At 38.0% G+C, this 72,089-nt stretch overlaps 3 protein-coding genes across 3 annotated transcripts; 2 read left to right on the top strand and 1 right to left on the bottom strand.

Annotated features, from left to right (window-relative positions):
- Window positions 1-18,823: 18,823 nt before the first annotated feature.
- Window positions 18,824-25,184, top strand: LOC132645490 (putative glucose-6-phosphate 1-epimerase). The gene is made up of 9 exons (XM_060362498.1): window positions 18,824-19,128; window positions 19,571-20,042; window positions 20,272-20,346; window positions 20,734-20,790; window positions 20,884-21,047; window positions 21,810-21,944; window positions 22,133-22,235; window positions 24,153-24,252; window positions 24,631-25,184. Exons 2-9 carry the CDS (start codon window positions 19,932-19,934, stop codon window positions 24,810-24,812), a joined length of 927 nt encoding a protein of 308 aa, XP_060218481.1. The 5' UTR covers window positions 18,824-19,128; window positions 19,571-19,931; the 3' UTR covers window positions 24,813-25,184.
- A 126-nt stretch (window positions 25,185-25,310) lies between these two features.
- LOC132645488 (exosome complex component RRP41 homolog) lies at window positions 25,311-31,765 on the bottom strand. Its single transcript, XM_060362497.1, has 12 exons — window positions 31,578-31,765; window positions 31,423-31,469; window positions 30,460-30,520; window positions 28,434-28,472; window positions 28,276-28,343; window positions 27,365-27,443; window positions 27,250-27,286; window positions 26,954-27,070; window positions 26,755-26,840; window positions 26,583-26,672; window positions 26,406-26,489; window positions 25,311-25,665 (listed from the first exon to the last, which is right to left on the bottom strand). Exons 1-11 carry the CDS (start codon window positions 31,629-31,631, stop codon window positions 26,442-26,444), a joined length of 726 nt encoding a protein of 241 aa, XP_060218480.1. The 5' UTR covers window positions 31,632-31,765; the 3' UTR covers window positions 25,311-25,665; window positions 26,406-26,441.
- Window positions 31,766-65,336: 33,571 nt separating this feature from the next.
- LOC132645487 (SUMO-conjugating enzyme UBC9-like) lies at window positions 65,337-71,314 on the top strand. The gene is made up of 5 exons (XM_060362496.1): window positions 65,337-65,557; window positions 65,648-65,750; window positions 68,939-69,066; window positions 70,034-70,138; window positions 70,869-71,314. The coding sequence occupies exons 2-5, from the start codon at window positions 65,681-65,683 to the stop codon at window positions 70,953-70,955; spliced, it is 390 nt and encodes a 129-aa protein (XP_060218479.1). The 5' UTR covers window positions 65,337-65,557; window positions 65,648-65,680; the 3' UTR covers window positions 70,956-71,314.
- Window positions 71,315-72,089: the final 775 nt, after the last annotated feature.

Below are 72,089 nucleotides of genomic sequence, written 5' to 3'. Positions count from 1 at the left end.
GCAAGCAAGACTCTGAACAGTGCCCAAATGAATTACACTGTCACCGAGCAAGAGTTGCTTGCCATTGTGTTTGCTTTTGAGAAGTTTCGGGCTTACTTGTTGGGAACCCATATGGTCGTCCACACTGATCATGCGGCTTTATTTTACCTCATGACAAAGAAATATGCAAAACCGAGGTTGATACGTTGGGTCCTTCTCTTGCAAGAGTTTTACTTTGAAGTCAAGGATAGAAAGGGTTGCGAAAATCAAGTGGCAGACCGTTTGTCTCGTCTCGAGAAAGGTGGGCATCTATTTGATGGTTTAGAAATCAATGAGTCATTCCCAGATGAGCGAGTAATGGTGGGGTCACATGACATGACTCCTTGGTATGCCGATTTTGCTAACTTTCACGCAAGTGACATCATGCCGGAGGATTTGAACTTCCACCAAAAGAAAAAGTTTTTGAGTGATGCTCGAAAATTCTATTGGGATGAGACATATCTATTCTAGATTTGCGCTGACAACATCATAAGGAGGTGTATACCCCGAAGTAGAAATGATGCCCATCATCGAAGCTTGTCACTCATCACCGGTTGGTGGACACCATAGTAGTGCAAGAACGGCGGCTAAGGTTCTTCAAAGTGGCTTTTATTGGCCAGCAATCTATCAAGATGCACATGACTTTGTGAAAGCTTGTGATCAATGTCAAAGGCATGGAGGCATCTCGAGGAGGCATAAGCTACCGATGACATCGATTCTTGAGGTTGAATTGTTTGATGTATGAGGTATTGACTTTATGGGTCCATTTGTGAGTTCCTATAACAACAAGTACATTCTTGTGGCGGTGGACTACGTGTCTAAATGGGTGGAAGCCATTGCGCTTCCTAATAATGAAGGAAGAAGTGTCACCGCATTCTTGAAGAGGCATATTTTCTCAAGATTTGGAACCCCAAGGGCAATCATTCGTGATGGGGGCTCTCATTTTTGCAATCGGGTGTTCAAGACTCTTCTTAAGAAGTATGGAGTAAAGTATCAAGTTGCTACCCCATATTATTCCCAAACGAGCGGATAAGTTGAAGTCTCAAACAGGGAGATCAAGAGCATACTCTCTAAAACAGTGAATGCTAATCAGACCGACTGGTCAAATAAATTGGATGATGCATTATGGGCCTACCGAACGGCTTATAAGACACCAATTGGTATGTCTCCTTATCAGCTGGTGTTTGGCAAAGCTTGTCATCTTCCCGTGGAACTTGAACATAAGGCATTGTAGGCCTTGAAAAAGTTGAATCTGAATTGGAGTGATGCCTCAAACTTGAGGACGGAACAACTCAATGAGCTTGATGAATTTCGACTTAGAGCTTATACTAGCTCGTCACTCTACAAGGCCCGCATGAAGCACTTCCATGATAAGAAGATTTTGCAAAGAGAATTTAGCCTCGGGGATCGCGTATTGTTGTTCAACTCAAGGCTGCGGTTGTTTCCCGGAAAGTTGAAATCCAAATGGTCCGGCCCGTTTGAAATCACACAAGTGTTCATACATGGAGCAATTGAACTTGTTTGCCCAAGTGGAAATAAAATCAAAGTGAACGGGCAAAGGGTGAAACATTACTTGGGATCTCAGAATAAAGCAAAGATTATTGATGCCTTCTTCCTCAATGAGCCATGAATAGGTACCAACGTCGTGCTGTGACGTAAAATCAAACGCTTCTTGGGAGGCAACCCAAGTTTTCATTTTCATGTGTTTGTTGTTTTTACTTTCGTGATGTTTTTTATGTGTGTTTAAGTGTGTAGGAGTAAGTTAGGTGCACAAAAGAAGAAGAGTTGGGAAACCGTCAACAGGTATGACATGCTGCAGCATATGCCACTCGCATGTCACACCTGCTGCGGCACCTGCGTTTCGCAGGTGGTGCAAAAGTGTAGGCCAGGAAGCTCCCATTCACTGTCAATAAGTGTGACGAATGTGCATAACAAGCGACTCACATGTACAACATGCCGCATCACCTGTGAGTCGCATGTTGTGCAGGTAAGTGCGCAGGCATTGGGTCAACACCGATCCGACTCGTCTGTTTTGAAAGTTTTTTTAAAAAAAATATAAGAGACGCAACTGACATTCATCAGTTACGCCTCTTCCTTTTCCCTCTCCTCTTTTCTCCTTCTTCCCTCTTATATCATTCCATCACCCCAATTCACTCAGATCATTCTTAATCACACCACAAATCATCACTAGGGTTTCTTTCTCTTTTACCTTGACAAAGATTCCAGGGGTTCCAATTGTCATCAACTCTCAAGGTATGTCAACTCTTCTCTTCTTTACATTAGGTGGTATCTATGAAATTCTCAATCCTATGTCATTACCATGCCTTACCACTTGGTGTAATTAGTTAATTGGGTAGATTTATCTGGTGCATTGTGTGGGTTATTGGAAATTGATGAACAATTGGGAATTCTTGAGTACCCATGCTTGTGTAGTCCTTCTAGGATGATTGAAATAGGTGGTTGTTGATGCATAATTAGATAGCGATTGGGGAATTTTTGAGTACCCATTGTTGTAAGAATTGATAGTTGATGCATGCTCACAACTTGTTTGATGAAATGCCTAAATGAACCTGTGAGTGTTTGGATGTTGTGGAAATGTGATCATTCGCCAACCATGGGGAATTCTTGAGTACCCACGGCACATTATGTTATATCCCGTATTTTATACATTCGGATATTTCAAGATAATTGCGATAAGTTAAGGGCAAGGCTATATTTTTTATCTTGTTTAACACACAAGTTGTTTATGAAAATTATTGATGTGGAAATATTAAGAAAGGCTAGGGGTAAAAAAAGGGAAATTCACAAGGTGGCTCATGGAAATATTGAAAAATTTGGGGTTAAAAGGGAATTGTGGAAAACTTGCAATTCTTGAATAAATGGGCCAAGTGACCGTGTAATGGTGTGGGCCTTGGCCCACATGGATGCTTAAAATAAATAGATAAAAGATGCCTAATTAGATCATATTCATCATCTTCACCTTTAGAAAGTTGAAGAAACTTGGAGAAGAAAAAAAAGATAGCCTATTTGGCCAAGCTGACCAAAAATTTAGGTCCAAAAATCTTGATAAAAAAATATATTTTCTTCTAACAATTCAACCAATTGGAAGGTCCTCTTTAACGGGAGATAGTTGTTGGAGCAATTAAACCACTCCTTGTTGCAAATTCATAACCCTAGCCAAGTGAGAAGTATGTGAAAAGGTAAGGTTTAATCTCCTTTTCTATGTGTTAGAAATGATTTGTGCATGTTGTAGTATGTAGAAATGGATGAAATTCATGAAAATATGGATGTTATGTTGTAGCCGTGTAGGTGTAGGTGTTGTGTAGAAAGGATGAATTAATTTTACTTAGTATTTTGGTTGTTGTTGTAATGGATTCTATGATGGAAATGAAAGTTTAATAATTCTAGTTGAAGTTGTAATTGTTGGAGAGTTGTTCTAGAAGCTAATGTGACTTTAATACCACTTCTTGTATTTATGGAAAATAATGTTGCTAGCATGTGAATTGTTGGTGAAGTTCATGAATTTGAAAGAAGGAAATGTGTTGTTATTGCTATTATTGCATTTTGGAGGTTTCGGGTGAAGTGGCATATTGGTTAGATTATTTTTTAATATTGTGCGGATTGTTTGAAGTTTTCTTGAGTTTTGTTTGAATGGTTTCGGATTAGTATTTGAATGTGCGAGCATTGGTGTTGGCTTGATTGTATGTAGTTGAAGTGAATGTAAATGGAATGCCGTCGAACTATGTAAAAGGGAGTTGCTAATGTTAGAATGTGTTTTGGATTAATTGTTGATGTTGTTAATATGGTTGTTGGTATTGTTGTTGATGATTTGGCCGAGTTGAATTCTCGGGGTTGTTGAATTTACAGGGGAAATGCTGCCGAAATTTCTGTAGACAAGTACTAGCTTAGGATTGAATTCCTAAGTACTTGTAGCTAACGTTTGGTATTTAATGACGTTATTGTAGATCTTGGGGAGCCTGATACTTGAGTAGGGATTAGCTTAGGAAGCGAGCAAGGTATGTAAAGCTTACCCTTTCCTTCTTTTGGCATGTCCCAGTGGCAAGTAAGCTATGAAACGAGCCTCGGAGTAACTCCATTCATTAGATCCGAGCATGTCGACGATTTTTATTCACTTCTTGGTGTTAGTATTCCTAATATAGTCGAACTATGGTTTTTGTGGCTTTTGTATGATTGGATAATAAATATGTGTAAAGGATTTTTATTCCTAACAGCTTTATGTCGAAAAATGTCCGTAACTTTCATAGACGAGCTCGGATCGCTCCGATACGTTCCTAGAGGATCCTAAAGAGAATAATGTCCATAACTTTCTTATACTAATTCGGATTGACTCGAAACGTGCTTATGATCTTCAAGCGTCGACTAGTGTATGTATCTATCGAGTCTTAAAAAATTGATTTATGTGCATATAGTTTCTCACTACTCTGCTCGTGCATACTGTTATTATATCTTTCGCCGAGTCCTGGGCCGGTTCTGTCATCGTGCGCTCTATGTTATATTCGGCAGTATGATGTGTTACGGTTCCCCGAGTCCCTCGCTAGGGAGCCGGGTACCGCCTATATACGGCGTTATGATGTGTTATGGCGTATGATGTGCTATGATGTTATGATGTGTTTCGGGGTTGTACGGAGATATGAAATCTTCTGGAGTATGATGTGTTGTGGCGCCAGCGTCGGAGTAGCGACCACGTTCCTGAGCCCTATGCATGATTTTTATATGCATTATTTGTGTTTCAAAAACAAGTTTTTGGTATACTGATCTCTGTACTCGTTTTCCATACTTCTTATTTCAGTTATGAACTTGATTATTGTATTTCATGCTTTATATACTCAGTACATATTTCGTACTGATCCCTTTTCTTTGGGGCTGCGTTTCATGCCCGCAGGTACAGACGCTCATTGTGGTAATCCGCCAGCCTAGGATACAAATTGTGCTACTTGGAGTGCTCCCTTGATCCGGAGCCCATACTTTTGGTACAGATCTTTCTGTTGTACATATTTATGTGTATATGACTAGTTAGGGGTACAGCGGGGCCCTGTCCCGTCATATGCTTCTTTTGTTATTCTTAGAGGCCTGTAGACATGTATGTGGGTCATGGGTCGTTATTGTTCAGTTATGTCTGTGTGATTTGCGTCTTAAGCGGTTCATTTGCTGTGACAGCCGTAACGGCTTGTATGTATGTATATGTATGTATATGTTTTTGGGCGATGTGTTTTACGACAACCTTGCTGGCTTCTGTGTGATACATTTGTTATATGTGACCGCTTAAGATGACATCTGACCTTCGTATCTGTATAAGTCAGTGTATGCCGAATATGGATAAGCCATTGGTATGCCGATTTTGGTAAATGAGTGTGTACAGGTGTCCAGATCGGGCACTAGTCACGGCCTACGGGGTTGGGTCGTGACACATTACCTGTAGAATAGGACCCATGATGCCCTCTGATTTGTAAAATTTTCATTGTCTTTTATGAGGGATGACCATCGAACATAAGCGCGAGTGATTAAATAGCTTTTCCCAATGATAGACGGGGTAACAACCCTCTTAAGGGAAATAGTTACATGAGTATCTTCGTGTGTGTACGCATATGTGTTGTGTACTTATATCTATAAAAAAAAAAAACAATCAAAAAATTCCTTCATTGCTTCACCTGCGAGCAGCATTTGCGATTCTTATGTTTAACATGTGAATCGCACCTGCTGCAGCAGGTGTTGACAGTGAAGAACAAGAATCAGGTCATCAATGTGTAGCACCTGCGACACTACTTGCGAGTCGCAGTCACACATGCGACTCGCATGTGGTGTTTCGCAGGTGATGCCACCCTGCAATGCTATGTTTTTTTCCCTGCCTCTTTCTTGCTACTTAAAGAGCACCATAAATAGTGGGTATATTTTTGTGTGATGTGCAGGATGGCTTGAATAAATAAAGAACAAGGTGGAGGAAAAAGAGCAACACGACAAGCCTCCACCTCTAGAAGAAAAGAAAAGACACATGTGGATCCGGTCCCCCAGTCTGAAGAGGGGACACATGAGGCTTCCTCCCCTGATCCCGAGAATGCCATCACAAGGGGTGAAAGAAGGGAAGCAATGGAGCAACGGTTCACCATACCTAGATCCAGGGACCTGTACAAGGCTTGGAGCGTCATTAAGCCCAATGGAAATCCAGTCTGGGGCTTCATTGTAGAAAAGAGGGTCACTTTGAATGGTCTACAAGACCAATGCCTGGGCATCATCCGTAAGCTCGAGGCCTTGAGATGGGCCTATTTCATGCAGTCGGCTGAATACTGCCCAACCCTTGTGATGGAATTCTATGCAGCTTATGCAGCCAAGTTGAATGCAAAGATCTCGCGCCGCCAACCAAAGAAAAATGCGGAACACTACTGTTGGGTTCCGGTTCGGGGGAAGGATGTTGATTGTGCTGTCGATACCATAACTTTTATCTTATATGAGCAGCGAAGAGAAACAGACCCTATTGAAGGTTGGCCTCCGGTGAGTTCTGAATATGATTTAAGGATGGAGAACCCAGAAGAGTTGCGAGAGTGGGTTGCTTCGGTGATTGCCTCAGGGACTTCGCCATGGTGGATCCATCTGTGTCCATTGAGAAGAACACTTTCAACCGCGAAGCTAAGTTTTGGCTATCACTAGTATTATCGTGGGTGATTCCTTCCAAGAACAACACCGACATACCGATTGCAAAGTGTATTCTCATTGCCTCACTCATGTCCAGGTACCTCGTCAATGTAGGGGTAATTATTCGAGATGAGATCAAGACTAAGTCCACTTAGAAGGGCACATCATTCCCTTTTCCTTGCTTGATCACTGAATTATGCCTAAGAAAGAAGGTTCGTGATATTCCTCGGGTAGACAGGGTGTCAAAGGCTGACCAAACAATATATTACACTAAATTGGAATCGGGGACTAGAAAGAGAAAGCGGGTGAGCCCAGAGCCGAGAGCCTCGGCGACATTACTCGAAGCTCACATTCTTGAGCCCGAGGACTTGGCCACAGACGATGATGCGACAACTCTCAGTTTTGTGCCTTGAGCTCTGGGGCTTGACCCTCCGAGTGATCCATCTTCCACTACAGTTCCCTCTGCCCTCATTCCACCATAACAGCTCGTGGGGTGTCTAGCGAGGGTATGCGAGTGCTTCGGGCAGCAGATGCTAAGGTAAATTGGCTGGTTGAGAAGCTTCCTAATTTTGTGAAAGAGGCTATTGAGGCAACAATGGCACCATATACTCAGGATGTCACAGATATTAGGAAAGAGCAGGACAAAATTAAGGAGCATGTACGCCAGATTGATCATTGGTTGGAGCGTATTGAGGGGGTGGTGAAGGAGGACTTCCAGCTATTCGGGCAGACCTGGTAAAAGTCAAGGAGGATATTCGGGTATTGAAAGTCCCAGACATTGAGCTCAGTGCACCCATTCTACCATTCGGTGCCTCCTTATTCTCCATTGGTTCCACAACACCTGTCATGCCTTCAGGGAAAGGGGTTGAGGAGCCAACTGGGGAGGAAGAAGAAAATGAGGAAGAAGAGGAAGAAGAGGAGGAAGAAAGTGAGGAAGAGTTCGACGAGGAGCTTGAGGGTGACCCAGCAGTTGAGAGGGTACAACCGTCTCGAGTTGTTGAGACAGAGCAGGAGGCCCAAGAGAGAGAGCGTCTTGAGGAGGCACGTACTTCCGCCCGGGCTACTGGTATTCCTGAGGACGAGATTGACACATATGTGGCCATATAGCAGTCCTATGAGGCGAGCAGGAAGTCAAGGGGGGCCTCCCAACCCCCGAGGGAGGGTGAGGCCAGTTCATCCGCCGCCCCTCCAGCTGACACACCATTGCCCCCGTCTGTGGGTCATGAGATAGTGATACCCAGGCCAGAGGCAAAAATTGAGGGTGATACTGAGCCGACTCCATTGATAGTGCCTCCGTTGGAGGTCTTTCCTACTGATCAGACACCATCGGACGCCTGACGCGTCCATCGTGAGCTACTCATCTCTTGTACTACATTTGATGCATTGGAGACACTGCATATTCCTTTTGTTGGGGTGGGACAGCTCATGTTTCATATGTTTGTTTTTGTTGTTGTAGGATAGCTCATGTTTAAGTCTTGTGTATTTGTAGTTTTTAATTGCCAAGTATAATAGTGATGGTTGATCAGTTTATAGCATAAATGTTTTTGGTCTTGTTTTGTTTTCCATCGTGTTTTAATAACACTCCTCCCAAAATTTTTGCATATGTACTTAGAGGGAAGGAGCAACACTAACATGACTCGTTTGGTGACACACAGATGTTTTGCAAAGCCTAGAATGATGGGTTGAGAAGTAATTAGAAAATAGCAAAGTAATTCATGTGCCATGTGTGTGAGATGTTATTGTTCTAGTCTTATGCATAATTGTGATCTAGAACTTGCCGGAAAGTGTCTCAAGGCGAAATCCTAAACTACACTTGTTTGAAAGAGGATATTAGGCTCTCTTTGGACCGCCACTAAACCTAAAAATTTCGACCCATTGCATTTATATCCTAGTTAGCCCATTTTCGAGCCTTGACTTTGTTTTTCTTTTCTTTTATTACAACCTTGTGACAAACCCTGTCCCTTTTGCCCTTGTTTACCCACCTTTTGGTACCCTATCTCTCTAAGTGAGTCGAATACGCTAAAATAGGCTAAAGCGCCTAAGTTTGGGGGTGATAGCTGGCAAGAAAAGGTACGGTATGTGATGGAGAGTTAAAGGACACAAAACAAAATGTGTATATGTAGACATATGTGTATAGAAAGGTGTGAATCTATACATATAAGTTGTATATTTAGTTGTGAACACGAGTGTGTGAATAATGGTTGTGACGTAAGAAATAAATGGGGAAACTAGGGAGGCAATAACGATATTAGCTAAAGGAGGTACGAATGGGCGGTAAATGCTTAAATGTTGAAGAAGGGACGGATTAGGTGAAGGAAGCGTGTTCGAAAATGCTTAGGGAGAAGTCAAGTCACTCTTACCCAAATTACACCCCACCTTAACCCGAACCATAGCTATGACCCACAAGTCCTAATTGATTTTGAACAAAGTGTGTTTACATTAGTGGAGAAATACTTAAAGAGCAAGCTTATGGCACCGCATTTGTGTACTTGTACATTATCTTTTTTTAGTGTGAGTTGTTCTCTCCTTATTCGTCTTTCGTCGCAGTTGCTATTTGTGAAAATGTGTGTGTGGGACTTTCTTTGGTCTTTTGTAAGGGCATGTGGATTACTAAGCTCAACGAAAGAATTACTTCTTGACGCTTCATTTGAAGCCGTGTCCTTAAAAGCTAGAGTAACATTGTGTCACCAAGTACAGCGGTTGATTAATGCTCGACCTTTGAGGAAAGGCACCATATTTGGCAACAAGAGGGAGGGGAACTCATATTTTAAATGAATATGTTTTGACTGATCACGATCATCACTGTAGTACCTTAGCGATTGGCATATATTGTAGTTTTGCTTTAACTGCTTGAGGACAAGCAAAAGTATAAGTTTGGGGGTGTTGATGTGTCGTGAAATTATGGCGCATTCGACTCCAACTACTTAGTCTTTTGTAAATCCCCAAGAACTTTTGATGTCATTTCTCGTGTTTTTGTGTTAATATGTAGAATAACATGTGTTGGAAGCGATTTGAGGCAAAATGGAGCAAAAACCAGCTGAAATGAACCAGAACATCACCTGCAACTCGCATGTACTCCATGCGAGTCGCAGGTGCTGTAGCATCTAGTGACAGAGATGGCTATAACGGAAGAGAGTGGTGCAACACATGCAAGCACCATATGCGAATCGCACGTGGTACATGCGAGTCGCACCTGATGCAGTAGAAGCTACACCACAGCTGCTTGAAGATGCAGTACCTGCGAAGATTTGGTGCAACCTGTGACTCGCAGGTTGCACATGCGACACCAAGTGCGATTCGCACCCGATGCGCAGGGGTATTTTTGTCTGGAAATTGTTCTCATTTTGGATATTCTATAAATAGATTTTCTAGGATTTTGGACTCATTTGTTTTTTTGTGAAGCTCATTTATTATTGGTTGGTGAAGCTTTTAGGAGATTCTTTGCTTTTGTCATCTTCTCCATTCAATACTTTTGTAAGCTTTATGAATACACTTTACACTATTGCTTTACCTTTAATGTATATTAGTAGCTAATATCTTTAGCTAAGGTTGTGGGACCAAATGTGTTAGTTATGTGATTGGGTTTCATATTCATACCTCATTTATATGCTAGTGGTGTTTTCTATTAACTCTTCAAGCATTAATGTCTTGTGATGGTGTACAACATTACTTGTGCCTTAATACCATTACTTTGCTTGGAAAAGAAAGTAGAGGTTAGGAAAAAGAGTTAATAGCAACAATTTGGGTCATCAAATCCATCTAATAGCTTGAGCTAATTATGCGAAAACTAGTTGAGGCTAAATGGGTGTTCTCATATAAAACATTCTAGGGCTTGGAAAATCCTAGGATGAAATTTGTTAATTTGGTTGGAAAACTTTTAGCAAGATTCGCGTGACCCTTAGTTTAATGCATCTAGGCATATGAATAAGTTGAATTGATACCCAAGCGCATTACTTTCCATTGAAATCACAACCTTAGTCCCATTCACCAATAGTTTACATCTCATAACCATTCTTAGTCTTTAATGAACAAACAACAACCAACCTATTATTATCTCCCCATCTCCCTTGAAATATAGACTAATAGTCAGGCGTTACACTTGACAAGTATATTTCTTCATTGTATTCTCTGTGGGATTCGACCCCAACCTCGTTGGGTTCTATATTTGACAACGACCGCTTACTCCTGATATTAAAGGTGTAATTTGGGTGTATCAGTTGCCAAACAATCTATTTTGTGAGGAAAGTAGTGCATTAAAATCCCCACAAACCATCCAAGGTAGCTGGATGGTTTGTGCCACATCAGTTAGTGTTTTCCATAGTTGTCTTCTCTGAACTATGGTGTTGAAGCCATATATAGTTGTTACTAAGCATTTAGTGTTGTCCTGTTTGCCCTTGACCTGACAGTGAAGTGTCTGAGCCTCCTCTTTAAGCATGGTTATATCATAATAACTGGGATCCCAGAGCAGCCAAATTCTGCCATTGTATGTTGTTTCATAGGGGGTAGGTAGGTTAAGGGAGTCTCTAATCTGCGAGTAGGGTCTTGGAATATTGGGACTCTAACGGGGAAGTCCATCGAACTAGTTAAGATTCTTAAGAAGAGGAGGATTAATATAGCTTGTGTCCAGGAGACTAAATGGGTAGGATCCAGGGCTAAAGATGTGGATGAGTATAAGTTATGGTTCTCAGGTAGGTCGAGGGATAGGAATGAGGTAGGCATTTTAGTAGATAATGACTTAAGAGAATAGGTGGTAGGGGTTAAGAGGGTCAGTGATAGGTTGATGACGATTAAGCTGGTCGTTGGAGGGTTTGTTTTGCACATTATTAGTGCTTACGCGCCGCAAACGGGCTTGGGAGAGGAGGAGAAAAGACGTTTTTAGGAGGATTTGGATGAGATGATAGGTGGTATACCGCCCACTGATAAGCTATTCATCGGAGGAGATTTCAATGGGCACATTGGGTCAATTTCGGGGGGATAAGACGATGTACATGGAGGTTGTGGTTTCGGGGACTGGAACGAAGAAGGAGTTGCATTATTGGATTTCGCAAAAGCCTTTGGGCTGGTGGTAGCCAATTCGAGTTTCCCGAAGAAGGAGGCGCACTTGGTAACCTTTCATAGTTCGGTGGCTAAGACGCAAATAGAATTTTTACTCCTTAGGAAGGACGATAAAAGTCTTTGTAAAGACTGCAAGGTGATTCCGAGTGAGAATCTAACAACCCAGCATAATCCCTTGGTGATGGATTTGGAAATCAAGATGAGGAAGAGAAAGAGGGTCGTGGATGATAGGCCTAGGATCAAATGGGGGAGTTTGACTATGACGGGTGCCCTGGAGATGGGGGAGAAGTTGAGGGCTATGGGAGCCTGGGAGAGTAGTGGAGAGGCGACCGACATGTGGGATAGGACGGCCAGTTGCATTAGGGAAGCAGATAGAGAGGTGCTAGGGGTCTCGAAGGGTAGTCGTAGTCGGCACCGAGGGGACTGGTGGTGGAATGGAGAAGTTCAAGAGAATGTGGAAGCAAAAAAAGGTGGCGTATGCGAAGTTGGTAGATAGCAAGAATGATGAGGAGAAGCGAACGAATAGGGAGTTGTATAAAATGGCGAGGAAGGAGGCAAAGTTAGCGGTTACGGCTGCAAAGACAGCAGATTTTGAACGCATGTATGCAGAACTAGAGGACAAAGGCGGGGATAAGAAGTTGTACCGACTAGCCAAGGCGAGGGAGAGAAGGGCGCGTGACTTGGATCAGGTGAAGTGCATTAAGGACGAGGATGACAGGGTACTAGTGGAGGACGCTCTCATTAGACGGAGATGGCATTCATACTTTCACAAACTCTTGAACGACGAAGGGGACAGAGATATTGTGTTGGAAGATTTGGAGTACTCCGAGGGATGTCGTGATTTTGGATATTGTAGGAGTATAAAGGTTGAGGAAGTTAAGGGTGTAGTTCGTAGGATGAGTAGGGGAAGAGCGACCGGGCCCGATGAGATTCTTGGGGAATTTTGGAAAACTGCAGGTAGGGCAGGTTTGGAGTGGTTGACTCGACTCTTTAATGTCATCTTTAAGACGGCTAAGATGCCTGAAGAATGGCGATGCAGTACAATGATTCCATTGTACAAGAACAAGGGCGACATTCAAAGTTGCAATAACTACAGAGGGATCAAGCTGCTAAGCCACACTATGAAAATGTGGGAAAGGGTGGTGGAAATGAGGGTGAGGAGAGGCGTGTCTATCTCAGAGAACCAGTTCGGATTCATGCCGGGGCGCTCAACTACAGAAGTTATTCATCTTGTACGGAGACTGGTGGAACAGTATAGGGAGAGGAAGAGGGACTTGCACATGGTATTTATCGACCTAGAAAAGGCATACGACAAAGTGCCAAGAGAGGTTCTATGGAGATGCTTGGAGGCTAGAGGTGTATCTGTGGCGTATATTAGGGCAATCAAGGACATGTATGATGGGGCCAAGACCAGGGTAAGGACTATGGGAGGAGACTGAGAGCACTTCCTAGTGGTGATGAGGTTGCACCAGAGATCAGCTCTTAGCCCATTTTTATTCTCCTTGGTGATGGATGGATTGACGCGGCAAATTCAAGGTGAGGTGCCATGGTGTATGTTATTTGCGGATGACATAGTCCTGATTGACGAGTCTCACAGCGGGGTTAACGCTAAGCTGGAGGTTTGGAGACAAACTCTGGAGTCCAAAGGGTTCAAGTTGAGTAGGACCAAGACAGAGTACTTGGAGTGCAAGTTCAGTGATATAGTGCATGAGGCTGACGTGAAAGTGAAGCTTGGCACCCAGGTCATACAGAAGAAAGATATTTTCAAGTATCTTGGGTCTATTATACAAGGAAATGGGGAGATTGATGATGACATCACACACTGTATTGGTGCAGGGTGGATGAAATGGAGGCTTGCCTCCGGAGTGTTGTGTGACAAGAAGGTGCCACCAAAACTTAAAGGCAAGTTCTACAAAGTGGTGGTTAGACCAACTATGTTGTAAGGGGCGGAGTGTTAGCCAGTCAAGAAATATCATGTTCAGAAGATGAAACTGGCGGAAATGAGAATGTTGCGATGGATGTGTGGGCACACTAGGAGCGATAGGATTAGGAATGGAGTCATCCGAGACAAGGTTGGAGTAGCCTCAGTGGAAGACAAGATGTGGGAAGCGAGGCTGAGATGGTTTGAGCATGTGATGCGGAGAGATGCAAATGCCCCAGTGTGGAGGTGCGAGAGGCTGGCTAGCAACAGTTTCAGAAGAGGTAGAGGTAGGCCGAAGAAGTATTGGGGGAAGTGATTAGACAGGACATGGCGCATTTCCTGCTTACCGAGGACATGACCTTAGATAGGAGGGTATGGAGGACTCATATTAAGGTAGAAGGCTAGTAGATAGTCGCGCTTATCCTTTTTTACGAGTAGTTATATTGCTCTATAGTTTCTTGTCTCTCTATGTCTGCGAGTATCTGTTGATTTATAATGGCTTATTTACTTTCATTGTTTTCATTTTCATAATTGCTTTGATTTGTTTGTCCGTATCTGACCTTTCTTATGTTTTTTCTTGAGCCGAGAGTCTTCCGGAAACAACCTCCCTACCTAAGGTGGGGGTAAGGTCTGCGTACACTCTACCCTCCCCAGACCCCACGTTGTGGGATTCACTGGGTATGTTGTTGTTGTTGTATGTTGTTTGATAGTTATGAAACATGTTCCACCCTGTAAATATTTTACTCATTACACTTTTTGCTTTACGAGCCTTAACTCTTGCTTCTATGAGGCCTGCCAGTTTGATGTGTTTGGTCCGAAGATAATTTTTCAGTGAGCCCTCTCTATTTATAGCTCTTATTTAGGCCTCTTACATTCCAAAAGATCCAAGTCATAGAGAAGGGGGGTGCCCTCTTAATCAGGAGGGACTGGTCTGACTGTACTCTCCATTCTTACTTTAAAACCATTTGTAGTCTTTGTTGTACCAAAACTCAAGCTGGGGAAGTTTGCATTGTTCAACTCAGGGCTGCAGTTTTGGTTATTTGGTATGATAGGAGGGGTACTACTACTCTGTTGTTGTGTTGGGGACTTTGTTTGCTTTGAAGGCAGCTGATTAGTTTGCAGTACAAGTTTTTTCCCTTGTGCAACAGTCCTCAGTGGTCGTTGCTGAGCAGGTGTAGTACTTTTCTGAGCTTATGACACCATTGGTGCATTTGATTTGTCAACTCCACTGCTTTCTTGGGCTTGTGACACCATTGGGGCATTTGTTTTTTCAACTCCACTAGGCTGAGGATCTTGAGTTTGTATCACACCAGACTCAATCGTGATATATATGAGTTTCTTTACTTTATTTTATTGTACACCCTGAACGAAAACAATCGTGATATATATGAGTCAAGACTGTATTTGTAAACTTAAAGAGTTAAATTCTTGCGTAACTTGAGAACTCCCGAATTTTGTCGATTAAGTAATATAAAACTAGTCTAATTCTTAGCCGGAAAATGCCTTAAGAAAAAAATCATCCAATGTCCAACCACAAAGTCAAGTTATGAGTTTGCCACTAGGTACACCGTACACTGCGTAGTGATAAATAGAGTATTAAAATAATAGTAATAAAAAGTCAAACTATGTATATACACTGAAAGATTTTTTTTTTTTTTTTGAAAAAAAAAAAACAGAATTTTTAAGTTTGTATATATCTTGAACATGGCACAAATCTAAAGAAATATTTCTTATTTAGATGAGGAAACAATCATGTCTGATATTTGATGGGCAAAAGTTAGAGAAGCACATGACAAACTATGAGACTCTCATGGAGAAGACAACGCACCATATTTCTATAAAAATGCTGGTTTATGGTTTACTATAATGCTTCTTCATATATCCTTACTCCGAACTTGCGTCCTTTAATTTTCAAGTTTTTATAATAATCATAATGTCTGGGACAACTTGTGATGCAGTTTATATTTTCATGGGATACTTGCTATTTATTATCACGTAGGTATCAGGTAACTCTGCCTATTAAGTCTTGACATATTGGAAAAAATCGCATTGTAATTTTTTTTTTTTTTTTTTGGCTTCCGCTGAAAATTAAAGCGAAACCTCATGCAATCCACTTATTGAGTATCGGGTCAAATCCTTTAGTGCTCCTTCAATTCCAACTTCAATTACTCTGTTTTGACTTCCATAGACAGATGGATAATATTCTTTTTGCTATAATTGATCAATCATTTAATTGAGGCTTGGTGGACTGGTGGTATTAGTATATGAACTTACGTATCTATTTCGCTTTATTCAGGTTCATTCCATTCATGTAGTACTAAAAATTCTCTCTTACAAGACAAGTTAAGATAACAGCAACTAAATTCTCTAATTCTAGTAAGAAAATCTTGATACATACGGATCTAATATAAGGGTGATATTAACAACTAAGGGTGTGTTTGATACTTACAAAAAAAAAATCAATATTTTGCGGGAAAATGTTTTCTTTGAGAATAAATGGTTTCTTCACTTAAAATTGTCAAAAAAAAAAAAAAAGTAAGATAATTTTTTTTTTATCCCAAAAGTATTTATGTATAATCCAAAAAATACTGTGAGGGTGGGGTGGGGAGTCGGGGCTTGGGGGGTCGGGTAGTAGCAGCATTAGAGGTGTTGAGAAGATAATGAACTTGAAATGTCACTTATAAAACTTATTTTTTCTTACTTCTATTAGGGAGGTCGTTAACTTGGCTTTCTAGAGAAAGTATTTTTCAAAATATTTTGACCAACCAAACATGAAAAAATAAAATACATTTTCCAAACACACCCTAAATCTTAATCTGACAAGTTGATAACATGTATATGGTTCTTTGAATGTATTCATTGTGTTCTATTATTAGTCAAATCTGCATTAGCTTGGAGAAATTATAATCTCTTTATACAATTTTTCTCAATTGATGACGAGAAGAGAGGATTCCTGTCCGAGTCTATCTCTTTTCCTTGAGATTAGAGGGCAATGTTAAAATAAGGATATGATCAATAAATTACCTTTAGTTACAATTAAGATTGAAAGAAAGAAATAAAACATTTTAAAACTTTTTTGGGAATAAAGTGTACATTAAAAATATTATAAATCATAATTTTTGTGGAAATAAATTCTAAAAATCGTAATTAAAAAAATCGTTCACTCTCTAAATTTTAACCATGTCATTTTCATTGGGATAACTCGAGTACTAGAGAAAAATATCACTCCTCTGCTCTAGTTTAAGTGGTGGTGTTAATTGAGCACGTACTTCAAAAAATAAAGAAAGTTTCTTGAAATTTATGATTTAAAACAAGTCATAAATATATTTGTAGTTGTAAATCATTTCACTAAAGATAAAATGAGTTGTTTAAAGCTAAAATAGAAAAAAGACAACCCTGTACACAAAGCATCCCGCATTAACGGCATCTTGGAAAAGCTTACCTTAAAACTAGTTTAAAACTAAAGTGTTTATAAATCAGGAAATATGACTTCTTCTTTTTTTGATAAATTAAGACATGGAGGACTTGAAACTAGTGCATATACAGTTTATGTTAATTAATCATGGTTAAGCAAAAAATAAAGTTAAGTAAGCATATATATAAGTAGGCGTTTGGACATAAATTGAGTAATATTTGAGGGGGAAAATGATAGTACTTGAAGTTGAGTTGAAAAAATATTTGAAAGATAGGATGTGTTTTTGGATATGTTGAAAAAAATCGTGTTATCTCAAAGGGAATGTCCGTCATTGATTTGTAAATATCTTTTTCTAATATATTTTTTTACACCTATATTATTTAGTGAATTATTTTATCTATATTTAATGCAGTCAAGTTATCCGTTACTAGCCGTTGGGAAACACCTATATATACACTATTTGGTTAACACAAATCGATATAACTTTCTCAGAAAGCTGATTTTCTTTCTTGAAATTTGTTGTTTCTATTCTCAGTTATTTTATTAGAAGAGTTTGTTGAATTTTGAGAAATATGTCTAACAATATTATTCCTTGTGTTTATGATTTTTTTGTTCAAAGATAATATTTTTGACACGCCGCAAGCTAAATCCTTTTCTCCTTAAGAATTGTTTTTACAACAGGATATGCATTTTCCTTGAAAATAATTAATCAAATAATCTTTTGAAAATATTTTTTTTAAAAAAAAAAAAATCACGTGCAAACGAGTCCCCTTAAATTAGGCCTGTGCACGAATCGGTTCGGTTTTGGCCATCATCGAGTTGAAATTTTGAATTTCGACTTTCTAAAATTCTCAACCAAACTCGATCCACTCTAGGTTCAATTCGATTCGTTTTTTATTATTTCGGTTTGGTTACACAAATTGGTTTGCTCGGTTTATTTGAAATTTAAACAAGTAACTATTTTCATTTCAGTTTTAGAGTAAATACAATAAAAAATAATGAGATCCTAAATTTGCAGCCTTATAACTAAGACATTAACCAAGAAAAAATCATAAACTTGCAAGCATAGCATATAAATAGCAAAACAAGAATTTGGCAACTTGTGCAAGCATATAAATCCGCCAACACCACATTACATATACCAAATTAATAATCCAGCATCTTGCAACTTGCAAGCAGACAAGCATAATAACTCAGTTTGCATCCTCACAAAAACCAAAAAAGAAAAAAAAAACTCTATTTGTTCAGGCGAAGATCAAAGAAAAAAAAAACATGGGTGAAGGTAATGGCCAAAAGGAAAAGATGGATCGTGAGAAGAACGCTGAAAAGATGAAAGACCAAAAGGGAAGTCAGCTTGAGGCGAACGAAGAAGGCCATGAATATCCAGTGCAAGGTGTGCATGCAGACATTCATTTGCACCACTTCTGAAGTTAAATAACTATTACTTCACTATTAAGTATTAAGCTTACATATAGTTAGACTATTAGAGTATTAGTCATATTAGTCATTAGTGACATATAAATTCGGTTTATTCGGGTCGGTTCGGTTGATAATTGAAGCCAACCGTATTCGAATCGTTAAACCGTAATATTTTACAATTACATTTGTAAATCGAAATTGAATTGTATTATCCGAATTGAATTATCCAAATTGTTTCGAATCGATTAGAAAATTTGGATTGAATCGATTTATGCACAAACCTACCTTAAATAACGTTGATTGTTCCAAGTGGAGTCCTTTCAAGTTGCTAATTGCCAACTCTCACTGTCCCCTCTCCCCACCTGAGCTCACTTAAATACACCTCAGCTCTCATGCATTTCTATAATTAATTTAACTTCTTTTTTTCCCAAGCCTCAGATGATAATTGAAAATTGAATTGTCACAGTCCAAGAAAATCCCTCCCTTTTTATTTCTAAATCTTGACCCCATTTGTACATCAATTTGTACCTCTTCCTAGCCCCCTGTCAGAAAATATAAAAAGATTCAATTTTTGCTTCACCCCATTAATTCTTAATGCAGTATTATACTTGAGCTCTTTCCAAGTTTCCATGTTTTGCCTGCTATAAGCCAGGTTTTATACCTTTATTATTCTACTATTAAGTCTTAATTGCTGTTAATTAATGCACTGTTAACTTCTTCTTCCCTAGTTGTTTGCATTACACTCCATTCCCCTCTCTGTGCATTGAATGAAGTCTAGATCTTTATGTTTTTCCTTTATTTTGTTCATATTTTCTTGCTTCCTTGAAATGGGGTTTTCTTTATTTGGAAGTTTGATGCCTCAGTTGGTAATATCTGCAAATATTAGGTACATTTTTTTTAATTTTTTTTTTTTACAAATGGTTTCTTGGTTTAATAAATCTTTTGAGAGTTTTGAAACTTGGGATTTTATCTTGTTTTGAGAATTTTGTAGCCTATGTTAGAACTAATAGAAGTTAGTTATTAAAGTAAAATTTTCCATTTTTGTATGTTTGTTACTCCATTAACTTATAAGATTTACTTTTGTTTTGTCTTAGGTAAAAATATCTCATGCCCTCACCGTGAATTTAGCTAGGATGTTGAGTACTTCTATGCAGTTGCCAGATGTCCCATTTTGTTGGTTTCTTGAGGTAGCTTGAAAAGCTGATGTTGCTAGTTGAAGTTTGATTTGCTGATAAAAGAAAGTCTGATTTGAGTAAATGTACATTGAATGTGAGAGGTTTTGATAAGGTTCAGGATAGAAAAAGCAGATTATAGAAGGCTATTTATATTTTGGGTTCACTAGATTACAAGAATCCAGGAAGGATTTTGTTTAAGATAGTCAAAAAACTCCCAATATATAGGAGCCATTTGTCCATTCATTGTTGGCAGCAGTTTTAGGGAAAAAGTGCTTTGCAAATGGGGCATTATGCAGCAGTTTGGGATCATACAGCAGCCATTGAAGTAACAAAAGATTGGAATGGGATTGATCAGGTTGTGCTTCGGAACCCTCAGGGCGCCTCTGCGCGGGTTAGATTCCGTAAACTCCTCTTACTTTAATTAGATCTAATGATTTTATGATTCTAAAAGCATCTGTTAGATCACTTATGAAGAAATGGTCTTTTAGATCTCCAATCAATTACATGGTCTTTAATGTTATTATTAAATATTAACTGCTTTTGCTTAGAATGGTATCCCCGATTAGCAGACTTTTAACCCCCACCAACCCCCATGGTTATGACAATTTCCTTTAATTCAGGTTAGCTTGCAAGGAGGACAAGTTACTTCTTGGCGGAATGAACGAGGGGAAGAGCTCCTATTCAACAGCAGTAAGGTGGGGTTTTCCATTTTACTAGCAGTTAATTCTTATGAGTAAAACTAGTATTTTGGCTAGCAATGGAGATCTAAAGATTCTAAGATTGGAGCTTTTTCTTTAAGTTCTATTTTCTTTTTAAATTTTATCAAGTTCAGTTCTTATCACTTGTCTCTGGTGTAACGGTTGGAATTAGAGGTTTCTCTAATGTTGTAGACAAGACTCAGCAAAAATGTGCAAAGTTGACTTATTAGGGTGCTTAGTCCTACAATTTCAATTTGATACATATAAGTTGCATCATCTATTTCTTACTCGCAATGTTATGCGCTTTTCAAAAGCCGTATTTGTAATTGAACAAGTGTGAAAGCTGGTTCTGTTTGTTATTCTAATTTTGCTCTTATGTTTTAGAGCATCTTCAAGTCTCCAAAAGCAACACGAGGAGGAATCTCTGTTTGCTTTCCACAGGTACCTTTGAATGTGCAATTCTATCTATCTTCTTGAATTACTTGCACTGAGTACTGTCCAAGATTTTGTATGGCTATCTAAATGATTCTGCAGTATGGAAATGGTGGTGCACTTGAGCAACTTGGATTCGCAAGAAACAAAATCTGGACCATTGAGGATGACCCTCCATCTTTAGACTCATATGACCCACAAGGAAAATCTTTCATTGACTTGCTGCTCAAACCTTCAGAAGATGATCTCAAGTTCTGGCCCCACGGGTATGGTCTTCAAACTCTAGTTGGTTTCAGTATGGAGCTTCAGATATTGAATCTAAAGCTATTCATTGTCCATATCAAAATGGAATCAAAAGCTATTATTCACCTTAAAATGCATATAGACTTTATATCTCAGAATCCTCTTTGGATTTGAAAATGATTTCACGAGAACCTGGTCATGAAATCATTTATATAAATATCTAAGCTATTCATTGTCCATATCAAAATTGAATCAGAAGCTATTATTGACCGTATCGAAATCTGCGGTTATTTTAAGTTAAATGCATATAGACTTTATATCTCAGATTCCTCTTTGGATTTGAAAGTGATTTCACGAGAACCTGGTCATGAAATCATTTATATAAATATCAAACTCTAGTTGGTTTCAGTATGGAGCTTCAGATATTGAATCTAAAGCTATTAGCTGTCCGTATCAAAATTGAATCAATAGCTATTATTGACCGTATCAAAATTTGCGATTGTTTTAACTTAAATGCATATAGACTTTAATTTCACGAGAACCTGGTCATGAAATCATTTATATAAATATCTAAAATGGAAGAACAGATTGAAGTTAGCATACTTGGATGCTTTCAGTTTCGTCAAACTCTCAAGATTGTTTTCACCATGATATCATAAATAATTCATAGATAGATATGAAAGTGAAGTACTTCCATGCTAAAAATGAAAGACAATTTTTTACTTGGTTTCTTACAGTTATAGCTTTCGAAGTTGCTAATGAGTCTCTTCATTATTACTTTCTAGTTTTGAGTTTCGTCTTCGGGTTACGCTGGCATCAGATGGAAGTTTGTCCTTGATATCTCGTATCAGAAACATCAACGGCAAACAATTCAGCTTCTCTTTTGCTTATCACACATACTTCTCTGTTTCCGACATAAGGTATGTTACTCCCTTTTTATGAGTTTATCACTTCCCAACGTCTTTGTACTTCTTTTCGGCAGAAATATTGTAGCTGTTCGAATTTCAGAGAAGAAAAAGCCATTTTGTTTTATATCGTGATTGCACAATAATTTGATGATTTCTGTTCTTTCCAATATCTTAGACTATTACATGAATCTTATCCACAGTGAAATAAGGATCGAAGGTTTAGAAACACTGGACTATCTAGACAATCTGTGCCAGAAAGAACGCTTTACAGAACAAGGAGATGCCATAACTTTTGAATCTGAGGTATATTTATCAATCAAGCTACATCATCTCAAAACTATGTGGTTATAGATGACAGATGAAATATCATGAATTTCATGGTGGCATTATTAAGATATCTTCAAGAGTGACTCTATATACAACCCTATCACAATCTTGGACCCCTTATAATGAGCCCTGAGAAAGACAAGAAGTGATCTCTTTTTGTGCTTTATGTAACCACATCAGTCGGATCAATAAGTTCCTTCAAATTCTGAAGATAGTACTCCATATCTCTGTATTCAAAATCCACATATTTAGGTGAAAGTCCCTAAATTAAATAAAAAAAATATTTACTTCCTCAGTGTATATAAGTTAAATAAACTAGATAGGCGAAGTACTATTATTTTACCTCAAGAAGAGTGGTTAAATGAGAGCCTGAACATTTCTCAATGCTTCCATCAAATCATCCCTTTCACTTATATGTTGAAGCCCTTTTGTGGCACCAAAATCCAAAATCACATCTCTTAATCTTATGACCATTGGATCCAAAAACTTGATTTTATTAATCTCACCACTCTAATGAAATGTGCTAAGACTTGGAGTATCAATAGTGACCAAACTTATGTCACTACAACGCCTAATTGAAAGAGTTCTAAACTTATTCGAACCTTTAATTATAAGTTCACCAATAAAAGAACAACCCTCTGAAGTCAAAGATTCAAGGACCACACAACTTGAAAACAACCTTTTGATAAAATAAGGTAGTACGCGAACCTTAGTTAGACTAAGATTTCAAGAGTCGTAAACCTTTTAATTTTGGCGATAGATATAAGTCACAACAGATCAATTTTAGAACATGGAGGGTTTCAACATCGATGAAACCATAATGCAGCTAATTTTAAACTTATAAGCAACCTGCATTCTGGTTTCATTGACGTTGAAACTCTCCATGTTCTAATATTGATCTGTTGTGACTTATCTGTCGCCAAAATTAAAAGGTTTACGATTCTTGAAATCTTAGTCTAACTAAAGTTCGCGTCCCACCTTATTTTATCAAAAGGTTGTTTTCAAGTTGTGTGGTTCTTGAATATTTGACTTTAGAGGGTTGTTCTTTTATTGGTGAACTTACAATTAAAGGTTCGAATAAGTTTAGAACTCTTTCGATTAGGCATTGTAGTGACATAATTTTGGTCACTATTGATACTCCAAGTCTTAGCACATTTCATTAGAGTGGTGAGATTAACAAAATCAAGTTTTTTTGATCCGATGGTCATAAGATTAAGAGATGTGATTTTGGTGCCACAAAAGGGCTTCAACATTAAGTGAAAGGGATGATTTGACGGAAGCATTGAAAAATGTTCAGGCTCTCATTTAACCATACTCTTCTTGAGGTAAAATAATAGTACTTCGCCTATTTAGTTTATTTAACTTATATACACTGAGGAAGTAAATATTTTTTTTTATTTAATTTAGGGGCTTTCCCCTAAATATGTGGATTCTGAATACAAAGATATGGAGTACTATCTTTAGAATTTGAAGGAGCTTCAATGACTTGGATTGAGCTTTGTCAACCCTTGGATATTCTTTTCTTTGTGAAGAATTGTCCCCAAATAGAGAGACTCTTTCTTGATGTAAGTATATTAATTCTGACCTTTTTAATTTGTTCTAGCTGTATTTGTTGATAACTACTTGATTTTTCTTGTCTTTGTGATTTACATCTAATTTGGTAAAGCATGATAGAAGTCCCGCTTTGCATGCATACCTCGGTATCTTAATCTGTTTGCTCCTTTTCACTTTTTTGAATCTTAACATCTTTTGTTGTTTCTGAATTTTATTTGGAAGAAGTTGAAATCCTCAGTGTTCACCTCATCTTTATTTCTACCTTTATTGATTGATCCTTCTTTCAAATGTAAGGTGTTCCTTTTATTGTAGGATTAAGAAGTATTCATTTTCTTACAGATTGACCGTATCTACCTTAGTTCTCCAAATCGCATTGCTGTTCTTGATCATGAAAGGAAACGAACATACCTGATTAGGAAGGAAGGATTGCCAGATACTGGTAAGTCTCGTGAATTTAACATGGAGGCGGAAAATGTCCTCAATTGGAAGTATCCACTAACACCCACCCGCGGTACCCTTAAGGCTATATTTTTACCATGATTTACTTTTGTATCTCGAGGCATGCACTATTCTCTTAACAGACCTGATAATATCTGTAATCTCGAGAGGGGTACTTCCTCCATTGGCAATAACTATGCAAAGAGTGTAGCATCATTACAAGGACTTCAGACATTGACAAGATATTTTGTAGTGTTATAGAAACTTTTGGTGCATTAATGCATGATGGTAGAAGTTGCCAAAGAAGCATGAAAGATCTTACCAACTCTAATTTGTATAGCTAAAACCTTTTGGCATCTATTTCTATGTCTTTTCACAGTGGTGTGGAATCCATGGGAGAAGAAAGCCAAAGCAATGGCCGATTTTGGCGACGAGGAGTATAAGCAGATGCTGTGTGTTGATGGAGCATCAATAGAGAAACCCATCACATTGAAGCAAGGAGAGGAATGGACCGGTCGTGTCGAGCTTGTGGTCGTTCCATCGAGTTTCTGTGATCTTTAATCCTTCTAAGTCTGGGCAGAAACATTTTAGTAAAGGCTCAGCAGCTTAATGAGGGACTGTAAACTCTATACTAGGTTTATGTACTTGTTAATGATGATGTAATGAGGTGTTATACATTAGTCATTAAACTGCTGTCATGAACCACCAAAGCCTGTCGATTTTTGGAATGGCTTCTTGGTATTTGTCTTTTGAAGAGTGTATTGCATTAGTATTTTCAGGTTTGTGTAACTGGCACTGTCTTGATGACTTAATGTCATTTTGGTGAGGAGAAGATCAAACTTTTCTGTGGTTTGGAGTATGCACTGCATAGCTTCATTCAATGCTGCCACTTTATATCTTTTGATTGAATTTTCTGTTTAATACTTAAATAAAGCTATTTTGCTTTAATCTAATCTGAAGATTAATTTGGCAAGTGTATTGATGTTAATCATGAAAGACCTGTACTTTCTAGTGGTCGATAAAATTCTTAATTCTGGCCATCTTCTCCGGACTCCAATACACTTCAAAATAATCCATCTTTATTAAGATACCTTAACGCGCAAAAGCCGTTTTACTTTAAAGACAAGTTAGGAACAAAGTAAACAATTGACTTCACCTATGGTCTACCATACCTGAAGTTCTTTGATACAGTTAAAAAATAACTCTTATCTTGCATATTAATCTTCAATTTTAATAAGGATCCATAAAATACACATCCTACGAGCACTGAGACATGACTAAAAAAGACATTAGGGAAGATAATTGCTCCACAGGCTCTCGCTGATTTGCACATCAAACTTTTTGATCCACCGTCTTCGAAAAGATTGCAGTAGCACAACCAGGACCCATTTTTGCTTTAAGCATCTGTAGCAAACTGGAAACAAAGATAATAAACTGGGGGTCAAAGAATCGGCATAGTATGTACCTTCTACTTTACAAGAATTAAATAGGAAAAGACAGCCTACTTTCTGAGTATTTTACCATGCAGAAAAGGTAGAAGAATTAGATTACGTAGTGATTAAAATATATAAATTGCAGTTTCTTAATTTGGCTTACAGTATTTTAGTCCTACTGGCTATTTTCATATATTACTCTAGAAACAGCACGCAGAGAAAATCTGAGACACCATTTTACTACATCAAACCGGAAAATTACCAGTTTATGCTAGAAGATGACAAGACCTTTCGTTTTCTAACATTGAAGATTTTGCTATATATTAGCTATCTCCATCGGACTAATTAAATGAACTCGATAAGACTAGCATGTATGTTGCTCTCATTGCGATATTTATTATTACTCAGGAAGTATAATAGTACAAGCTTTTCCCTACCAATCTTCAGTTACTTGTAACCAAAAAAAAGCTCATGGTACTTGACTGAATATATTTTCAATTCTAAAAACCACCCTTAAGACCCCACCCCCCACCCCGGGGGCAAAAAGGAAAGAAGAGATCAAATATGTCTTTTTCTTCTAATTCTTTGAGAATAATATGGAAGAAACCAGCAATAGACTGTCACAAATTTTCTTTGCTTCTCATTTTCCTAGAAGAAAACATTAGCAATGTTGACCAAAAAAGTTCAATGCATTAAATAATCAGGAAGAGGATGATCTTACCAAAAATTCAATAAAAGTTCCTCAGACTTTTAAGAGCTATACACCTCGGCGAATCTCCAATGTCTTGGTATTTTCCAACAATATCTGAAAAAGAGAAACAGGAGATGCTGATAGTAGAAAATTTTGCGGAAACAATTATTTGAAGTTGGGAAGAAGGCAATGAGTTGTCAGTCTTACTTCCCGGATGTAGCTTTCCACTGCTTTGCAGCCTTCAACTGCTAATTGCATGACATTTTCAAAAATATCCATTGGTAGTTTAGCATCCATCTGCACCACAGATGGTTATTCATTGATTCAACGGGACAAAACCCTTATTTCAATCGTTACTGCCATGAAGGAGTTAACAAACCTGCAGAAGGGTCACTTTGTCCAACTTAGGTAAAATTCCTACAGTGACATCAGCGCCTCCAGCACTGTCTTCCAAGTAGTTTAGATCTGTTTAACAAGTAATCTCATCTAGATCAGTCACATATTAATACTGGAAAAGAATGATATCAGTTCGAAATAAGGAACCAGAAAATCAGTTAAAATTTTCAGAATTAATTTACCAAGAAGAGGCGTGCTATTCAGGTATCCAGCACTGCACGATGTGACAAGATCACGCATGGGAATCCCAGCGTCAGCTAGTGCCAGTGTAGCAGCATTTATGCATGCTGATCTTGTACCTAAATAATGCACTAAACTTAGTTAAACTGTGCTTCTAGAGGAAAAATAGAATAGAAGAGCTGCAATAGATGGGCTGCATGCAGCGCCAGGCAGCTATTATATATTCTAAATATATATTCTGCTTGGTTATGGAGGAATATAATAGAAGAATAGAACACTAAATCACTATTCTGCTTACCCCCATCTGCTTGGAGAACTTGGACATAAATGTCTATCTGAAAATAAAAAAATTGTAAATGGAGGTCAGACTCCATGACTTATTCAAGTTAAAAATATTAAGTGGACCTCGGAACCTGAGAGCGAGGCATCAGGTGCGTCAATATGCAAGCTTCCATTGTCTGGCGAATAACAAGAGATATCTCTGTGGACCTCCTACAAATGGGAAACAAAGCTATCATCAAAATGACATCATGTAACCAGAAGTCACACGGATTGAATACTTTTTCTTAGTTAATTGTGGTAATCATAGATTGAATAATTTTTCATAGTAATTGCAGGTAATCATAGATGATAAACTATGAAGTGATGAACTAAGATCAGTGATTCATGAACTGTGTCAACTAGTTAGCTTTGTTTCAAGATAATTTTTACATTGTCTGTGGAAAATTTGTTATTTGCCGCCTTATGCAGGCTTACTATAAAAGGTTATTCTTTGGGCAGTACCTGTACTCCTAGAATTTTGCTTACTTTTCTACTTCAGACTAGAGTTACTATCCTAGTATCCTAGCAGCACCTTTCATGGCTGGACCAGTGAACGGTCCCAAAGTCTTCCATTTGGTTATAGAATATCTTTATTTAATAACAAAGAAATCCCCGAGGACTAATGGCGCAAGGTTTAAAATCGGCGGAAGGCAGCCCCTCTACCCTTCTCAACTTAAATACTAGGCTTGTGTCTGTGGCAGGGTTTGAACCTGCGACAAGCGCCAAACCCACACATCACTAGCTATGCTCTTATGAATTACCACTAGACCAAAACCCCGGGCCTATAGCATACTTTTCCTTATCCATCCAATTACAATTAATGCTCTATCATGCCTTCCATCTCTTGAACCACTATTCGCTTCAGCCCAGAGCTGGGAAAACCACCACCAGTTCTGTAGTATATTGTCCATTGAATTTTGAAGCACGCATGCAGATGTTTTTTTGATCATCGCATTGGTGAAAACACATAAAAAGCAGGACTGAGAAGATAAAATGGAATCACCTGTCACCCTTTGTTTTTCTCCGGCGATCACCAGTGCTGAAATTAGCCATGCCATACTCGCATCGTACCTAAAAGAGTGCCAAGGGAAAGATCATATCATCTCACTTTTAAGGTGATCCAGCTTGCACTCTAAGAATTCATCATGAAAGGTAATTTACCAGGGCCTGGTCATTCATCTGTTGGCTCCTGTTCTGAACCTGAATAATGAAATTAACAATTGAGACATTTGAATAAACCTTTTATATAGGGCAAAACTAAGACTAACACTGTTATCATTGATCAAAGTGGTAGTGATTAGATATTCTTTGTAAATGTGCATGTACACCAGCTTACGAATATCTATCCATTTTTTTTATTTTTATTTTTTTGATAATACATCTAGACAATTTGCATCTCAGTGTGATACTCTCTTTGACTTCAAAAATAAAAGCATCAACTGTAAATTTTCCCAGCTTTTCCTTATTGGATGTTCAAGGCACTGAGCACCTAAGGAAAACAAAGCAGTAATTTGATTGTCTATATAGCTAAACATCCAGTATCCTTAGGAGCTTTCTTCCGCAAAAACTGGACTGGATGGCATCTTTTATGATTGAGCTTAATGCTGTTCAAGCAGTATGTTGCGATGATGCAACCATACTACACTCAACATGTCTAGGATCCTTAAATTCGACTTGAACTCCCGAGGACACTATTCTTTTTCAGCAACAACAGAAGTTTTGGTGACAGTTATAACTTTGACACACTAGCACATAAAGATATTAATTTGTGTGCAATGGTAAAGGCATCTTTTACAGAATTTCTCCCGCTTTTTCTAATCCTTGATAAACACATTTGTACATAACACTTTCTATGTTGAAGACTACTTGGCATTTAGACATAACAAGTATGTGTTTCAAACTTTTAAGTCTCTGTGATAAAGCTTATTGCCTAGTTATTGTATCTGCTCTTTTCATTCAATAAACTCAATACCGCAGGGCCAGCAGACACGAAGAAAACAAATCAAATAAATTATGGAGAAGATGCCTGAAGGCAAGCATAAATTTGCAGTTGCACTTCGCAAATTGACAAAGCATTCAAAACGGCCGAAGTGCCGAAGTCTCTTACAATAGCAGTATCTTATTTCCTTTTTTCCCTGGTAGGCTAAAAACCTTTTATCAGCGAGCATTGACTCAAAAACAAAAATAATAACAACAACAACATACCCAGTGTATCTGGGAGGGTGGGGCATAAGAAGACAAAAACACTATGACTGAAATTTCTCTATAAAATCCATATTCTTACACACATGTTAGCCAATTAAATTTAATAAAATGTTTATTATCACAATCATTCCCAAGCTACTCAGTTGACTTCGGATAAGAGTCATGTATAACCTTAAAGATAAAGCTATGATTAGCACATTTAGGTCTTCTATAATCTATAACCATGCCATTCTCTCGACAACTGAAAGTACTCATGTGACAAGTGATAACTGCAGAAAATGACAAGAAAAAGAGCCTAAGACATGATTCCACCTAATAGAAAAAAAAAACATATGCGCAGAAAAAGATTCGCAGAAAACCTTAATAATTAAATAGAAGTCCCTATTATTGAAGATTTGCATTATCAGGAAACTTAGAAGACAAGCCCGAGTCCTAAGTACTAGGAAAAGGAAACTGGATAGACACTCTTGAGCAGCATATCTTTTTCAAAAACAAGTTTTACCCTTAGTTCATTTCATTCTAATTATTTGGTTCAAGTTCAAAAGTACACATACAGACTACTGAGTATATTGTTGGCTCAATGATCAGTTCTTGGTTAACTCCGCTAATATCTTTTATTGGGAGTTGCCCTAGCCATTCGCATGCCTATCAATAACCATTTGACAAGGTTTCTTAGAGAACTTACTGCAAAAGACTAAACTACAACCAGGCCATGCCTTTATCCACATAATTTTTTTATATTCCCTTTCCGCCACCCCACATCTCAAAAGTTAAGTTCTTGTTTTACCAAGCCACATTCCCTCCACCGTGAAGACAATGTCACAAACTGCTATTTTACATGATCAACTTCCCTCCTTTATTTTTCAGTTCAAAGACCATAACCATAGCTTCTCCTTTTCAATAATGCAAACAAACAGCAATTCTATTTGATTCATAATCCAAAAAGAGCCAAATCAGCAGATTGAGTGTGATGTGAATTTACCTCCCTAGGACCATAAACTGCAGCAATGACTTTGGTATTACCCATTTCAAAAGAAGCGGAACTGCAAATAATTGAAGTAAACAAACTCAGTTTCAGGTTCAAAATGATGCGGGCTGTAGCAGTCAACACGCTAGCAATCAAAGGCATATCCAAAAGATAGAGTCAGTTGACTCAGGAAAAAAACTTATCCATATTTGCACCAAACCAATTTAATTTAACTCAAAGAAAAAGTAGTTATAAATTTACATATAAATTAGCTACATTGAAGTTCTGAAAACTTTTATTCAGAATACAATGTCATGTATCTAATGCTCTTGATGCAAAAACAGGTGTAAACCTCTCTATAATGACATTCAACTATAACAGGCAAGCTATATTTGGAACTTTTTCATGTTATGCTATATTATATGTTCTCTATAACAGCATTTTGCTATAGCAACCAAAAAATATTGGGACAAAAGACGCCGTTATAGAGAAGTTCAAATGTATATAAACTTCCTGGAGGTTTTTTTTTTTTTTGCATATGTTTACATGATTCCAATTCGTCGCAGTTTTGCTCTATAGTTTATTGTCCTTTCATTCCTGCTACTATATGTTGCTTCTTGTACTTCGATTATCTTATTTATCTGTGGTAGCTATTGCTCTTTTTTTTTCTGACCGCTTTATCATGGCTTTTTCACTTTCATTAGTTTCATTTTCATACTGCTTTGAACTGCTTGTCCTGATCTGACCTTTTTTCATCAAAAACTCTTGAGCCAAAGGTCTTTCAGAAACAGCCTCCCTACCTTTCCGAGGGGTAAGGTCTGCGTACACTTTACACTCCATGGACCCCATATTGTGGGATTTCACTGGGTATGTTGTTGTTGTTGTTTACATGATTCCAATGAAAAAACAGTGGTATATTGAACTTACTGCAGGGCAATACAATAATGGAGGTAGAAAGAAGAGAGTTAGTGGGGTTACCCATCAGCTCTTGACACAACCCCTATTTCAGCACGAAGTTGTCTCATCTGAAAGTAAGATGGCCAGGTATAAGACGAGTCAAAACAATAACACAATGAAGTTAACATGAAATTAAGTGATGAGATAGAAGTGTAGGTGTAAAGAGAGAAACAAACCTCCATGGGACGGCGACCATCTAAACGAAGACCTTCGGGATTGACGTACTCCATCTTTGATACCAAACACCAATTCACAGGACAGCGATCTGGGAGATTAGGGAGTGTGCCAACGTCCTGAGGTTTTAGAGCAGCCTAATCAGGGTTTTCACATTTTCTATTTTAGCATCCTTTTATTTCATTACTAGAAAATTTGCCTGCGCTTTGCGGCCATATATGATTTCATTAAAGTTGCAATTGATTTTTTTTTCCTAATATTTGAACATTAATATTTTAAAAAAATTAAAATGTTGAGAATATTTTTCTTTGATATATTTGTGTGTACATAAAAAGTATGAATTCTTCGATCACGGCATAATATACACCTGAATGCCTTCCGCAAATTTATGAAATTAAATTTTCATAATGTTCAAAATAAAACAAAAACAAATAATATAATGTAAGGCATATATAAAAAATCTAAAACAAATTTATAAGGAAAAATGCTTGTAAAATTTTGGGACTACTATTCGTAAAAGGCAACATTTTGAAACTTGGAGACCACTATTCTGAGAGGTTATGTCTAATCATTATTTTTACTAATTAATTTATACAATATAAAAAATGAGATAAAAGACAAAAATTTGAGAATAAAGATAAATAGGTTTGTTGGCTTTAAAGGCATGCCGCATCAACGGGCCTATGCCCTGCTTTATATATTTATATAGATATAGGTTTGCTTTTTCTTAATTCAAACAGTAGAGAACTTTATCATACTTTCCTGTACATGCCAATTAAAATTGTCAGTTTTCCTCCTTGAGTCTCCTTGCCAAATTATCACCTTGAGTCTCCTTGCAAAATTGTCATTCTTCTGCAAAATCACGAAAATAATCTTATATTTTCTTTTTGCTGGTTAGCTTCTCTTATCATTGCTATAAATAATTTAAAAAATTTGAAGATGAAAAAATAATAATCGAGTGACACCATACATGCACAGTGGATGAAATTGTAGAAGATGCACAACCATATGCCCAAAAGTAGAAGCCAGAGTACTATTAAAATTCAAAACATAAGTTAGAGCCCGTTTGGATTGGCTTATAAGTTGCTTATAAGCTGTTTTCAGCTTTTTTGAGTGTTTGGCTGACCAGCTTAAAGTCATTTTGTGGTTAAAATAAGCTCAAAAAAATAATTGGCCCCTCACGCGCCGTGCGTCCACATGCTTCAGCAGCGCGCGCCGAACACAGGCCCCAGCGCACGACATCAGATGCCGCGCGCTGCTGCCCATGCCAGCGTCGCAAGGCATTTGACTTAGCTTATCTAAAGCAGCTTTTAAGCTGAAAACAGCTTATAAGCCAAAAAAAAATAAGTTAGACTACCCCAACTTATTTTTTTTAGCTTATAAGCTGTTTGGAGCTTATAGGCATAAGCCCATCCAAACAGGCTCTTAGTGATAATAAGTAGGGTATATAGAGGAATAAACTCTATGTTGATATCTAAGTAATGCAAAAGGAAATGACAACATAAAGCAACAAAGGCAAAGAAACTCTTTTATAGTGAAAGTAATGGGCAGTTGAAACGGATAAACTTAGAAGTTTACCATTGATTTTTAATGGAGAAAGCTGTGGGTATAGGAATAAGTGTGAATTAATTCAGCAATAACCAAGGAGAGAGAAAAATTGAATTTGACACTTTAAAAGGTAATGTTTCAGTAACTAAGGTCTAAGGAGAGAAGGGAGTAATTTTTTTATTTTTTTTAAAGGAAACGTTTCAGTAACAATTAAGGGGAGAGAGAGAATAAAATTTTGAGACTACTATTCATAAAAGGCAACGTTTTGAAAGACAACTATTCAGAGAGGTTATGTCTAATCATTATTTTTACTAATTAATTTATATAATATAATAATGAGATAAAAGGCAAAATTTTGAGAATAAAGATAAATAGGTTTGCTGGCTTTAGAGGCATGCCATATCAGCGGGCCTATGCCCGGCTTTATTTATTTATATAGATTTTTGGTAAATTCATTCTTTATTACAAGGAAAAGGGTCAAAAAAATACTCCTTCCGACATTAAATTTTTTAAATATATCCTTATCTTAACTGAAATCCCAAATCATCCAAAATAATCCGATTTTATTTTTAAACCCGATCCAACTACATAAAAAAAAAAATCATATGCGACCAATTTGTTCCCAAGTCCTACATCTGGAGCCACTAGGCACAGGAGCGGGTAACCCATATGGTTTTTTATTTAGTTATACATATATAACGCAGTAATTTATTGTGTTATTCTGACATAACACAGTATTTTACTGCGCTATTCTGTCACCCATTGACATAACGCGGTTAATTCATGCGTTATGTAACACTTTGCACTTAATTTGATTTGACGTAACACTGCAAGACACACTAATTGCATGCATGTGTTGGTTGAATATTCAAACTTCAAACCTTATTAATACAAATTTTATATGAAAGAAATTTTTTTAAGTTTCATCCAACTTTTACATTTTGTACTCCTTCTAAATTAGTCAAAAAATGGAAGATGTTCCAAAAATTAGAGTTTCTTTATTCTGGGGCAGAGAAATTATATTCGAAGAAAATAATTTGCGTTATGATTCTCCCCCAAAATACCATGTTAAGTTTCCACTTGACTTAAAATTCTCAAAACTACTCCAAGCCTTGTATAATAGACTACAAGTTAGTAGGAGTGATTTTGATTTAAATATAATTGGAAGATATCCAATGTCATTTACGCTGCAAGGTGTAACTAGTTATGGCAGTGGTACATTCAAGACGATGGTTCTTTGACGGATTATTTGAATGCGCCTTATGATTATAGAGAATGCACAACTTTAAACGTCCTTAAAATGTACATAGAGAAGGTCCCCATTAATCGACTTGAATTCATGGCTAGGGCTCCTCGGGAAGCCCGAAATAAACCTCGTCGGGAGGCCCCGTCTAGAATTCAGGCCGAAGTCACTCAAGTGAAGCCTACTTATGAACACAATTACCCTGACATGAGTACTTATGAAGGCATTTTGACGAGACAAATGCCTCTGGATATTTTAAGTCAGCAATTTGATGGCAGTGGTAAATATTCATTATTTACATTATTATTATTATGTGTAGTGGCACTTAAATGCTACTAATGATATTGATTATATTTTTAAGGGCTATACACCTGATATGGATCATATCGGACAATCCTCTCAATCGGGGTGGATGAATCAGTTTGGAACATCCTCAGCCTATCCAACTACTCAAAACGATGGTCCTTCCTCAAGTTTCGGTGTTGTTGATTACTGTCGGCACGTCTATTTTTTTTAACATCGATAGTATTATTTGATGTGTAGTAGTTAAAATACTCTACTTTCTTATGTAGGGAGAATGAGGTGGTTGCACCAAATTATAGGCAAAGACCTGCTATGGATGGTCCGAATTATCCGAATTATATAGTGACATCATCGAGTGATAGTGAGGAAATACATAATGCGGAGGAAAGTGAAGATGAAGAAAGTGAGGATGAGGTTTAGGTTGGAACTAATCCTTAATATCAACTAGAACTGTTGCAAGACATGATGAACAGTCCGGCACACCAGGAAGAACTGAATTAGCAGCACCTATTTGAACAGCAAGAGTCGACCCTGGTTCAGCCGCAAAGCCAATTTCAACAGCAAGAGTCGACCCGGTTCAGTGGCATTCCGATGGGATCCCCTGTCTTGATCATCTTCAAGATTACCCAGATGCCTTTGTCTTTACTAGGGATGATGATCATATTCGGCGAAGTTTGTGGAAAGAGCCAGTGGATCTTGTAAACAAAAAGCTTGTATTGAAAAAGACATGATTTTCAACTCGAAAAAATCATTGCGAAGGGTTGTTAAGATTTATTGCATCCAGGCGATGAGGGAGTTCAAAGTTGATGATTCCACATGAAAACTTTGGCGATTGGTCTTCAAGCGAAAATATCAAGGTTGCGAATGAATGCTCCGTGGTAAGGAGACTGCTGATAAGATGTGGACTATTTCAAAGTTCTACACAAAGCACACTTGTGATATGGATGACCTCAAAGATGATCATCGCAATCTAGATACCAATATGATTGCTCATGTGTTAGTTGGCGATATTGAAAAAAGCCCAAGGTATCCCCTTCGCCTAAGTTTATTTTAATTTTGATGTTAATACGATGTTCCTCGTTGCTATATGCTGATATTTCAACTTATTCAGGTTCCCTATTAAAGATTGTATTACAGCCGTCTTGAAAGTATATCGCAAAACCGTTAGTAGGCGGAAGGCGTATCTTGGGCCTGGGAGTGCACATGAGATAGTCTACGGCAATTGGGAGGGCTCTTTCAAGAAGTTTCCAAGATATATGGCGGCTCTACAACACTTCAATCCTGGTACTGTTGTTGAATGGAAGCTCAAATCGAAGCCTGGTGTGCCCGGTAATATTTTTGAGTTTGTGTTTTGGGCATTCAATCCATGCATTGATGATTTTGCTCATTGTCGACCTGTAATATCAATAGATGGAACACATGTGTACGGGGTATACGACATAAAGCTGCTAATTGCAGTTGGAATGGATGCAAATGGAGCTATATTCCCTATAGCTTTTGCAATTGCAGCTAATGAGAGCATTAGTACGTGAGGTATGTTTTTGGACCACTTGAGGCAACGCGTTATTAAGGATCGCACGGGAATATGTGTTATATCAGATAGAAATGTTGGCGTATTGCACAATATGTTTAATTTGTAGGGGTGGCAGCCACCCTTTGCCTACCATCGTTATTGTTTGAGGCATTTGTAGGCAAACTTGCAAAAGGCATATCGAAGCCCAGCACTTTGCAATTGGATGTGGGCGGCTGCAACAGAGCATCAGAAGAAGAAGTTTCACCTGCAGATGGATATTATTAGGCGGGCGGATGAGGAAGCCTTCCACTAGTTGAATGGAATTGATAAAGACAAATGGACATTACACTAGGATGAAGGTAGACGATGGGGTATGCTGACAACAAACAACTCTGAGTCATTCAATGGCTTGTTGAAATCTGCACAGGGACTACCCGTCACCGCAATGGTGAGAATGACTTTTAAGCAGCTTGTGGAACGGTTCGTCAATAGATCAAAAGAGGCCAAAGCATTTGCGGCAGAAGGTCTAAGATGGATGCCAAAACCATCAAAAGTGTTCGAGTACCATAAATTTAAGGCTCAACAACACGACCGGATGGAGTACAACTATGCAGAGCGCATATTTGAACTCACAACAAGTGTGCACCAAGGTAAAGGAGGTAACGTCCACACAATTTGTGAGATTCCAAAAACATGCACATGTGGCAAGTGGCAATCATATCATATGCCATGTTCCCATGCTAGAGCTTTATTGCAATGGGAAAGAACGCCTCCCCCTATATGGCTGAGGAATATACCGTTCAAAATTATGCAAAAATGTATGCTGGAAGGTTCTACCCACTTGGTAGTGAGAATTATTGGCCATCGGATCCATTTTCAATGGTTGCAAATAAAACATTTATCCGTAAATTCAAAAAGAAAGCATACTCCTGTATTCATAATGAAATGAATGTTCCACCAGGGAGATACACTTGAAAATGCTCATTTTGCAATTATGTTGGTCAAGATAAGCTGTCACGACCCAACCAGAGGGTCATGACGGGCACCCGATGCTAACCCACCCGGGCACCTCTTTCCGTACATTCACATTTATATCTAGGTGAGCCACATAGCTTAGTCATAATTTCTATCCATCATACATGCTAATCTCATTGGGCAACAATACATTTATATCATCATCGACACAATGCCCATATCCATGTACACTAGCCGACGAGGCTATCAAAACGATATACAAAATATAAGCCGGCAAGGCTACAAGACATCTAATCATACACAACTGCCTACGAGCCTCTAAGAAGAGTACGTCACATCATATAGGCGGGACAGAATCCCGCCGTGCCCATGTATGTACACAAAGAATAATACCAAAAGCTGTAACTCCGGATAAAATGGAGCTCCTCTATGTAGTCCCTGAATAAGAAGCTATGGATCAAGCCTGTCTCCCTGGCCACCTGCGGGTATGACGCAGCGTCCACAAAAAAAAGGACGTCAATACGAATAATGTACTGAGTATGTAAAGCATAATTAACATCATAATAGGAGCATAAGAGATAGCCTGAGAAACAACATAAGGTGGGAGAATCGGGAGATAGTAGAGCCATCATCATAAATACTTACTTGTCTTTCATAGGGACCTTCCATTTCTAATGCGTGCTTGTGTACATACACGTATACATATACATATATCCATATCCGTATCTGTATTCGTATCCGTATTCATATGCATTTTCATATCCATATTCATAACCATAGTTCATAACTATATTCATAACCATAACATACCCGACCATGAAGGTTCGGTGATTCATGTACCCGGCCATGATAGTGCTCGGTGCAATACATACCTAGCCCTACCAAGGCTCAATGTTAACCGTACCCAACTGCAGTGGTGTGCATGCAATAAATATCATACCCGACCATATAAGCTCAGTGTTATATAATAGTCATACATAGACATGTATACATAAGAACCCATAAGTATCGTTCACATCATTACCATCAACGTTTTTGTTACGTCTATCCTTGGAGGATCAACTATCATATAAGGGATGCAATAGAATCCTGCACATATCGGGAATCACAAGCTTTGGTAATCTTAGAGATAGAGTCATTTGGAAGACATTATGGAATTCATGAAAGGATACGTATATCAAGGGAACCATGCCTTAATGAAAGAAAGGTTAGCCTTACATACCTCTTCGACTTCTTAACTATTTAGCGTTCACCGTTGAAGCTTGAATAATCTACATTTAGAAGGATTCATACCATGGTTAAACCTTAATGACACTATTAAATTCAAACTAGAATAACTCGAGTTACGGACCGTCCTTTTGCTCCAAGTTGTCCGTTTTTCAGCAATTCTCATCATTTTCGTTCCTTAGTCAACCAACCCTACAAAACATCAAAATAACATAAGAAACGATGTAAAAACACTTAAAAACAAGCAACACTTTTAGTGAAAAGACATAAAATGTGCCGAAATTCACGGCGCACCAACACCTTCAACTTAAGTTTTTTCTTGTCCTCAAGCAACTACAACAAGACTCACTACTAACACACGACATCTAGCAAACTAAGAATGCCTACGGCGGTTTTGGCATGTATTTCTAGCACAGACTCTTCAATCTAAGAAAAATATTGGGCTCTTATCCACGTCCTATTTGTGACACAAGACACACATTTTAGAACAATTGCAATTCACTATGCAACCTCAATTAATGACACAATCATAGTATGGGAGTCTCTATGCGCATGAACTTCAACTTCCGAAAAGTCAATTAATTCGCAATCTACAATCCTTACGCCCTCACATAGACCAAAGAATGTCCCAACACACATATTTACAAAATAAATAGGACAAGAGACTAAAGAGACAGAAGGACACTCACACTCACAAAGAAATTTGCATACCATACTTGCACATACCATAGGCTTGCCTTTATTTTCAACGCCTTCAACTTTGAACAGTTCGATTGTGATCACATTAGGACTTTTGCGGCTTGTAACGTTGGCTTAGGGACAGGTAGGATAAATATTTGGATAGTGGTGACTCATCCTCCTTGACACTACATTTTGACTTCATTCACCTTTTTTTTTTTCCTTTTATTGTTGACCCTACAGCTCCGGCGTGGATTTATTTAGGACTTATATATATATATATATATATATATATATATATATATATATATATATATATATATATATATATATATATATATATACATACATACATACATACATACATATATATATATATAATTTATATCTATTCTAACCACACCGAATCATTCTCCGCAATACTCACGATCACCCCCAACAGGCTTTTGGCCTCATTTTCCGCATCTTTCACTTATCACCCCCAACTTAGGCTTTTAGCCTCATTTTCCGCATCTTTCGCTTATCACCCTCAACTTAGGCTTTTAGCCTCTTTTGTCATTCTTTAGTGTAAAGGAGGGACTTGGTGCCAAATGGGTTTATTCACAGAAAGGATGGAGGTTAGTTAACGACTAATCAAAGAAAAAGTCTATAGGCTCAAAATGGGAGACTAGGGATCATTTTCTGTACAGGCTAGGCTCATTTATGATAAACAGGCTGTGGAGTCAGTACAAAGAAGGCCTAAGATCACTTTACAATCAAACTCTCCTTAGAATTCACGCACGACCAACCGGGCAAGTTCTAGATTACAAGCATCATACACAAATGGAAATTAGGAACTCACAACACAATGGCATAAGGATTGTTTTAATACTCTGACTTGACTTCCGTTTGAAGATTTCACACACATGGACACCCTTTATTGCAATTTCATTAAAAGAACCATAGATGTCAATATCAACAACCCATTATTGATGTACAATACTGTAACACCCCGTACCTTTAACTTAAACTTTGATCATGATCCTAGACTTATAAAATCAGATAAAGAATGTGGGAATTAAAATTTTTCCGTTCAGTTGTGATATGGTGGTTTACGCCCATGAACAGTGGTCGTATTTCAGTTTACTGGCCGTAAACCAAGTCGTGAACTGAAACCAAGAATTTCTGAACATTCTGGAATTTGACATTTAGGTCATAAGGTTAAATACGGACCGTATTTCACTTTACGGCTCGTATTTCAAACCGTATTTGGAATTTGGGAAAACTTCCTTGATGAAAGTTGTAGATCTTTGAAATACCTTTCCAACGGTATCTTACGGGGGTCAAACGAACATCTGTGAGGACTGGTAATCAGGGAAACAATGGTGCTTCTAAATCATCGCGTGGCGGACGAGCCACCAGGGTCACTAACCATACCACTGCTGGGGTCAAGAACGGTAATTCCTTGGTTGGGTTTGTCGAGCAACAAGAGAATTGGAAGGGAGAAGAGCGGCTAGACAGGGAACAAAGTAAGAAGGCTCGATCTGTGGGTGGTTTCACTGGTTCGTATGATGGAGGGCAACGAAAAGGAAATTATGCACCTCAATAGTTTGGTTCTCAGTCTAATATAGGCATTCCATCTGGTGGACAAGGTCAGAGGAACAATGATCAGAACAGATATTCGCAAGGTAGTAACCGACAAACATTTAGATGGGAGGATCGTGTTTGTCACCATTGTGGGATTAGGGGTCATATCAAGAAATATTGTAGGAAGTGGATTCGTGAAATGGCTAACTCTTCAGGCCAAAGGAATAATCCGTCTGATGGTAATGCTAACAACACCCCTAATGCTCGTGGTAATAGGGCTGGTAAAACGGTTTCTAACACCGCTAATAGGGGACAAGCTCGACTTTATAGTTTGATTCGTAGGGATACGGCAGAAGATCCTGAAGCCGGGGCCACAGGTATTCTTACTATATGTTCTTTTGAAGCGTATTAGCTGATCAATTCGAGTTCGACTCTTTCTTATATAACTCAAAATCTTGCCCTTGATTTTGTGTGGAAGTCGAACAATGGTTGACACCTTTTTCTATGAATACCCCTGCGTGCTTGTTATCGCTTTTATAATGTATAGAGACTGTGTCATTGTAGTTAAGGGCTGTGAGATTACTTTTAATGTGTTTGAATTAGAAATGATGAACTGTGATGTGATTTTTGGGGATGGACTAGCTTTCCGAGTTTTATGAAACTCTGGATTGTCAATCAGAAATGGTTAGGCTTGAATTTGCTGATGGACCCGTTATAGAGTGAAAAAGTGATATTGTTAAAAATTCAGAGTAGACTTATGTCGTATCTTAAGACTTGCGAGGTGAAATCAAAAAGGGCTTAGTTCTATCTAGTTGTTGTGGTATTACTCAAGCCGTGTTACCTTGAATATTGTTCCCTACTATAGGTATGTGTTGAACCTTTCGGATGTGTTTTCCTGTGAAAGTTTAGAGTGAAGTATAAATCTCACAATTGTGTTTAGGCCTTAATGATGCATTCGTTATATGGTTAGTCGTATGTTATCTCTAAGGATGTTTCACCTTGCTAGAAGAATTCTTGAAATTTTGAAATTTGAGGTTTAGTGAAGAATCTTAAGCCATGACTTTCATTCGAGGATGAATGATCTTAAGGGGGGGATAATGTAACACCCCGTACCTTTAACTTAAACTTTGATCATGATCCTAGACTTCGAAAATCAGATAAAGAATGTGGGAATTGAAATTTTCCGTTCAGTTGTGATATGGTGGTTTACGCCCATGAACAGTGGTCGTATTTCAGTTTACTGGCCGTAAACCAAGTCGTGAACTGAAACCAAGAATTTCTGAACATTCTGGAATTTGACATTTTTGAGGTCATAAGGTTAAATACGGACCGTATTTCACTTTACGGCCCGTATTTCAAACCGTATTTGGAATTTGGGAAAACTTCCTTGATGAAAGTTGTAGATCTTTGAAATACCTTTCCAAAGGTATCTTACGGGGGTAAAACGGACATCTGTGCAAAGAGTTATGACCATTTTACTGAAGAGACACAGTGCAGTCCGTGTGCAAAATACGACCCGTAAAGTCAGTTTACGGCCTGTATACTGAAAATACGGCCAGCACAGTGCTGGACGTAAACTGTATTTTCCAGAACATTATATATTCGTCCATATCAGTTCAAGTCATTATTTTTCACTCCCTCAAACCCTAGAACAACCTCCTACTCTCCTCCAACATCAAGAACACCAAGGTAAGTCCATTCTAATTATTCCAACTCCATTCTAACATATATCCTTGTAATCTAAACAAGAAATCATCATTCCTAATCTAGGGTTTTCAAGAAAACCCATCTCAAGATTCAAGAATCAAGATTTAGGAAATCTTCTCCAAAATTCAAGTCTTTAATTCAAGTTTTGGAGCAATTAAGGTATGTCTCTTTTGAAAATCTTATTTTGGAATGCATGACTTCTTTTCTTGAAAGTTCTTTATTGAATAGAAAGGGTGAACTTCTCATACAAAACCCTAATGTATGTCTAAGATTTTAATAATGTTCTTACCCTTATCATTGATAGATTTGACGGGTTAGAATAGAGAAAATGACATTGAAAGCTCGGTTATAATTTTTGGATATCAAATGATTTGTGGGCTGTTTTGGTATGATTAAATGGATAGAATTAGTTGGATATTGATATAAAATAATTGTTGAGATTGTTGTTGATGTTGTTGTTCTTGAATTTGGAAGTATAAATATTATTCAAGATCCTTTAATGAATGAAAGGAAAAGCAATCTTTTCATGTTCCTTGAACTCTAATTCATGTTTAAATGGTGGTTAATGTGTGTGAGGGGACAAACCCACATTAAACCTAGATTGTAACAAACCCTATATATGTATGTGATATTATGAATGTTTTCCTCTATAAGATATGTTTAATAATGATGGTTAAGGGTTGGTAATGATATTCTCATTGATGATTTAAGACATGGAAATCTTTCGTAAAGAAGTTATACGTTTTCAAACATTGGTCGGAATAACTTATCCTTTCAATATAGCATAATGGTCTGTAATGATAATTTGACTACAAAGATGATTTCGTTTAGACAAGGTCATGCGTGTGTAGGGTCAAGCCCGCATCGAACCTTACACGAACTATACTACTTTGTGAAACTCGCTTTTCCCCATTATTGGATGATTGAACTTAATCTTCTAAAGGTTAGACCTTCAACTTGTTTTGTTGTTAAATGGGTTTCTTAAACTTGAAATTGAATAAGATATTTGAATAAGATTCTCAATCGATTGTAACTTGAAATGCCTCTATTTGAGATGATGACTTGAGAAGTGAGATTCGGCTCTAAGCCATGATTGATAATTTGGTAATATGACATGATTTGTATTTTGTTTGTGTTTGGGCCTGTATGGGCAAGCTGTGCTAGTCCAGAGGACGATTAGCCTCCGTTGCTTCCTAGCATGGAGTATCTATTGCTGTGCTAGTCCAGAGGACGATTAGCCTCTGTTGCTTCCTAGCCTGGAGTATCTATTGTTGTGCTAGTCCAGAGGACGATTAGCCTCCGTAGTTTCCTAACCCGGAGTAACGATTGATTGATTAGTTTGCCTATGAGTGGCTTGCTTTGTATCTTGGTGCCTTTGAGTGGCTTGTGGTGATATTGAATTCGTAAGTGAAATGTTTGGCATGGTAAATGGTAAGGAGTTAAGTTAATATGTCTTTCGTTGATCGATATGTGTAATGAACTTTAATGTTATTGATGTTGTGACTGCTTTGAGACAATTTTTGAATCGGCTTCTATGCCATGGACTTTATTGTTATGTTTATGCCTAGCCATTCGGGAGGATGAGTGGTCACCGAGAATTATATGTTCCGGTGTGGTGCGCTATGCGCGATATGATTGATTCTTGGGCCTGTATTGGCATGTGTGATATTCTTATTCTCTCATGGGACGGTCGTTGAAAATCTTAATTGATTAGAAAGGCATATTTGAAGTTATAAATTGACAAAAGGCTTTGTAATTGATTTTGACAATTCTTATTGAGATACATATGCTGAATACCTGTTTTTATATCGATTAATGGCTTTGTAAACTGCTTAGCAAATGATATTAAGAATCACAAAAGGGGAATGACTGTTTTTATACTATCCTTTCAGAACCGATTTCTTTATGTATTATTATATTTTATTTTTATAATACTTGTTGTCCCCGAGGCACTCACTGAGTACGAAAGTACTCAGGCATACCATTGTTGTTTCCAATAGTATGTTAGGTAACAAAGAAGAGCAGGTTCGTGATACTTTCGACGCTTAAGAGGACTTGTTGCTGCTGCTGCTGATTTGGGTGAGCCCACATCCTTGTTCGTGGGACACTTCCTGTTTCATTTATTATTCTAGATTTCCGGGCTGCGTCCCAAAGTTTGACAATTGTTATGTCTCTTAGAAGCTCCATAGATAGTTGTTAGAATTGTGGGTAGATTGTCAAAGTCTCGTACGACTTAATGGGTGTTTGTCACGTTTATGACTATTTACTTATAAAGACTTCCGCTGATTTAATTCATGTGATCATGATGTGTTACATTTAATTTATAAATTGTTGGAGGCGAATGTTGAACCTGGCGGGTTCAAGTATTATTATTGTGTCGTTTAGGTTCTTCCGATGTTGTTCATGACGTCGGATGCCGGTCACGTCTAGGGTGGGTTTTGGGGCGTGACAAATACAAATTATTTTTCTGGGGGATATCGTTTACTTATAAACACTTTTATATATGCTAGAAAACACGGACCACCACCACTTAAGACATCCTTACTTTACTTTAACTAAATAGCCTAAACATGCCAGGTTCAACATAAAATAACACCCCTCGGGAAAAGAACAGGCGAGGAGGGTCCTAAACACATACTTAATATCACAATTTAAAATAAAAACAATACCAACAAAAACAAAAACAATATCAGATACCAAAACAATACCAACAATTACCCTTCACCCCCAACTTAAAAACATGCATTGCCTTCAAGGCATCTATATAATCCATCAATAGAATGTAGGGCCACCCTGGAGCGCACTAGGCGTTTGGATCTGCTGCAGCATCATGAGGTTGGATAACCTCGGAGGTAGGGGCAATGGTGGTGGGCTCAGTCGGGGTCACCGTATCACACTTGCCAACACTAGTAGTCCCAGTCTCAATCGATGGAGCAGAAGTATGGTGAGCCGGCTGCATGGGATGGGCTGAGCTAAAAGTCGCTCCAGTGGTGTTAGAACTTAATCGGGATTCATGTCGGATCTTCTTCAATGTTCGCCGCTCCTCCTCCTTATTCTGTAGGCGCACGGCATCAAATGGATCAAGACTCTTGAGAATGAGATCAAGGTTTCATCATCTAGCGTGACTCTCTTGCGCTTCTCTTTAGCCGAAGAGTGGGTATCTTATTCCAACTCCTCCTCATGCTCCTCATCGACCGTTTCCTCAATCTCATCATCCCCAAGTAAACTCTCAACCGGCTGATACAAACTCTATACCAGCTCTGTGTGTACTTTCGGAATCTGGTCCGTCACAGCAGCCACTTCCTGTGCTTTCAATTTTTGCACATCATCCTTTAGTGTCCGCAACTCACTCCGAACAGTCCCCAATTCCACAGTGGGGTGTGTCTTAGTCAGTTCCGTCATTCTGTTCTTAATGCCATCTATCCGAGTGTGGATCTGTAGGTGGTTATCAGTCATCTGCTCTTTTATCGGCCTTAAAGTTGCATCAATAGCCTTTTTTGTATACAACTTCAACTCTGTCATAATCTGCTTGACCTGCCTGTCTATTCTATCTGCTTGCAGAACCACTACCCCAAAATTTTCTCGATTGAAAATCATCTTCCTCGCAAGTTATGGTAGGACTCTCGGTATGGGCTCGCTCCAGTGGAAGAGGTGGGACCACCCGAAGTAGGTGGAGCTGGAGCTGGCATGGGCTGTAGAGCATAGGCAGTCGGTGGAACATTAGAATCTATGGGATGACCCGCATTAGTTGCCTCAGCACCCACAATAGCTAAAGGTAGAATATCTGATCCCGTTGGCCCTTCCGGCACATCAGAAGATGAGGCAAATGGCATTGTACCTTGGCCCAACATATCATCTCTGCCCTTTGTGATGTCATAGATACTCTTGGCGACCACACTATGGTCGATAAAGGGGATGGGTCCTAGTCCTTCTCACAAGCATAAGAGCGTGAGAGAACATGGATGAATCAGGGAAGTAGCTGGTTGTGTGTCTCTCTCCCGGAGATCTGCGGCTACTAGTCTTCCGATGTTGATCTTATACCTCGACATAAGGGCAGCCACAAGAACTTCTCTGTCCGGGGTCAACTAATTATCTGCCGCGGGTAGGATGGATGCGGAACAGAACAACCTGCTACCAAAACTTTGCCTCAGGACTGAGAGTGTTTTTCCAAATCCTCGTAGTGGCTATCAACTTTGGCACTATTTCCCATTCGGGATCTGCTGACCGTGCAATCACTGAGGCCACCTATTTTCTGACCGGGACTGTATCTTTCTGTGCGATTTTGTAGACAAACTCTCCTTCTTCCGCCGTTGTAGGCGCACTATAATCCTCCCCGAATAGTGCTTTATTGATGGCCATCGGAGAGACATCAATCTTCTTTTTGCGCATTATTACCTCATTCATGGCCGACACTTGAGTTGCGCGCTGCCCTTTTTTCTGTGCTTTGAATACAGCAGCCCCATAAGAAGCGTAGAATTCCCGAAAAAGAGCCGGGATGTAGGACCCCACAGGGTTTTTCAAAAACTCTAACTTGTGGAAGTGGAGAGTGTCAAGTATGCCCGGATACCCATCGAGATCATCGAAGTTGACGTTTCGTTCCTCAAAAATACTTCTCTTCGGGTTCTGTCCCTCATGCTTTGCTAGCTCACACCCTTTGTTGTACAAATTTTCAAACCCCTCTACAGAAAACCGGAGGTCCTGCTCATACACCTCCCTCATCCGGATGTCAGTTTCTCTTCTTTCTTGTTCGCCCTCTTGTTCGCGCTCCTCCGAAGTAGGCTGTCTAATGGGTGGTTGTGGCCGGTGTGGTGGTGTGACAGCCTCCCTGGGTCTACTATGGCTTGACGAACTAGAAGAACCCTCCTCATCAGACGAGGAGGAACTTTCGGATGGTGAGGCTGGCCTGCTAGGTGCAGCAGGCTTCTTTGTAGCCCTTGTTTCTTTGAGTTGATCATCATCGCGCAACCGTGAGGTTACGTTGCTTACACCGCGATCTTTTCCTCTGCCGGCAACCTTGGGTGCAACCTTCTTTCCTTGCCTTGGGTTACCCATACCTATTAAAGGGTAAAATTATCTATAATATATAAGAAGCTCATGCTTTGTTATTCTCAATTCATCATGAAGGAAACTATAACATGGTATATATACAACTTTTTGGCAGAAGCTCAGGACTCAAATTAGCTCATGGACCGTAACACGTTTGACGGACCGTCGAACGGTGTTACGGGTCGTATCCTCAATCGTAACTCATTTTGTTTATTTGTGACACAGGGATCGTAACACGTTCGACGGACCGTCAAACGTGTTACGGTCCGTGACGTGACCAAATATTTTAGAAAGTTTTATAGAAATCATAGGTGTTATGGTATGATGTTACGGTCCGTCAAACGTGTTACGGTCCATAACACCTTACCGTAACGTGACCCAAATTTTCCAGAAAGTTTTAATGGAAATCATGGATGTTACGGTTCGTAACACACGTTACTGTCCGTAACACACGTTACGGCCCGGAACACTGCACGTCGGGCAACATTTTTAACAGATGCATCAGCGAAGCCAAATTCTTTCGTTTAAGCACGAGGCCAAGAGTTTCAACCTTACGATCCTTCGGGTATGGTATAAAACACCAGTTGATCCCCTCACATACCTCGGGTTACTCAGACTTCACCCAGTTTTCTCAAAGTTTTCTTTGAAACATTTTGTCGAACAGTTGGCGGGCAAACCAATTTACTAGATTCACAAGTGAAACTTTCAATCGGGATGCCCTCCGACTCAGTCGAAAACAATGTCCTTGTGCCCACGAGTCTCTCAAACAGCAATGATACCAAACCCAACCCCCACCTTTGTCAATTCCCACTCAATAATCAATGGGAATTCAAAATCATGCAAAATCAGAAGTACGATGCATGGTATACGAATTTAATCATGGAAGATCATACCAATCCTATCGATAGATGGAAGACCTGAGAGAGTCAACACATTGTCATACCTGATCGTGGATGAAAATGGATGGAGAAACTTGATACTTAACTAAACAACGACGGATTTCATGAGAACAACACACAGCGGTGGTGGGGTAAGAGTGGAGAGATGGTTAGGGAGAGATGAAGAGAGGATGAGGGGGGTTATGATGGAGAGGGAAAGTTAAAAAGGGGGAAAGGTGCCATTTGAATTGAAATGTAACCATCGGGTGATGTATTTAAACGTTCCCGACCGTTACGCTTCGAGTAACGAACCGTAACGCATGAGCGTAACACTTGTTCCTCATCCTTCAGTGATTTCTGCATTTTTTATCTTGTTACGCTCCACTATACGAACCGTAACATGAGTTACGGGGCGTAACGTGGAGCGTCCTTTCGGTGCAAACTTCAGCACTTACTTTCTTTTTGCCTCCTCTGTCATCAGAATCCTAACACATCAGCAAACACCAGAAACATAAAAGAAAACAAAGGAAATATAATAGTTAAAGTACTCATAAAGAAGTAAATGTGGGTTGCCTCCCACACAGCGCTTGGTTTAATGTCACGGCTCGACGTGATACCTCAATCTTCAGTTCAGGAACCGTACTTCAAACGATACCGATCAACCACTTTACCATCATCAATGCACCAATGATAGTGTTTCACTCTTTGTGCATTCACTTTAAAAGTCTAAGTGTCATCCTCGGTTTTCACCTCAATGACGCTTCCATTTGGGGAAACGCTTACAATCTCAAACAGACTGGACCATCGAGACTTTATCTTGCCCGGAAATAAATTTAGGCGCGACTTGTACAACAGTTGCAAGTCCTTTGGCTGAAAATCCATTTTGAGGATCTTCGAGTCATGATAATATTTCATTTGTTCCTTGTACAATGTTGAACTTTCATAGGCATTGTACCTAAATTCATCCATCTCGTTGATTTGAAACAACCTCAGCTTGGTTGCTTCATGCCAATCCATGTTCAGCTTTTTCAATGCCCAAAGGGCCTTATTCTCAAGCTCAATAGGCAAATGACATGCCTTCCCAAATACCAACTTGTACGGTGAAGTCCCAATAGTTGTTTTGAATGTTGTGCGATATACCCCTAAAGCATCATCCAACTTTTTGGACCAGTCAGTGCGATTCACATTGACCGTCTTTGCCAAGATGCTCTTTATCTCAATTGGAGACTTCAACCTAACCTCTCGTCTGAGGATGATATGGAGTGGCAACCCTGTGATGCACGCCATATTTTTCAAGAAGATCAGCGAATGGTTTGTTGCAGAAATGAGAACCACCATCACTAATAATGGCTCTAGGAGTGCCAAATCTGGCAAAGATGTTCTTCTTTAGAAAGGCAATGACTCTTCTCCCATCATTGTTAGGCAAGGCCACCGCCTCCACCCACTTGGAGACATAATCCACCGCAACAAGAATATATTTCAGGCCATATGAGCTCACAAAGGGCCCCATAAAACCAATGCCCCACACATCAAAGAGCTCCACCTCAAGCACAAAATTCATCGGTGTTTCATGCTTCCAACCTATTGTGCCTTGGCGGTGGCATTTATCACAAGAATGTGCCAACATATTTGCATCACGATAGATGGCTGATCAACCGGAGAATCATGACAAGCCTTCAAGATATCCATTACCTCAGATTCAGCCACACATCTGCTGATCATATTGTCTGCACAAATCCTAAATAAGTAAGGTTCATCCCAATAATACTATCGGCAATCTCTCAAGAATTTCTTCTTTTGATATGCCTTCAAATCTTCAGGAACAATGCTAGTTACCAAATAATTGGCAATGTCATCATACCATGGTGCCACATCACTAGAGACTGCCAAGACTCTTTCATCTGGAAAAGTGTCATCAATATCCAGCACATCAATCGGTCTCCCTGCTGCTTCAAGTCGGGAGAGATGGTCAGCCACTTGATTTTCTGACCCTTTTCGGTCTTTGACTTCAAAGTCAAATTCTTGTAGCAACAACACCCATCTTATCAACCGTGGCTTAGCATCATTTTTAGCCATTAAGTACCGCAGGGCAGCATGGTCAATGTGAACCACTACCTTGGCACCCAATAAATAAGCCCGGAACTTTTCAAAGGCATAAACAATAGCAAGTAGCTCCTGCTCTGTTACTGTATAGTTCATTTGAGCTTCATTTAGTGTTTTGCTTGCATAATAAATTCCGTGCAAGATTTTGTTGAGCCGCTGACCAAGCACAGCGCCAATTGCAAGACCACTGGCATCACACATCAATTCAAAAGGTAAAGACCAATCCGGGGACACAACAATAGGGGCTGAGGTCAATTTCAACTGCAACTCGTCAAAGTCCTTGATGCACTTCTCATCAAAATTGAATTTGGACTCCTTTTCCAAAAGTTTGCACATGGGACTAGCAATTTTGGAGAAGTCTTTGATAAATCTTCTATAGAATACAGCGTGCCCCAAGAAACTCCGAACCCCTTTTACTAAGATGGGTGGAGGGAGTTTTGAAATCACATCGATTTTGGCTTAGTCAACTTCAATCCCTCTTTGGAAAATCTTATGGCCAAGGACAATTCCCTCCTTTGCTATAAAATGACACTTTTTCCAATTGAGAATGAGGTTTGTCTCCTCACACCTTTGTAGCACCCGATCAATATGGTCTAAACATTCATCGAATGAATCTCCCATAATAGAGAAATCATCCATGAAGACTTCAAGAAAGTTTTCAACCATATCAGAGAATATGGACATCATGCATCGCAAGAAAGTAGTTGGGGCATTGCAAAGACCAAATGGCATTTGGCTGAAAGCGAATGTACAATAGGGACAAGTGAAAGTAGTCTTTTCTTGGTCTTCCAATGCAATATTGATTTGGTTATACCCTGAGTACCCATCCAAGAAACAATAATAAGACCTTCCGGCTAACTGATCAAGCATTTGATCAATAAAAGGCATAGGGAAATGATCCTTGCAAGATGCAGTGTTCAGCTTTCTGTAGTCCATACAAACTCTGCAACCGGTGACAGTTTTTGTAGCGATCAACTCATTATTAGAATTAGGGACAACGGTGATGCCCCCCCTTTTTTTGCACACATTGGAACAGACTTACCCATGGACTATTGACAATCGGGTAAACCACCTCAACATCTATGTCACGTCCCGAACCATGGCCTGGGCGTAACACGGCACTCGGGCCTTGCTTGCATGTGTCCGAGCGAACCTCATGGCTTGCTTGTCAACATGGGCATCAAAACAACATAATCTATATGATCCAATTTAAATGAATCAAGAAAATGTAATTTGTGGAATAAAGTCTTGAAATTTTCTCATAGCATGAAATATCATGAAAACATAATAGTCTGCAAACATGAAAGCACAACTGACTCTGTGAACTAACATATGTCTATGAAACCTCTAAAACATGTCTGAATACTAACTATCAGGACATGGCCCTGGACTACCATAAACTGAATACTAATGCAGACTCTATGTTGAACCCCGAGAGGAGTGGGGCTCACCAATAAGCTGATAACTGAAGTGATCCTACTGTGCAGATGTATGCTCCTGAAAATCGGTATCTGCACCGTGAAGTGCAGGCCCCGGGCAAAGGGACGTTAGTACATGGTGAATAGTACTAGTATGTAAAACCTGCTGAAACGAAGAACATGACACAACATAGATATAGGACATGAACTGAAAATGAATGTAACTTGAACATGAGCATGCAACGTGAGTAAAATCTTAAAACAGTAAATCAATAGAAATACTTGTATGTAAAACTGCTTGTAACGTGGGGAATGCTATAGTATAACCGACAACATGGTCTGGTACTTGCGTCCTACCAGCAGAACACTCACAACCTTGCCAGGGATATGAGATTTAAGTAATAATAAGCATGTAAGGATCCAAACTGCATAATGACGGTGTTGCCTCCTTGCTGACAACCCTTATCCTACGGTGGCTACGCAGTTTCAGGCTATCTGAGCCTTCTCGGTTAACTAAGCAATTCCCAAAACATGAACATAATATAGTTGGCTAAGAAGCCCATGATTTTCGTGAAATAACTTGTAAATAACTTGTAATCATGATTTCACGAAATAACTTGTAAACGTGGTTTCATGAAATATCTTGTAATATGGTTTCATGAGATAACTTGTCATAGTCTTGCAAACATGTTCTTGATTCATGAGTGATAACAATAGTTCATAATTATATATATATATATAATTGACTTGAAAACATGCTTGTAACTTGCTATATAAAATCATAAAGTTTCATATAAACATAATGAGAATACATGAGGAAGAATTCATGATTCATGGATTAAGCTAGGGTTCCTAATAACCGTAATGGAAGATTAGGAATACAATAACGATATAGATACGAAATTCATGTACATAAATACATAAATACGGGCTACCAATATGTTGGGTTTAATGCCCTAGGGTTTGAACTTCATGGATATCAAGAAACGGAGCATGGGGAAGAACGTAGAGATTCCCACATGTGGATGGAAGTTCTACATACCTTAATTGCTCCAAAACTTGAATTAAAGACTTGAGCTTTGAAGAAGATTTCCAAAATCTTGAATTCTTGAACCTTGAGATGGGTTTTCTTGAAAACCCTAGTTTAGGAATGATAATTTCTTGTTTAGATTACAAGGATAGGTATTAGAATTGATTTGGAATAATTAGAGTAGGCTTACCTTGGTGTTCTTGATGATGCAAGAGGGTAGGAAGTTGTTCTAGGGCTTGAAGGAATGAAAAATAATGATTTGAACTGATATGGACGAATATATACTGTTCTGGAAAAATTCATTTTTCGGCCCAGTTAAATACTGGCCGTATTTCAAAATACGGGCCGTTTTTTGAAATACGGACAGCACTGCCTCTCTTCAGTAAAATGGCCATAACCCTTTGCACAGATGTCCGTTTGATCCCCATAATATACCGTCGGAAAGGTATTTCAAAGATCTACAACTTTCATGAAGGAAGTTTTCCCAAATTCTAAATACATTTTGAAATACGGGCCGTATTTTGAAATACGGTCCGTATTTAACCATTTGACATCAAATTGCCAAATTCCAGAATGCTCAGAAATCCTTGGTTTCAGTTTACGATTTGAAATACGGGCTGTATTGTGAAATACGGTCCGTATTTAACCATATGACGTTCAACTACCAGTTTACGATTTGATTTACGGCCCGTAAACTGAAATACGGTCACTATTCATGGGCGTAAACCACCATCTTACAGCTGAAGAGGAAATTTTCAATTCCCACATTTTTTATCTGGTTTTCAAAGTCTAGGATCATGGTCAAAGCTTAGGTTAAAGGTACGGGGTGTTACAATCTAGCCACTTAATAATCTCTTTCTTTACCACCTCTTGCATCGGTGGATTCAATCTTCTCTGATGCTCAACACTTGGTGAACGTTCCTCTTCCAATTGAATTCGATGCTCACAAATTCTAGAGGGAATCCCCCGGATATCTACAATAGTCCAACCCAAAGCTCTCAAATGTTTCCTCAAAACTGCGATGAGTCTTTGAGTTTGACCCTCATTCAGAAGTGATGACGCAATAACGGAGAAAGTAGAATTTGCTCCAAGAAACTCATATCTAAGTTGGGATGGAAGTTGCTTGAGCTCCAACTTCGGCGGCTTAATAATTGAAGGTTTTGCTGGAGGAGTTGTTCGCTTCTCTAGATCAAGAGATAATTTCTTGGGCTCATAAGAGTAAGACCCCAGACCGGTGAGTGAGTTTACCGTCTCAATATATCCCTCCATTTCTTCTGCATCAAAATTGACCAAGATGGCCGATAATGCTTCACCCAAGTATTCTTCTTCCATCTTGAATTCTTCCGCTTCATCTACCACATCAAAAGAATTAATGACTGAAATACTTTGGTAAAGACTAGGCAATTGCATGCCCTTGCTGGTGTGAAAAGTCACCTCCTCATCGTTAACTTGAAACTTGATTTCATGCTTTTCTGAATCCATAAGAGCCCTCCCTGTAGCAAGGAAAGGTCTTCCCAAAATAATAGGAATTTCTTGATCAACAGCACAGTCAAGAATCACGAAATCTGCCGGTAGTAGGAATTCCCGCAATTCGAACAAGAACATCATCAACTACCCCAACTAGCCTTTTGATCGATCTGTCAGCCATTTGCAACCTCATGGTAGTGGGCCTTGGCATCTCCAATCCTGATCTCTTGAAAATCTCAAGGGGCATAAGATTTATGCTAGCCCCATTTTCATACAACACCTTGGCAAAATCCTGCTGCCCTATGGTGCATGGAATGGTGAATGCTCTAGGATCTTCCCTTTTTTGCACTGTGGTCTTGGAAATAATAGCACTGACGCGATGAGTGATACCCACAGTGTCGTGTTTTAATGGCTTCTTCTTCTTTGTTAAGAGATCCTTCAAATACTTAGCAAACCCAGGCATTTCTTAGACAACGTCCATGAAAGGAATGTTCATCGTCAATTGCTTAAATTGATCATAAAATCGCAAACACTTGTCATCTTCTGTTTTTCTCACTAGCCTTTAAGGAAAAGGCGATGAAGATTTGAACAATTGAGTCAAAGGGCATAGAGCGCTAGAAAGTTTTGCCTTCCCCTTTTTATGTTTTTTTCCTTGTGCCTTAAGATTTTTAAGATTTTGCTCCTCTTCAGCTATAATAGGGACTTCCTCTTCTGTTTCTTCCTCCACAATAACATCAAACACATCAATTTGTGCCTCTTCTTCAAAAATTGGCTCAAGATTAATCAACCTTTTATCAGCACCTAGAAGTATTTTTCCACCATGAGTGCTAATAGAGCTACATGCTCCACAGAGTTTACCCCACCACCTTTCGGATTTGGAACTGTATCACTTGGTAGTTGTCCACGTTGAGGAGTATGCACTTCTCTGGAAAGGTCTCTGAATTGTGATTCAAGCTTCTGAATGGCAGCTGAATGAGATAGTTGAACCTGAGACATTCCCTTTATTGTACTTTCAGTTATGTCCTGGTTCATTAGCATTTTCTGCATCATACTTTTCAGCTCTGAGGAATCATTAGCAGCATTGCTAGCTGAATTGTCTCTCCACTGTTGGAAACTTGATGCTTGCCCCCTTGGTGGAATGTAAGGGTTAGAGCTCTTGTTGCCATAATTGTGGTTATTGTAATTCCTTTGATTTGGATTTCCCTGATCATTTCTGCTATAATTGTTCCCTTGCAATTGGTGTTGAGGCTTTTATCATGGGTGATGGCCCGGACCTTGATAATTTTGCCTTTGATAACCCCCTTGGGAGTTATTGACATAATTAGCATCTTCGTAATGTTGTTGCCCATCTCGGTACATCCCCTCAGGGACTTGATACATCCCCTGTGGACGAGGTGGTAACTCCTCAACAACATTTACCCCCTGTGCATCCTTTTCTGCCAACTTCTTTGATAATAGATCCACCGTGGTTTACAATTTGGCAAAGGCATGATCTCTCTCGTGGTTTGCTTTTGCAACAGCAGCTAGTGATGGACTACCATAAGAGAGACTCTCACTATCAGTTGAATACCAAACTTGATTGTGGGTGGTGAGTTTATCAAGCAAACGGGTGATGTTGACAAATGACTTGTCCATGAAGCATCTTCCCACGGCAGTATTGACAACAATTTGATTCATTGTATCTAAGCCCGTGTAAAATTTCTCGGCGAGAATAGCATCCGAAAACCCATGAGTTGGAGATTGAACTAGATAGTACTTGAACATCTCCCATGCCGAATATAATTATTCCCTCGGGAGCTGTTTGAACTCAAAGATCTTATCTCGAAGTTCAGCCTTTTTGCTCGGTGGAAACCATTTCTTCAAAAATTATTGGCTAGCTCGCTCCAGGTGTGAATAGAATTGCTGAGAAGCTTTTCATACCATTCCCTTGCTTGGCCAGCCAAGGAATATTTGAAGACCCGTAACCGAAGTGCATCAGCAGAAACAACACCTTGAGATTGTTGAGCACACACGTGGAGGAAGTTCTTCAAATGTCGGAGTGGACAGTCCTTTGAAGAATTTCGGAAATAACCTTCAAGTCTCAGCAGCTGATAGATAGAGCTATCAATTTTGAAAGTAGCATTTTCAGTCCTAGGAGGGACCACAACAGAAACATAATCAGCTTCATTGATGAATTCCGCAAATATATTCTCATCTTCCTCCTCTTCTGGTGCAGGTGGGTTCACTCGGAGCCCACCTTGGTTCCCTTGATTTCGATTATGTCTTCCTGCCATGTTCACCTGGTTCACCAGAACAGCAAACAAGGTGTCATGGAATAGAAAAAGTTTTAAATAAAAGTACACAACAATCAGTAATTTCAAAACCGTATTCCCCGGTAACGGCGCCAAAATTTGATACGCTCAAATTACACCTATAAGTGGCGTAAAACGGTCGAATCCCACAGGGAATATGGAGAGAAAAGGGGACTAATTGTTTGCGATACTTGTCTTTAAAGGCTTTAATCCTATTCCGAATAGTTTGAAATATTTGTTGTGTAATGTAAATGAATACTTTGACTTGAATTGTAATTAATGCGAGAGAGATACTAACGTTGTGTTCCCAACTTTGATTAGATATTATGCTTCAGGTTTCAATGTGATATACTTCTAATGGTTGTTCTAAAGGTATGCACTCGATCTCTGAAGGACTTTCTAATGTTTCCCAACAGTTAGGCCGTATTTCCTCTTTATGATTTTCCCAAATGCGAAAGAGTTGAAATTGAAGAGTGACCAATGATGCCAATTAGACTTATTCTTATTCCTAAGTTAGTCTATTAAACGAGGGTTAACGCCCCGAGTCATTGTTATTCAATCTTACCAATGCTAACTCTCTTTCCCAAGAAAAGTGGGCTTTAATGGCTCAGGCTAATGCTTGCAATCATTACCTAACGCTAAAACACAAAGATTGAATAAATACCAACAACCATTATACATATATCAATAGTAGAAACCCATTCACATAATACCCATCTTGGGGTCCACAACCTTAGAACTAGAATTAGCTACTCATCATTTTGTTTAACAAAGAAAGCTTAAAAGATAACATAATGTACCTACAATAGCAATACAATGTGGAATGAGGATGAAGTTGATGCCTTAAATGCCCCAAAAACTTCACAAATATCCAAGGCTTAAAGTTAATGCTCCCAAAAGAACTGAATAAATGCTAAAAACCTAACTTTAAGTATTTATAGGGCCAACAATCGCGCCAAAGTTCTGGACAAAAACACCTTTCGCGGCATCGTTACGGACCGTAACACAGGTTACGATCCGTCCTTCGGTTCCATCCTTTTTCGCTTGATATTAGGTCAACCGTTACGGCTTCTTTTAAAGGACCGTAACACAGGTTACGGTCTGTATCTTCCAGCGGATCATGGCTTCAGTCTTCAGTGGCTAATGCGTTACGCCATGATGTCACGCCCCATAACCTGCGTTACGGACCGTCCTTCTGGGCGTAACATGTGACAATAATTAGGCTTCTTACTGGAAATTCCCTTCAGATTACGGTACACGTTACGACCCGTAACATGAGTTACGGACTGTCCTTTTGAGCGGCATGTATCTAGATCTTCCTCTTAGGTTACGGATCACGTTACGGTCTGTAACTCGAGTTACGGACTGTCCTTTTGCTCCAAGTTGTCCGTTTTTCAGTAATTCTCATCATTTTCGTTCCTTAGTCAACCAACCCTACAAAACATCAAAATAACATAAGAAATGATGTAAAAACACTTAAAAACAAGCAACATTTTTAGTGAAAAGACATAAAATGTGCCGAAATTCACGGCGCATCAGCCATCACCTCGACGAGGGCTTGAAAATGGAATATCTCACTGTTGAAGATCCTCTTACTCTATGGAATAGTTTAAAAGATAGTAATGACCACCTGAAGATGGTCATACTTCCACAAGCACGTTTTGATTAGCTCCATTTAAGGCTACAAGATTTTAAATCTATTTGGGCGTATAATTCTACCATGTTTAAAATTATTTCTCAGTTTAAATTATGTGGTGAAAATATCACTGATCATGATATGCTGCAGAAAACATTCTCCACTTTTCCTGCCTCGAGTATGCTCCTGCAGCAGTAATACCGAGAGATGAAGTTCAAGAAATATTCTGATCTAATCTCACATCTTCTAGTGGCCGAACAACATAATGAATTATTAATGAAAAATCATGAAAGCCGGCCTACTGGTACTGCCTTATTCCCTGAAGTGAATGAGGAAAATTTTCACCATTCTAGGGGTGGAAGAGGTCGTGGCCCCAATTGTGGTCATGGCCATGGTCGAGGAAGGAATTTTAATCATGATTCTCATCTTGCACCAAATAATACCCTTCACCGCCAGCAGTGTAAAAGGAAGGATGAAAATCATGAAGCTGTACAAAAGAAAAATTCAGAAAATAAATGCTTCCGATGTGGAGGAAAGGGGCACTGGTCACGTACCTGTCGTACGCCAAAACACCTAGTTGGGTTGTTTCAAGCCTCCCTCAAAAAGGCAGAAAAGAATGCCGAAGCAAATTTTATTTCTGAAGATAATGTTGAGCCCATGCATCTAGATGTGGCAGATTTCTTTGAACTCCCTGAAGGAAAAATAGATCATCTGGTCGGTGATGAATCTGTAATAGTTTAGATATTTTCATCCATGTTGTTACTATTATGTATAATAGTTATGTTTTCATAGTTATGTAAATAAAGTTTGTGTAATGTTTTGTTTAATAATAGTATCTACTTTCATGTTCACTTTGTCTATCCTTTTATTTTGAAGAATCTGTGAAAATTCCTCAAATTTTATTTGGATCAATGACCATATATATATAAGATATTTGTGTGATTGATAGTGGAACAATGCATGTCATATTCAAAGATGAGAAATACTTTTCTCACTTGCGTAGAAAAAAGAGAAATATTAATACAATTTCTGGCAATTCGAAATTGATTGAAGGCTCCGGAAGAGCTACTATATTTCTACCTAAGGGGACGAAACTTGTTATAGAAGATGCATTATTCTCTTCTAAATCCTCAAGAAACTTGTTAAGTTTCAAACATATCCGCCGTAATGGGTATCACGTTCAGACATTAAACGAAATAAATGCTGAATATCTTGCCATTATAAAGAATGTCTCTGGCCAGAAATATGTTTTGGAGAAATTACCAACTTTGTCTTCTGGTCTGTATTATGCAGAAATTAGTACAATTGAAGCACACTCAATCGTAAACTAGAAGTTTAATGATTCAAGTACTTTTGTGCTTTGGCATAACCGAATAGGCCATCCTGGATCAATAATGATGAGACGAATTATTGAAAATTCAAATGGGCATCCACTTAAGAACCTGAAGATTCTTGAAAGTGGTGAATTTTCATGTGCCGCTTGTTATCAGGGTAAATTGATAGCTAAGCCATCACCAATGAAAGTTGACGTTGAATCTCCTGCCTTTCTAGAGCGTATACATGGGGATATATGTGGACCGATTCATCCACCTTGTGGGTCATTCAGATACTTTATGGTCCTAATAGACGCATCTTCAAGATGGTCTCATGTGTGCCTCCTATCGTTTCACAACTTGGCGTTTGCGAAATTATTGGCACAAATAATACGCTTAAGGGCACAATTTTCGGATTATCCCATTAAGGCTATACGCCTCGATAATGCCGGAGAATTTACATCTCAATCTTTTGATGATTATTGTTTGTCAGTTGGGGTAAAAGTTGAACATCCTGTAGCTCATGTTCATACCCAAAATGGCCTTGCTGAGTCATTTATTAAACGACTACAATTGATAGCAAGACCACTATTTATGAAAACACGGTTTGCCCACTACCGTCTGGGGTCATGCTATCTTACATGCAACATCTCTTATTCGTCTCAGACCAACTCATTATAATAAATACTCCCCGTCACAATTAGTACTTGGTCATGAACCAAATATTGCTCATCTCCGAATCTTTGGTTGTGCTGTATATGTGCTGGTATCACCACCACAGCGCACTAAGATGGGCCCCCAAAGAAGGTTAGGAATATATGTTGGGTTTGAATCACCCTCTATTATTCGCTATCTTGAGCCATTGACGGGAGATTTATTCACTGCCCGATTTGTAGATTGTCGATTTGATGAAACAAAATTTCCACAATTAGGGGGAGAGAGAAAAGAAATCAAAAGAGAAATTGCGTGGAGAGTTTCATTATTATCTCATTTTGATCCACGTGCCCCTATATGTGAGCAGGAGATCCAGAAGATCATTCACTTGCAAAAAATAGCAAATCAAATGCCAGACTCATTTACTGATTTGAAAAGGATAACTAAGTCACATATCCCTGCAGAGAATGTGCCTATCCGAATTGATGTCCTAAAGGGACAATCTACAAGTTTCATAGCCTCTGAATCTCATACATGCCTGCAGCGTGGTAGGCCATTGGGTTCTAAGGATAAAAATCCTAGAAAAAAGAAACACGAAAAATAATCAGAATGACACTATGAAAGAATATCATGAAGATATCCAAGATCTGATTAATCCTGATATTCCTGAAGATATTAGGGAACTCGAGACTTAAGTGAGTAAAGACATATCATTGAGTTCTTCTGGTGATAGGATAGATGTGAATCGATCGAAGATTATGGTGGATAATGTTTTTGCATATAATGTTGCACTGAATATTATGAAAGATATTGAGGATCAGGAACCTCAATCAGTCGAAGAATGTCGACAAATATATGATTGGCCAAAATGGCAAGAGGCAGTTCAATCAGAATTGAATTCACTTGCCAAACGTGAGGTTTTTGGACCGGTAGTCCAAACACCTAATGGTGTGAAACCAGTTGGCCACAAATGGGTCTTTGTGCGGAAAATGAATGAGAGAAATGAAATTGTGAGATACAAGGCACGCCTTGTTGCACAAGGATTCTCTCAAAGACCCGGTATCGACTATGAAGAAACATATTCACCCGTTATAGATGGCATAACATTTCGATATCTCATCAGTTTAGTTGTACATGAAAACCTTGAAATACATCTGATGGATGTGGTTACAGCTTAACTTTATGGCTCACTTGATAATGAAGTCTATATGAAAATTCCTGAAGGATTTAAAATGCCTGAAGCAATTAGCTCAAAGTCTCGGGAGATGTATTCAATCAGATTACAAAGATCGTTGTATGATCTAAAACAATCAGGACGCATATGGTACAATCACCTCAGTGAGTACTTGGTAAATGAAGGTTATATAAATGATGTCATTTGTCCATGTGTTTTTATTAAGAAAACAAAATCAGAGTTCGTTATAATTGCTGTTTATGTTGATGACATAAACCTAATTGGAACTCTAGAAGAGTTCCAAAAGGCGATTGAATATTTAAGAAAGAATTTGAAATGAAAGATCTGGGAAAAACAAAACTTTGTCTTGGTTTGCAGGTTGAACATTTAGAAGACGGGATCTTTATCCATCAATCTTCTTATGCCGAAAAAGTTTTAAAACGATTTTACATGGACAATGTGTATCCTTTAAGTACTTCAATGGTTGTTCGCTCACTTGAAGTAAGTAAAGATCCGTTCCGACCTCAGGAAGAAAATGAAGAGCTTCTTGGTCCTGAAGTACCATATCTTAGTGCAATTGGTGCACTTATGTATCTTGCTAATGCTACAAGACCTGACATAGCGTTCTCTGTTAATTTGCTAGCAAGATATAACTCTTCTCCTACACGAAGACATTGGAACGGAGTTAAGCATATATTGCAATATCTGAAGGAAACTAGCGATATGGATCTGTTTTATACTAACAAAGGTAGTACAGATCTTGTTGGTTATGCAGATGCAGGTTATTTATCTGATCCACATAAAGATTGATCTCAAACAGGCTATCTGTTTACATGCGGAGGTACTGCTATATCATGGCGATCTACAAAGCAGTCCATTGTTGCTACTTCTTCAAATCATGCTGAGATAATCGCAATTCATGAAGCAAGTAGAGAATGTGCGTGGTTGAGATCAGTGATACATTTCATCAGAGAAAGATGTGGCTTGAAGTGTGATACAAAAGTACCCACAGTATTATATGAAGATAATGTTGCATGCATAGCTCAATTAAAAAGAGGTTTCATAAAAGGAGATAGAACGAAGCACATTTCACCAAAAATATTTTTTACACATGATCTCCAGAAGAATGGTGATATTGATGTGCAACAAATCCGTTCAAGTGACAATCCTGCAGATTTGTTCACCAAATCTTTGCCAACTTCAACTCTTGAGAAGATGATATTCAAGATTGGAATGCGAAGACTCTGACATCTGAATCTTGGTCTTCGTCAGGGGGAGTGAAATACGCGTTGTACTATTTTTTTCCTTAACCAAATTTTGTCCCATTGGGCTTTCTTGATAAGGTTTTTAATAAGGCAGCTCTCAGAGCGTATTACTAGATATGTGTACTCTTTTTCCTTCATTAGGACTTTTTCCCACGGGGTTTTTCCTAATAAGGTTTTAACGAGGCATATTATCTATTAATGGACATTCAAGGGAGAGTATTGTAAATAATATTTAATAGTGAATGTCCATGTATCATTCAAATACTTTGGTGATCACCAAAGTAAGTTATCTTTTAGTTAGTAATCATCAAAGTTACCTTTTAGTTAGTGATCACCAAATATAAGTTATCTTTTAGTTGGTGAAACCAAATGTATCACTAAATTAGTTTTCCTATAAATAGGACCACTCATGTCCTATTGAAGACACACAAGTGAAAGAAATCATATCAATCTTCAAGTTTCTTTCATATATATATATATATATATATATATATATATATATATATATATATATATATATATATATATATGTATATGTTCTCTTGCATTTTAATTTTATTATTTTATAACACTAATTCTATTTCTATTAAACTACCTAAATTTATTACCACTAACGATAACAATGTCGTCTAATACTGACTACTAACTACTAACTTACTAATCCTATTTTTGAACTACGACTAACTGTACTAACTAATCCTTTGATCTCCTTTTCTTCTTCTAAAGGAATTGCACTCTTTTAATTTGAAATGCCACTTCTAAAAAAAAAAAACTCATTAATGAAAAAGAAAAAGAAAAAAAGATGGAATTCTATAGGTTTAGCCAAGACGATTTCGGAAATTAGAAACTTATTCCTTTTTTGTTTGGTGCGAGCTCAACTTAAGTTATCCATTGTCGGAGAAGAGTTGTTTATGTTTCATATTCTTCATTGTAAGCTTTGGTACTGCTTCTTCAAAAAGAAGATAATAAAACTCAGCAAACTTCTCAAAAGTATTTGTTCTCTCTATTATTATGTTTTTTATTTTCAACTTTATTATTTATGTTTAGAGGTCTCTGCCACTTTGTCAGTTGCTATTGCCACCACAAGTTGCCTCTCCTAATTAGAAAATTATTAAATATTTGCTTCTAATATAGTAAAACAATCATATTAGATAATAAAAATTCATTTATATTTAGAGTAGATATTCAAATATAATGTAATTGGAAGTACTACTACCTAACATTTTTTTGTGATAATTGATAGGGAATAACGCGCAACGCATGTTCGTAGAAACTAGTATATATATATATACACACATAATTTCTTACTTGCAATCTATGCTACTTTTTTCTTTCTTATCATTAGTTTTGTGAATCCGTGATACAAAGTGAGTTGTTTGTTCACATTGTGAGATATTTTTTTCTAATAAGGATGTTAACATCGTCAGTGGATGTTTGGTTAAGTTTATAAACTGGTAAAACTGGCTTATAAGAACTTTTTAGCTAAAGTGAAATCAGCAAAAAGTCCAAATTTTTTTTTTCCAATATGTCTTTTCCAAAACAAAATCCTATATTCCTCTTCACTTCGTATCCGTTGCTCCCCTTTTCTTTACAAGAACAGTTTAAAATTTATTATTTTATGACAAAATTTTCCGGGGTATTTTTTGTCATTCTAACAAAGAGCTGTTTATCAACATTTTTTAATCAAATATATTAATTACTTATTAACAGTTTCAACATTTTTATTCAAACAAGTAATTATTTATTTATAAAATCAATTTCAACACTTAAAACTTATCAACTATTTATAATCAACTAATCTAAACGGGCTGTTAGTTATCTTTAAAGATTTTTGTTGTCAATAGTCATTAGTCATCACTTGGAAATTCAATTGAAGAGTTAGGAAAGGCAGTAGGTCAACAACTCAATGGAGTACCATAAAATTGAATACAAGCACAGACCAATGAGATGAATGGACCTCCCTTTCTTTTTTACTCAAATCAACCAGTACCATTAATTAATTATAATTTAATTGAAAGAAAACAGAACTTTCTCCCATTTGATACGTTTTTTATTAAGTAGTAGGAAGATATCATTTTAAGTTTGGTGTTTAGTGATAGATTTAAATTACGTCATTGGTTGTCAGATATCTTTTGTTTAGTTAGAAACTTGTTTAATACGGTTAAAGTTTTGAATTTAGGCAGTCCTAAGTTTAGAGAATTCATAACTTCTCTTTAAATGCAAATTATTGAATATTAAAACAAATCTCAAATGAAAAGGAATGGATTAAGATGATTCATGTAAATTATAATTATCACGATTAGTTTGAAATTGAAGCATAATTATATTTTTTTGTAATATTATATATTACAATATTGATACAACACCAATTGGTACAAATTGACATCTTCTAATGCACACTAGTAGGGAGACTCCAGATACTTATATTATTGGTACGTCGATTATTCTATCTAGTATGTACAGCCTTTTATCGAGTATATATATTGATAACTCTATCCACCAAAATTGATACTCACTTTTTTAATAGATCTACCTACTTTACTAATGCTAGACTATACCCTTAAGTAAAATATAAATTTACTTTAACACACTCCATAATTTGAGAAGAAATAATCTTAACCCGGTAACCTCAGTTTCCATTGACACAATTGACGACTCAATTATGTTTATTGTCACATTGTCATTTCTCATTCAGTAAAGTTGAATAAATCTTCATTTCACTCCACTTTTTAAAAATAAATTCACATATATAGTCATAACTACGTACTAAAAATGTTAATGTATGTTGTTACTATATAAAACGAATCCATAATTGGAGCAGCGAAGTTGCATTTGGACACGGAGAAATTAAATACTGTGATTATATTGGGAAAAGGGGGCCCGCCCTGTTGGCGTTAAAAGGCAGCAAAGCAACAAGGAACGGAACCAATTATTGTCTCTTAATCAGGTTCTTCACGCGTCCATATGTTCTTCGCATTTGGTTGTGTTTCTCGTGAATTTTTGCATCTGATCAGGTTATTGTATTTGGTTATATCAGATTAGATCTCCATTTTTGTGCGTTGTGTGTGTGATGGCTTCGAAACGGATATTGAAGGAGCTTAAGGATCTTCAAAAGGATCCTCCTACCTCTTGCAGCGCCTGTACCCTTCTTCTCTCATTACACCTTTTTTTTTCTTTTTCTTTCCAATAATGTTTGTGTGTTATTGTGTAATGTTCGGTAGTATTCCTTGGTTCTCTGTCATTGTTTTATACTCCATATTACATGTTTTTACTTTTACTTGTCACGTTTGTTTCGCTTATCGAGAGTAAAACTAACGTGGACTTTGTGTATTTTTTTCATCATACTAATACGAGGAGAATTGCTAACTTATCGTATTATTTTTCATCTAGTTTTTGAACATCTAAATTTTAATTTTAAAATATTGAATTAATCTAATTCAATATAGCTCCCAAGATTATTCAAATTGACAAGTAAAAGCGAAGAGAGAGAGAACTTGCCACTCAAATAAGAAATTGACTTATTTATTAGGGTAAAAAGTTTAGGCTCAACTTTTTTGCGTTTTCTATACCTTGTTCTGATGCTTGATTTTTAGTATGGCTCCTTCCAAAAAATTATTTTTTGGTGTGGCTCATTGTGATACCATAGTCAAGATTAGCTACGACTCAAGCACAACAATAGAGTGAAGGATTTTGTAGTTTCTCATTACCCAAAACTGAATACCCACTTAGAATAATACAAATGATATTTGTCGAGAAGTGCAAAATCGTATGGATTATCCGGTTAGTTAGTTAGTTATTATTATTACAAATAAAAGTACAATTTCTCCCCTCAAATATGAATACTAGATTGGAGTTTTACGAAGCCCCTTTTCTGAGAATTCTCGAACCTTCTATCCCTCTGGGCCACCCTTGTAGATATTTTACTCCTTTTGAACCTAAAAACACTTTAAGTTAAGACTTAATGTGCTGGATCAACTTTTGAATGCTGATGCAACATAATATAGAAAGAAAATTCAACTGTCTAAAGATTTTTTTATCGAAATCAAATGCTAGATTCTCTTTATTTCGGAGAAAAGTAGAGAACAAATGTAATCTTAAGAATTTCTCCTTTATTGCTATTTGTCTCTGAGGGATCTGTCTGTCAAATGAATAATTTTGATATTTTGAATGTGATGCAATGCAAGTGAACGAAGAGGTTGCCGTAAAGTTTCATTGTTTATTGTTCCTTCGTTAAACAATCAATCTCCCAATCACATGTCTCTCTGTCATTGTCATTTTCTGATTTTTGATTGTCTGATCACACTTTATATTACTATGTATCTACTTTCATATTTTAGGCCCTAGATAGTGGTTCTATATCTGGATTTCATTTTGCCTTTTATTTTCTCTAGAGTTAATATAAACTATATTAACTCCTACACTTCTTTCCCATCTTTATTAGAGCTGTAAGTGAACAACTCGACTAGGCTCGTCAATTCTTGACATGTCTTATTTATTTATGAAGTGAACAAATTTCGAGCTTGTTTTGTTGCTTAATTGTTAGTCAAACAGAATCCGGGAAAGCTCGGTTTGACTCGTTGTTGCTACCCTCTTTTTCTATGGAAGTCATTTCCTCTTCGGTTAGAGTTTCCATGTTCCCTAATAACTGGAAAATGATTAGTTTAATTAGCATGTTGGTTTATTTGTATTTAAGAAGAATAGATAAAAGAATGGAGTTTAAACGAGCCTCATGTAGGCTACTCTTTACCAATGAATTGGCTAATCTTATACTCAAAATTTACTCAGGCGGAGCATGAGCTTGATCTTAATTCATGTAAAATATAGCCAAGCTCGAGTTTGCTTCTTTCCTTTACAGCGCTGCCTTTAATTAACATCAGGAAATGGTAAGTCCTTTAGAGTAAGTTTTGGTTCCATATGAGGAAGGTATGACACAGCTCAGCTGAGACAACTAGAGGTGGTAAAGACTGGGGATGGTTTAGTATGTTTTCTCCCATGTTAATTTCCTTATGAGAGTCGAACTTTGTGTTGTTCTCTGGGAAAAGAAGTTTCACTCAATAGTCAGACAACACAGACTTTTCTTTTGAGAAGGAATCAGACAACACAGTTTTTTCAAAGGGGAAAATAATCATGCTATGTCAGAATGTAAACAGCTATTTCTATTTCTATGAAGTTCTGAGTATATTTAACTGTCATTGTCTAAGCAAGCACCGATTGTGTAGGAGCAAATTGCAATAAGGTTTAATTCTAGATAAGATTTAATTTTAGAAACATTCTCTAAGGTTCTGCATGTTACCCTTAAAATTTGAAATGGTAATTGCAGAAAGCCATGGATAGAAGTTTCACACTTTTGTTAAAATTGATATGTTGTATCTTTTAATAAGTTAATTCTAGGACAGTCGTACCAGGTTCCCTTGACAGGCCATCTCATGTGAGGTCAACCATAAGGTTTTTTAAGCATCTTCTACTGTTGTGTTTCCTGTCTCTTGCGTGCTTTGTGGACTATAAAGACCAACCTTGGACACTGTAGTTTAGGCGGTGATATGAGGGAAGTTAATTAGTGAGCTAAGTACCTGTATTTGCTTCATCCTTAAGCATAGATTGGGATAAGCGCTCTTCTTTCTTGTGTTGAGCTGAAGCATATTTTGGCTGAGTGCAGTCTGGATTTCTAATGAAGATTGGAAAGCTTTTCTGTAGAGATTTCATTTTATCCATATGTAGGCTGTCGTATTTGTTTACTCTTTAGTTTAGAAGTACCTGGAAAAGTGACGATTCCTCTTGACAAGAAGAAAAAAGGTTTATACGTGAGGGTTTTGTGTAATGGGTTCTCTTTACATAACGTATACAACATTAGATACTTTCTTGAAGCGATTGCAAGTGTTGGTTTTTTTTTGTAGTATATCATTCATTCATCACACATTCAGTTCATTCCTTCCACTTTGTGTTTGTTCTCCTCATGTGGTGAGGGAGACCATATTATTCTAATTGAAGCCTTGCAATTAAATGTAGTCCCAGCCTAGATGACTTCAGTGAGAATTCTCTGCCTACATTGTTATCCCAGTGCATTATGTGTATCATAGTTCTTTCTAGTTTTCTCAAAATGCTATTGTTGTTGCCAGCTCTGTCTTAACTTTTTCTGTCCTATGGAGTATCCACTAGAGTATCTTGTAAGCTTATTTAGTTGTGGACTTGTGGTATATGGCCTTTTGTTAATTCTTCAACAAGGTGTGACAGTATTCTTGCACCTTTGTAAGGGATGTATCATGTACATGCTATGTGATTGATCCTTGACTGTTATTATCTTCCTTGCCTTTGTACCATCTGGTAACAGGGCCTGTTGGAGAGGACATGTTTCACTGGCAGGCCACAATTATGGGTCCCCCAGACAGCCCTTATACCGGCGGTGTATTTTTAGTTACTATACATTTTCCTCCTGATTATCCATTCAAACCTCCTAAGGTATGAAATGGTTCAAATTACTTCATGAGTTAATGACTTCTGCCTTAGTAATTATTTCTGCTGTTTGCCAATGCCGTATTTATTTTTCAGGTTCACTACTTGGAGCATAGTTCTGTTGAATTCAACTGTTTTCTAATTTAACTTTGAATGAGGATGTTGGTGTAGATTTTCTGGTAACGAGCTCCTGGTTATGGAGCATAGCTTTTTAGGGCATTGCACCCAACAGAATAAGTAGATCTGGGCTGTTTAAGTAGATCTGGGCTGTTAACTTGCGACATGTCAGTAGCGGATCGACTGCTGGTTTATTTTCTTGTAGGCTTGTTGATTACACCTGTTGGATAGTTGAGACGTCAATTTCTCTAAGTTACATGAACTAGCTCAGGCCTAGAAAATAGAGAAAAGATAGAGAAGATATATAGGTACTTCAATTATCTTATTTTGCATGCTTTTGACTTTTTTCTCGGGTCCCTGATAGGTAACGAAAGAGGACTAGTGGGAGCTTCCTCATTGAATTTAGGCTTATTGTTGAGTGTGACTTACCAATTAAGCGTTGTGAATCATGTACTGGAACTCCAGGAAACATCTTATTAGTATAATATATTTCATGAAAAACACCTTATCCTGTATCTTCCTGCCTGCCACACTCAGCAGCACAGAGTACTCAGTACAGCATTTATAGAATGAATAAATTTCTTCTTGGTGAAACATTGAGAATGTGCAAGGTTCAGCTTCACTGGGAAGAACTCATGGTTAAGATCAACATAGTTGTCTCTCTCTCTCTCTCTCCCATGTGTCTGTACACATTCATAGTAGAACTATAATACGTATACATCCCAACTATTTGAAAACTCAACATGTCAGCCATGATACTTATCTGGCAATATTTGGTGGAGCTCATGTGCATACATATACATGTGTTATTTTCCTGTCAACGTACTGTGTTACAGTTATGGATGTATCCTTGCAGGTTGCTTTTAGGACAAAAGTTTTCCATCCAAATATTAACAGTAATGGCAGTATATGCCTTGACATATTGAAGGAGCAATGGAGCCCTGCCTTAACTATTTCCAAGGTCCGTTCTTACCTTTCAAGCTAACTTTTATCTTCTGCTAAGTAATACAAGCTAAAGAAACATGAATATTTAGGGCCTTGGGAGTCATCATGGTTCAAATAGATTTTGAAGCCATCAGCCAATTGATATAATCTGAAGGATAGTTGGATAGAAAATAAAAATAAATAGACATTAAAAAAGGAAATGATTTTAATAGTACCAGTTTCCAAAAAAAAAAAAGGAAATGATTTAAGTGTACATTACAGATGATAGGGATTTTTTCCTTGGGCCCTCTTTGTGGTTTCCATTCTAGCCTTTGAAGTACTGGTGAAGCAGTTCAGTTCTATGTAAGATGTCCATTAATTAGAGGCGGATCTAGGATTTAAATTTCAGGGGTTCAATCTTTTAAATTTTTTAGCATTGAACTATTATATTTCTAAAATTATGGGTTCATATCTACTATTTATTGTAATTTTAGTAAATTTTACACATAAATTTATACCCCGCATCAAAAGTTTGGGGTTCAATTGAACCCCTAGTTATAGTGCTCCATCCACCTCTGCATTAAACCCATGCAACAGTGTTGCTGAATATTATCGTGTATGAGTACTCTAATGAGATCGTGAATCTTTTGCATGGATTAATATATCTCTTTGAACAGCTCTCTCCATCAATTAGCTGGTTGATTTTTATTGAGTGTGTGCATATAGATATGTTTATTAAGGGGGAAAGGTTTTTGTATTGCCTTCAGGTTTTGCTTTCAATTCGCTCACTTCTGACGGACCCAAACCCTGATCCCGAGATTGTGAGGTTTTGCTTTCAATTCGCTCACTTCTGACGGACCCAAACCCTGATCCCGAGATTGCTCACATGTACAAGACAGACAGGGCCAAATACGTCTCAACTGCCCGGAGTTGGACCCAGAAGTATGCCATGGAGATATTACCTATGAGGGTCTGAATCCTTGTAAAAAGAATTCATGTGTCTGTTCTCTCTACTCTCCCAATGAACAAGTATAGAATAGCATTAAACATTGTCCTCTCCAAGAAAAAGGAGATGCTTTGAATATTTTTATATGGATACTAACATCTGAAGAAATCTGGGAAGGGTTATTTATCTGGATTAAAGTTACAGCTTTGATTTCAATGGTTTGTGTAAAACTTTGACAGGAAAAAGAGGGATGGATTTCGACCTTTCCGATCGAGTTTGTTACTTCAGATAAACACTCTTATAACTTGTTTGAGAACTATTCTTCCATTCGCTGAGGTGGGATATCTTCATCTTATTATTATCTAGTTTCATCTAACCATGCAACGTCCTGAAAGGTTGTATAACAGAATTTTTGAAACAGAAAAATGACTGGATCGCCTTTAATTAGTGTCCGTATTATTCCATCTTTGTACAAACTGATCAGGTAAGCCTGGCAACCGGTTTGACCGGAACGGACCGGTAACCAGTTATAAAATCGGCCGGCTTACCGGTTTCAAACTGGAAATCGGACCGGACTGGTCCAAAACGTTAGAACCCCCCCCCCCCCCCCCCCACCCCCGTTTTTTTTGTATGTATATATATATATTGTAATATTTATTAGTATATTGTAGGTATAATTACATATGTACATATAAGTTTATAGGTAAAGTTTATATATTTACTGACTAACAGCATATACGTATATATATATTAAGTTATATGCTTAAGTTATACTATATATACCTAAAATATATTAAGAATATACTTATATATATATCAATATACTTAGGTTATATAACTTAGATATATTATATGTATACTATATATAGCTATAAATTATATATATATATATATATATATATATATATATATGTTTAAGTTATATGTCTTATAACTTAAGTTATTTATAGCTTAAGTTTTTTCTAAGTTTATAAATTCCTATTTTATAAATTAAGTATATTCTTAGTATATTTTAGTTATTTTTCAAATATATAACTTTCTA

This window comes from Lycium barbarum, chromosome 6 (assembly GCF_019175385.1).
Source record: "Lycium barbarum isolate Lr01 chromosome 6, ASM1917538v2, whole genome shotgun sequence".
NCBI classification, from domain to species: Eukaryota; Viridiplantae; Streptophyta; class Magnoliopsida; order Solanales; family Solanaceae; genus Lycium; species Lycium barbarum.
The sequence above is the reverse complement of the archived record's forward strand: the minus strand, read 5'-3'. Positions and strand labels throughout refer to the sequence as shown.

Bases quoted from the DNA above. Each gene is read 5' to 3' on its own strand.
- LOC132645487 (XM_060362496.1), top strand. From the start codon at position 65,681: ATGGCTTCGAAACGGATATTGAAGGAGCTTAAGGATCTTCAAAAGGAT. The intron at 65,751-68,938 runs GTACCCTTCTTC...ATCTGGTAACAG, and splicing joins TCCTACCTCTTGCAGCGCCT to GGCCTGTTGGAGAGGACATG. The intron at 69,067-70,033 runs GTATGAAATGGT...GTATCCTTGCAG, and splicing joins ATCCATTCAAACCTCCTAAG to GTTGCTTTTAGGACAAAAGT.
- LOC132645490 (XM_060362498.1), top strand. From the start codon at position 19,932: ATGGGGCATTATGCAGCAGTTTGGGATCATACAGCAGCCATTGAAGTA. The intron at 20,043-20,271 runs GTTAGATTCCGT...CCTTTAATTCAG, and splicing joins CTCAGGGCGCCTCTGCGCGG to GTTAGCTTGCAAGGAGGACA. The intron at 20,347-20,733 runs GTGGGGTTTTCC...CTTATGTTTTAG, and splicing joins TCCTATTCAACAGCAGTAAG to AGCATCTTCAAGTCTCCAAA.
- LOC132645488 (XM_060362497.1), bottom strand. From the start codon at position 31,631: ATGGAGTACGTCAATCCCGAAGGTCTTCGTTTAGATGGTCGCCGTCCC. The intron at 28,344-28,433 runs GTAAATTACCTT...GCACTCTTTTAG, and splicing joins AGATGAATGACCAGGCCCTG to GTACGATGCGAGTATGGCAT. The intron at 27,287-27,364 runs GTTCCGAGGTCC...TTTTATTTTCAG, and splicing joins ACCTGATGCCTCGCTCTCAG to ATAGACATTTATGTCCAAGT.